The following is a 72,089-nucleotide window of genomic DNA, read 5'->3' on the forward strand; positions in this document are numbered from 1 at the left end:
GCAGGTGCCTGCGTTGGCGCACTGCAGCCCATTCTGCATAAGTGCAGGGGATAAGGACAGGAATGCGCCATATCTGATAGATACAGCGCATTCTTGCTCTTTGCTTTTGCTGTATGGCAGCGCAGCTGGAAGGCCCGCTGCGCTGCCCCATGGCAAAATCTCATAAATGAGGCCCTTGGCATTTATTCTTTTACAAATTAAGCACTGGCTTCATCACGCACTATCCATGCTGATTTTCAACTGTTCCGCCGTGTGTTTATATGCACCTGCTTCACATTCATCCACAGCTTTGCCTATGCAGGGGCAGCAGTAGTAACAGAGATGGTGTTATGTTTATTGAATAATACCACAGGTAAACAGATATCTCTGTAGTTATTTTCGAGCTAGGTATTCCCGACAAACCTCCATAACAAAGGGCCAGAGGAAGAAGGAAGTGTAAATTCCCGAAACAGCATTCACCGTGTGAAAAGCTGTCTCTCCCTTAAAGTGCGATGGCAGCTTTTTTGAGTTCATCGTCATGTGCGTCCTCCTCTCCCACCCCCAAGCGATCATCTGTTTGCCCACTTGCACATAAAATATCATCAAATGATGTTATTTTGCAAACTTGGCTCTTTGTCGGATTCTTGTCGCCAAACAACTGCCATATGCTGAAGCGAATATGAAAATGACTCCTAAACAGATACATTTACATATGTGGACATATGGCATTCCCACAGAAACAGAGGACATCTTTATGCAATCTCACCGTGTGACAAGCGGCGCAGTACGAGTGTCGTGGATTGATCCAGGAAGGGCCAGATCCCGTCAAAGAAGCGAGCGCAGGTGTCCTACTCACCCCAAATCAATCCCTCTGTTCAGGCAGAGCCATTACTGGCTAGGATGAAACTGGACTTCAGTCCGATCCATCAGAAATGGACACTCGTGTTCCTGGATAGCCAAAGAGACATCCATCCAGCGCTGCTGCCTGCAAAACACGTTAATGGAAAGCCGATCTGTTTGAAAACACCACACATGCGGCGTTCCTAGAGCCACCCAAAGTCCTCCGCTGGGCATCACGTTGCTGCGATGGCGTTTGATGCAATTGGTATCTCATGGATATCTTTAGTCTTGCACGGTCCGAAACCTAATCCGCCATTAATAGAAAGGGGCTTTCTGATACCTTCCTGCCACGGCTGTTTTTAGAACAGTTTTTTGTTCAGCTGGTTAGATCGTGCACAACAAACAAACATACATCGGACCCAGCACTGCAGGCCTATTCACAAAGGGCTCGATTCACAAAGGAACTTATGTGTAGTAAAGTTAAGAGTGCGGAGTCTCCGCCCTCAGGGCGGAATCTCCGCTCTGAGCCCTGGAGCGCGGAGATTCCGCCTCCAGAGCGGAGACTCCGCACTCTTAACTTTACTACACTTAAGTACCTTTGTGAATCATACTCAAAGTGTTTAAGTTTTTTTTGTTGTGGCTTAAGTCTGGCTTGGATATGACTTAGCTCTAAATTTCCTGGAAAAACGTGTGCAAAAGGTTATGGGAACCCAGCAATGAGTACCTGATTTTAAACTGCATAAGACTACACTCACATAATGTGTAGTGAATAAGTCAACGTCGGGGGAAATATTGTCCCCTTCAACATGTGAAGTCCTTACTCTAGTCTTCTTCTATTCCTCCAGAAAGGCTTTATTCAGAGGCATTAATACCTTTTTTTACCAAGTTAATGGCGCAACTTGGAATCCTTTGTGTGTATCTCAGGGGCAGTGACAGAACCTCGGCAATTGAGAGTCAATTGATTAGGCTATAGGAAAGGCCAAGGTAGATGTTTCAATAAATTTGGGAAGATATGCTAAATGTGCATGATATATTAAAATTGTCTTTTCCTTTTTGTCTGATCCTTGGAATTTTCATATTGATAGGTCAAGGTGAATAGCCAAAGTTATAGGAAGCGATACCATGATCTGATTTCTATATTGTATCTCCCAGTTTGCCAACACATACAGAAAAAAGAGCTGGACGGAACAACAAACTTAGCGCATGTGCAGTGTTCAGTTTTCTCTGGGTGTTTTTCCAGTTTTGTTGTAAATCCATTCAGTATTTGTTCTCCAACTTTATATAAAACATAGAAGTCTTTGCAAGAATGATTCTGGAGTCTGCACATATGTAGGGCCTCACACTTTTATGGATGTGGAATATTATTGATTGATGAAACCTGAATATGTTGCTCCATCCAACATTTTGCGATTTTGTGTCACATCTTCAGATTACCTTGATGTCGTCTTTTGGTCCAATGAAATTAGATGTTTTGAGTACATTTTGGGACAATAGTACATGTAAAAGGTCGTGTTAAAAGCAGTTTGCAAGAGTTATGACAGGTACATGATTAATATAATTGTGTAAATCTTGTATCATGGACATTGAACATTCAGGTTTTCAATAATTATTTACGTGTTTAAGAGTTTTGTAACACACTGCTCTTTCCTTAGGCCACACCAGAGAGCTTGCACATAACAAAACAGAAAGGTAAAGAGAAAAGTAAAAAACTAAAGCAGAAGGAGAACAGAAGTGTTAGAGCCCAGGCAGATGAGCAGGAACAACCTAGATCTGTCATTCTTCGACTGCACCATTTTAAAAGTTTGATTTAATTGAACTCCTGTTCAAAAAGTTTGGGATTCCATAGCTTCTTGAATTGAAAGTAACCAGATTCACTTTGGAGTCAGAGTCTGAAGATTTGTCATAGTTTTCGGCCCTAAAACTTCAAGTACACAGGGTTTCTCTCTGAATTATTGTGGCATGTTTGACTTTCAAGGCAAGGACCTATGCCAGTATATGTTTATTCATCTTTTGAGCTTGCTCATAAATTCAAATGAGAGTCAAAGGAGATATTTCACAACTGGTTTAATGTTGTCACAAGTTTTTTTAAATACAGGCACATTTTAGATGGCTAATTTTTCAATGCATCACAGGTCCAAACAGAATATTCATGTGTATTGTGCACTCCAAGGATAATTATCTCAAGGTCCAATTATTCCAATATATCTCGTACTATGTGCTACACTCTATCTTATGCTGGTAATATAAGTGAGAAGAAATCCCACCTAGCCCCCTCAAAACAACTCTGAATCTAGCAGCCAGAATGGTCACCGGAGTTAAGAAATATGATCACATCTCACCCGCACTCCGAGAACTAAAATGGCTTCTAGTCGAAATGCGTGCCAGCTTCAGAACTGCCTGCTTCACGCACAAAGCCCTGCACACAGGGAAACCTGACTATCTGGCCTTCAAACTCAAGAATGCCAGTCAGACAAGGAACCTCAGGAACTCCTACACCCTTCTACTCATCCCTATGAAAACATGCAAACAAAAAATAACGCTGCACGGTCCTTTGCTGGAAATGCGCCTAAAATCTGAAACTCTATCCCAGATATCAGGACTATCCCTTCCTTTATCAAATAAAAAAAACTCCTAAAAGACCTCTTCCTCAACCATTCCTTCCCGAATCGATAGCCGCCGCGGAAGCGCACAAGCTTGCATTCTGCAGCACCTAATAATGTGTCATTAAGACCTACCTCTTCCCCGCCCCGGTTCCTTTCCTCGTTCCCTCAACCCTGAAAGAGGTTCAGCCCAAGACAACGTGTACTCAACAAGGTTATCTCCGGACTTCCTTATCTCAATGTTGCACAGCACGCTGGGACTTCCAAACCAATATGTATACCACTGCCTTATTGTGTGACTCTTGCATTAAAACTGTTGTAAAACGTTCCAATACCCCCGGGTCTGGCCAGCGCTATATAAATCTCCTCAATAAATAACTTAACAAGGCTGAGTGGGCACTGCTTTGGAAAATCTCCACAAATTAAAACACATTTTCTAATTAACAATTTTACTTTTTAAATAAAATGTTTTCATTTTGTCAGCACATTTCAAAATAAATCTCTTACTAATACATAGGCCACACCTATTTTTATGACCTGAACACTGTTAATTTCACAAATTAAATAAAATGGTAATTTTATTGTTTTTTGCATTCAAAAATAAGGATGCCCAATGCATTTTGGGGTGAAATCCCTGCTCTAGAGGCCATTCTAAACAAAAGAGAACAATAGTACAAATAAGGGAATTATCACAAATACAATGTTCACTATTCATTGATGTCTTCATAGTGTTGAGTTCATGCAAAGTTCCTAGTTCCTTCAGGTGCTATAAAACACATTGTATCACTGTTAAATTAAAAATGTTCACATTAAAGGAATAGGTGTGGCCTATGAATTAGTAAGAGCTTTATTTTGAAAAATTCTGACTAATTTAAAAAAAGGAAAAATATTCATTAGTTGAAAAAAATTGTTTTAATTTGTGGCTATTTTCAAAAGCAGTGCACACTCAGTCCAAATGACTATTGGCCCGTTAATGAGTAGTCCAAACAGGCAATGACCACACCATGTGTTAGCTTTGGTAACGGCCGGCCTGTTTGGACTACCTTAGAATCAGAGGAGAGAAAGCAGGCAACTCGTTATTCGGATATTTCAGTGATTTGTGGGTAAAACCTGAGGCCAGAAGCAAAAATGACCTCCTGATTTCTGAACTGTTGAGAGGGGAAAGCCAGCCTTTGTGCCGTGCAAATGAAGGAAACTTTCCTTGATCCAAAGTAAATAAGGTGGAGGCACTCTGCAATCATGAGGTGCAATAGGGGAGAGGAGTTGGCCTAACAGCCAGGGCGGTCGCCCTCAAATCTGGAGAACTGGGTTGGAGTCTCGGCAACAACGCTGAACTTCCTTTGATTCTGGGCAAATCAGTTAATCTCCCCGTGCCTAACAAAAAAGTTAGTGTGTCCTCATGTAATGCAACTGGTTCTATGTAAAGTGCTCTGATACCCGATACCTTCGGGTCAAATTCGCGCTATATAAAACTCTGTAAAATATAAAAAATAAACTCCACAGTGCACTCTAGGCGCATTTGTATTTAGGCATTCTTTAAGTACAGCACATGTTACCTAGTTCTGGTCTAGTACTTAACAAGAACAATTATGCTATCTAAATACACTATTATTCGTTGCAAAGATAATTACCGTACGTAGCCGAGGCAGAATGTACACCTGTAACCACCACAGTAAATTAGTTGAATTTAGAAATTAGATCAGCATCAAAGACATCCCTGAGGTTGAATTTCCCCAAAAATGTCTATTTGATGTGCATACAGCAGTATATACACTGGAACCCTGAGAAGTAACACATAATTATTTAACTGGTTGAGATAGAAAGTTGCCAAGTTTAAATCAATGACAGAAGGTCCTTAAACTGCTCCAAAGTGCTATTCTGCCTATAGGTTAACGTTTGAAGGTGGTGCCTGAATGATGAAACATCCATCATACCAAAGGCCATGCATAGTCTTAGATGGGATAACGCTATGCCTCGAGATGGACTACATTGAAACCAAGCACACGTGGGCATCAAAGAAGGTACAATGGGTACATCATACCTTTACAAATACATATTGTGACAGCTCAAAGATGATACCTCAAGGCAGCACCACATTTGCCTTTTTGCAGTCTTAAATGACATATGGACTTATATGTGCCCCACCCCATAATTTCTTCTATAACTGTGCCCCTGGTTTTGTCACATGCTAAAGCCGTAGTTAGCAGCCAGCCGGGACTCTAGGATTCAAAGCCAGCACCAGTAGCCATTAGACTACATCTGCCCCCAAGCCACTCATACAGAAAGTCATGCGCCGTTCCACTCAAGAGAAGTCCCACTTCCAAGAGTGATGGGCGTGCTATGTTCCCATCCCACATCCCATTTACCAGTGCATCATTAAGCAGGACAGTCTGTTTAGCAGTCATTGCGTGTTGACTTTCTTCTCACAATGAGTTCATTTTAAGGAGGGCATATTCGAAGCATTTCTGGAATCACTGCCTTGAAATAAGTGGCAAATGAGTGCATTGTATAGTTGCCTAGATAAAGAAAGGCGTAGTTTAGGATTTTTAAATGTAACTTGCTTGTGGGGCACAATTTACTAGAGCCCAATGTCCGCCACACGACTCCGAATCCATGTCAGAGTTAAAAAAAAAAAAAATTGAGAGATGGTGAGGCACACTCATGTGTAAATAATGTAAATCCACATGATTTTAGTTATCTTCTTGGGTGCACGTGGGTATCTCCCTCTGACCTAGGGGAGTGTACTCAATACTTAAGTAAAGCACTAGGTGTGTCCTCCTTAGTGTCCCCCCGTTGCACTCCTTAGGGTTGAAACAACCCTTATTCACAAGATCAAATAAACTCCACAAATATTCACTTTCATGTCTTCGAAAGAAATTTCTGTCTTTCATTTATTTGATGCTTAAGGATCACAATGTTGATTTTCACATGTGAATGAACATCATATAATTCTTTTAAACTGCTTCATGATGTTGGATTTATTATGCGTGACATTTCAATCATCCCAGTGCATTTCGGGTCAAAAACCCTTCATTCGGGGTGTGTTTTCCTAAGTGATGCCACAAATCTACAAAAAAAGTTAGCTGTCGCCGCAGCTCCAGAATAAAAAGGTCTAGCTGATAGTAATATGACTTTCTGTGTGGTGAAACCGTCTTCCGTCGCTGTTAGGTTCAGGTGTGTCCTAACAGCGACAGAGGACGGTTTCACCACACAGAGTGAAAAGGGGGGGCCCTCGGCCCCCCCGCACGCATGGCGGCGCGGCGACCGTCGCCCCCACAGTTTCCTTTGTTGCCATTCGGCGGTGGGGGCGTGCCCTGGGGGGCGCGGCCCACCGCCGGTTGGCTGGCGGCCACCTTGACCCGGATCCTGGGAAGTGGGTCCGGGTCAAGGGGGGCGGGCTAGAGGAGGGGCCACCTGGCCCCTCGGGAATAAAGAGATAGGGAGCGCCCAGGAGACCCCCTTGTCCCTGGACGCTCCCTCGCCGAAACGGTGTGCCCCGCGCTCGGGGCTTCTTTGTTTTATTAATGATTGCCTTTTCTTTTGCAGGTTTTTACGTTTGGCGTCGTTCGCAGGCTAGCGGTTCCAGAGCCGCTTCGTTCCAGCCGCGTGGGCCCCATCGTGAGAGCGGAGGGCCGCGGCGAGACGCGGGGAAGCATCGCTTCGCCGGTTGAGGAACAACGCGAGGAGACCCGTCTGGGAATCTACGGCGCCAGTGTGCAGAGCGGCGGGGTATCGGGACATGGGACAACCACGGAGGGCGTCTGCGCACGGTGAGGAAGCCCTTCATAGGGGCAGAGCAGTGGTGTGCAGTGGGTGGGGCGCCTGTGGGTTGCGCAAGATCCTGAGTTCGGATCGGAGGCATTTGGCCCCATGTGCAGAGGCGTGACTGTGGCTGGGTAGATACGGCGCCATACTGTGTGGGAGGTCACGAACAAGGCAGCACTCTGGCATGTCTGTTGCTTCTGTTCGTGGGAGACTCACGACTGATTAGAGAGAGCCGTGTTGTATGGGGTAAGAGGCTGGCTCCGTACGTCTCCAGAGTATTCATTGTCCTTTGTCCTTTGTGTGCTTGAGGCTGTCGCGTGAACGTAACTAGCTCGGCTCCTGGAGTATTTACACGCTATACAGATCTGTTAATACAACCTCTTTGTTACACATTCGTTTTCTGGCCTCACTCCGTAAGCTCCATCTTTCTTTTGCTCTCTGGAGAGGTAAAGCGTGTTCTGCTTTCCTTCCATTTCCTTCTCTTACGTCTTCTGCTCCCGCCCGGGCTCGTGCACCTTCTTGTGCTCACTTTGAGGCGGTTTTCTTCCTCGCCTTGGGGTTAATGTACACTGTGCGTCTGGCGCTCTCTTTCCCGGTTGTTTGTGTCTTTCGTGGCTGCCTTTTAGGTGGTTCATTTGCTGTTGCCGCCCGGACAGCCTTTGAATGAGGCTCTTGCTAGAATCCATCCAACCTTCTTCGTCACCAATTTTACTTCAGTGTCTGCATTATTGCTGTAAAGATCTATGAAGTAAGACACCTGCTAGGCACTTCATTTGAATATCTCGCCCTGTTGTGTATTCGGTATAGTGCCTTTCCCTATTTCATGACGGAATACTTCTATAATCGGCCCATGAACACGGGCGCAAATAGAGGAAACTGGTTCACTTTAGCTCAGATATTTGTGGAACTGCCAATCGCTGAGCGAACATTAATTAGATACAATACTTTATTATGGAATGCAGTACTGGGCCACATCCTTATTAGTTAATTTAATTGTTTAAAAACGTATACAGTTCTATAGTTTTGCCGGTCAGGGAGCCCGGCTAGCTCAGTCGTTAGAGACATGATTAAACGTACCTTGAGCGGCAGTTCTTTGAACCATTTTATCGTACCATTATTGAAGTGTAATGGTGTTACTTTTACCAGCTAGACTTCATGTACCAGATTGTGTGCCTTGAACGTTAGAGATCAAATACCTCGATTGTAATACAGTGTAGAGTGAAATAGAGCTGCATACCTCTGACAGGGCCGGGGTCATTTTCGTCTTTTGGCAGTTCACGGTTCAAATGAAAAGGGGGGGCCCTCGGCACGTTTCGCTTAGCGCACTGACCGCGTGCGATTAGTTGTTAGGGACAGCTGCCCGGCGTAACGCGGAAGCGTCCGTCCACCTGTCCCCCGGAGCCCCACTTTCCCTCGGCAGCTCGCTGCATACTTGAATGGCTTGACTGTCCCTTAGTCTGAAGACCAGTGGTGACGTCAGTACACTAATAATTGGATTAGTTAGTACTTGCCTTGGTATACTGAAAGGGTCTCGTAGGGAAAACATGTCCTTTTTAAAGAAGTTTGAACTAATTCCTTGCGCTATCCTCCATTGCTAAGCTTATTAGAGAGCGAATTGGCATTTGTGAGGTAGTCCTCTTCAATGGTACAATACTTTCGGATACGGGGGACTTGCTCAAAGGGTAGAGTTCCTTCCAGTGTCCTTGGGTGCCCTTCGGGGACGTGTAATAATGTGTTGAGCTTTATTGGTTTTGTGTACAAGTTACACGCTTATTCGCCTTCTATAACTAACATGGCTAGGTCCAAGGAATTGGCTTTCTCCGTATCATGCATCATGGTAAATACTCAGTCTGATTGTTAAGTCAGTTCTAAAGCTCATTCAACTTACCAAATCATATGACATAATTTATATAGCGGTACCACTTGTGATGCCATTTCAACAGAAATTCTAGAGGGGCCTGGGGTGGCAGTGTCCTGGAGTTCACCACATCTTTATTCCCAGATATGGTCTCGTCTTGGGTGACATTAGAGAAGGGAGTCCTACATCACAAGCTGCCCCAGTAGTGCAATAAACGGTTTGAAAAGGGTGTCTAGATATTGTGTGAGGGTTCTGCTAGGAAACCACATGCAGAGATGACGGGTCTGCCTGGACTACCATTAGGGTGTTTGTGAAGTTTGGGCAGGATATAGATCAACCACAGACAAAGTGGCTGTAACGGCTAGGGTGGTTGCTCTCAATTCTGGGGAACTGGGTTCGAGACTCTGTGATGACGCTCAACATCCCGTGAGTCTGGACAAAGCGCGTAATCTCCCTGTGCTTGACAAAACAGAATGTCCCGGATCACGGAACATTGTTATGTCCTTCGTAGTAAATTGAGACATTCGGGTGGGTGTTAAATAAATACTTCAGGGTTGGTCATTACCAAATGGTGTGACATCTTAAGAGGAAGGCGATGTGTTCTGATAAATTTGGTTTTGCAGTGTTTGTACTTCATTATTGCAAAAATACTGCGCTGGGCTATAGCTGTTGGGCTGGAGGCAGATCTGACTATGTCGCGATGTTGTGCCCTGAAAAATTTTAATTTTATTGTTATATTACTTTGTGTATATTATCGGGGTATATTGTTACATGAAGGTTATTGGGGGGCATGCTGCTGCCTTTCTAGCCGAAATTAGACTTGGACCTGTAAAATTTCTTTCATCAGTAACCAGTGTAACACAAGTGTGGTAAGGTAACACATCCCCAGCTCTTCAAGCATTTAAGAATCCAGTCAGCCCAAAAAACGGGGGCACCTACGCCATCTTAAATTGGCACTGGTGGTATCCGCTGTATTCAATGTGACCCGAGGTACACAAAGTCACCAATGCCCATCAACTGGATCGCATCCACGTGCCGGGGGGGACCCAGCAACGGGGAGCTTGGGCGTTTAAAATGCTCGGGTTGTACTTGGGTAGAATTCACAAGGCAGACGCAGCTCCCTGATGGGATGGGTCCCCACCAGGGGTGGTGAGTTACCCAAAATATGCTCTGTTGGCATTCGGTTGATGAGTTCAGTTCTGAAAAACTCATTGTCTAAATCAGAGCTCACGCTACATGGGGACATTAAATTTCACCTAGAGAATGGGATGGTTGGTGACATGCCTGGGCTGCTTATTCATGTCCCATAAGCACTTGCTATACTTTACCGAAGCCATGGTTGCTGCTTAGTTCTCTTACGCGAGGAACAGCCATTGCCATAAGTCAAATTTGTCATTATAGAACGACTATCAGTGGTCTGCTAGGTGATAGTTGGAACAATCATGGAACCATTCACGAATAGGGTATACCACCTTCCATTGGGGTCAACCTGGGGGTTAACGACATCTAAGGGTAGGGCTTAGCGAGACTGAGGGACAGTTTCCCAGATCCCACTTTCCTTCGCAAGCCAAAGCAGAAAGCCAAACAATGGACTTGTTTCATTGTGGAGCTAATCACCATATGAGGGCTGTTCACTAATATAGGGGGGATATACGCCAGTCCTAACATTGCACCTGTCCAAACGCCCCCTTCATGGATGATAGGTTTAAACCAACATTATTAGTAAACTATCCTAGGGTTAGCTGTATTGCGTGCAGCCTTCAGGCTAAGTCTTGAGGGAATATAGAGCTACTTGTTTTACCACTCTTTAATGGAAAAGGGCAGGTGTATAACAACAAATATATGTATTTGTACTAAACACACCCCCTTTGGTTCAGTCAGTAAACTTATTTTTCACACGGGTAAATGGGCCAATATACGTTGAGCCTAGGATGAGATTGGAGGCAAATGATTCGGTGTGAAGACCTCTATAGCACACAGTAATTTACCACCATATACGTTGAGCTCTAGGGGTACACCAAAGCCATATATTAATAATATGGTGGGGGAACCACGAATGTCATAGAGACAGGGCCTAGAGCCTCTAGAACGAATAATGGGGGTCCTGATAAAGATACACACCCTGATGTCACACCTAAAAGGTGCCCAGGAGCCTAGTTGCGGCATCACATAGTTCTGGGGATGCATGTGATCATGTCCGGGTGGCTGGGATGATATTTCCCAGAAGCCAAAGTGGCGTACTTAAAAGGTCCTTGGGGCCAGCTTAGGGCCTGGCGGAGTTTGGGCTGTGCTAAATCTTTAGCCAACAACTGTGATACTGCACTGCTAAGTAAGCCGTCTTGTTTTAACACATAGATCCTATGCATAAAGACGTGGGTAGGAAGCAGACAAACTGAGGCTATGCTTAACATTTGCTGTCGGCGTGTTGAGGTGTACGGATCTGGCATTAAGATTAGCTAAGTTTAGCGACTGATGGTAATGTAAGTCTGACACGTGTACAGCAGTTATTGCCGGAAAGACTAATGGTGTGTGTCTATCTTTCCAATTTATGTATGACCGGGTCCATGGTTGATACCTGGAGTGCTCCATATCACAACAGCTGCAACAGGTGGACAGCCCAGGGGATGCTTACGTCAGTCACGGCTGGGTCCATGGCGGATATCTGAGGAGTACTCCACACCGCAACATCATCAGTGGGTGGACGTCAAACGGAAAGCATACGTCGAGAAAGAAGACACCAAGGGCCCAAGTATTGCTGGCAGGTGTAAGTGTTACCCATTCCCTAAGGTGGAAGTGGGAATGGTTACCCAGGTTTTCTTGGTCTTTTTTCTGGTTCTTGCAGTTTCTCAAACCTGCCACGCAGGGGAGGAACTCCTCACCAGAAGTTGAGGAGCTAAAAATGGTTGCCCAGGTTTTCTTGGTCTTTTTCTGGTTCTTGCAGTTTCTCAAACCTGCCACGCAGGGGAGGAACTCCTCGTCAGAAGTTGAGGAGCCAAAAATGTGCCAGCACAAACAACGTGCCGGACGCAGGACAGGGAAGAGTGGGTTTGAGGGTCTGTGCCATGGTCAGTTCAGGAACTGCTTTCAGGGACTTTTAGCTCAGCAGCCCGACCCCCTGTCAGTGGTGATACCTCACCTAGGGGGGACTGAATGGGCCAAACTGGGGAGGCGAATACTCATTGATGGGTTCATCTCCACTGTGGGTGGGTCTTCAGGACAAGCCCGGGTGGCACAGTAGGTGGGTCTCAACTGATCCCAGGGTGGCAAGGACCCGGTCAGGGCGTTGAATCACTCGATAAAGAGGATCAACACACAGCGGGACAAATTATTTCAAGCCCCGGTTCCAGATGATCCAACATGGGTGTATTTGTCCTACCTGGTAAGGGGAGTCCATTTGACGGAGGAAGGAAGGGGCCTGGGGTCTGGGCCTGGTTGGAAGGTTTGCTAGAGTGAGAACTTTCTAGGGTAGGTCTAGGCAGGGGGAGGCCAGATCGTCGGTTAACAATGCTGGCCTGTGGCGGTAAGGTCATTATCGGTGAGCACATATTTGAGGTCTGAGGGGGCGGGCATCATCCTATGGAGGTTCCCGCCCAGGGGGAGGGGCCTGCGGGCCACTCCCACAACTCCAGGGGCAAGGTAATGGATGCTACAAAGCAAAGGAGCGCGGGTAGGAGTAGTTCACGCTTTCCTTAGGCTGGTAGCCACCCCGCGCGCGTGGACTCACGACGCCACCGGCGCAGAGTAAGGGCCCTCCTTTAGTGGGTAAATGGAGTTCAGGGCGTAGACCGGGCAATTCCCGGGGTAACACTGCGCATGCGCACATCCAGAGGGGAGGCGCAGCTTGTAGGACCTGACACCGGTAGTGACCCTGCCATATGGCCAGAAATTTACAAAAATTCTAGATGAGGATGTTTAGTATAAGTTAGGAAAATAACATGTATTAGAGTTTTGTTAAAGTCAGGCTCTCAAACTTATTGCTAAACCTAAATGTCCTGCTGAATTTTTGTATAAATTGTTGATTATGCAATTAAAACCTTTTTTAATTTCATACTTTAATAAATACGGCCGGGCGACTAGCGCCCGCCTTCCAAAAGTAAAAACGTCTCGTGTCCACGTTCCTGGGTATTGGGTGCCGGATTGGGGGGGAGGCGGCAGCTAGTCGCTGACCATGTGAAAAGGGGGGGCCCTCGGCCCCCCCGCACGCATGGCGGCGCGGCGACCGTCGCCCCCACAGTTTCCTTTGTTGCCATTCGGCGGTGGGGGCGTGCCCTGGGGGGCGCGGCCCACCGCCGGTTGGCTGGCGGCCACCTTGACCCGGATCCTGGGAAGTGGGTCCGGGTCAAGGGGGGCGGGCTAGAGGAGGGGCCACCTGGCCCCTCGGGAATAAAGAGATAGGGAGCGCCCAGGAGACCCCCTTGTCCCTGGACGCTCCCTCGCCGAAACGGTGTGCCCCGCGCTCGGGGCTTCTTTGTTTTCCCACCCACCATCCCTTGGAACAAAAATGTTTGGTAGCAGTTCTTATGTCTGGTTGAATGGTAAGTTCTGGATGTACGGTCCACGGGTCTCACAGGGTAATAGAGATGAACTGTTGGTATGTTTTGTTGATGCTTTTGTCTAGGAATTTTTCCCCCTTTTATCAAGTCATGTGTGAAGTGAACTGTATTTAATGCTATGTGTCTTTAGGCCTTTTTTCCCTTTGTAGCTATACGTTGATACTGTTTGAAGTGAACTGTGTTTAATGCTATGTATCTTTAGGCCTTTTTTCCCTTTGTAGCTATACGTTGATACTGTTTGAAGTGAACTGTATTTAATGCTATGTGTCTTTAGGCCTTTTTTCCCTTTGTAGCTCTACGTTGATACTGTTTTATTAGCCAGTGTAGCTGTCCTTTAGAATTTTTTCCCATAGGTCGTCGTATTTATTAGGTATGGGGCATGCGGTAAGGTCATTATCGGTGAGCACATATTTGAGGTCTGAGGGGGCGGGCATCATCCTATGGAGGTTCCCGCCCAGGGGGAGGGGCCTGCGGGCCACTCCCACAACTCCAGGGGCAAGGTAATGGATGCTACAAAGCAAAGGAGCGCGGGTAGGAGTAGTTCACGCTTTCCTTAGGCTGGTAGCCACCCCGCGCGCGTGGACTCACGACGCCACCGGCGCAGAGTAAGGGCCCTCCTTTAGTGGGTAAATGGAGTTCAGGGCGTAGACCGGGCAATTCCCGGGGTAACACTGCGCATGCGCACATCCAGAGGGGAGGCGCAGCTTGTAGGACCTGACACCGGTAGTGACCCTGCCATATGGCCAGAAATGTACAAAAATTCTAGATGAGGATGTTTAGTATAAGTTAGGAAAATAACATGTATTAGAGTTTTGTTAAAGTCAGGCTCTCAAACTTATTGCTAAACCTAAATGTCCTGCTGAATTTTTGTATAAATTGTTGATTATGCAATTAAAACCTTTTTTAATTTCATACTTTAATAAATACGGCCGGGCGACTAGCGCCCGCCTTCCAAAAGTAAAAACGTCTCGTGTCCACGTTCCTGGGTATTGGGTGCCGGATTGGGGGGGAGGCGGCAGCTAGTCGCTGACCATGCGTCATATTACTATAAGCTAGACCTTTGTATTCAGCAGCTGCAGCGACAGCTAACTTTTTTGAAGATTTGTGGCATCACTTAGGAAAACACACCCCGAATGAAGGGTTTTTGACCCGAAATGCATTGGGACGACTGAAATGTCACGCATAATAAATTCAACATCATGAAGCAGCTTAAAAGAATTATATGATGTACATTCACATGTGAAAATCATCAAATAAAGGAAAGAAATTCCGTTGAAAAAAGTGAAAGTGAACATTTGCGGAGTTTATTTGAACTTGTGAATAAGGGTTGTTTCAACTCTAAGGAGTGCAACGGGGGATGGGGGGCACTAAGGAGGACACATCTAGTACTTTACTTATATAGTTTAAAAAAATGCCGGATAGAGAAGACCTGTGTATTCGATGGAAGAAGCAGATGGAGAAAACGTTCTAAACTTAGAAGCAATCCCGGAGCAACAGGGCTGATGGCAGGACTGTGTGTTAGTCGATTATTACAAAGAATTGGTTTTCAGAACATCCGCAAATGAGCAGTAAACACCATATTAATTATCTAATGCATTTGGAGGAGGATTTAAAAAAAAACTTGGGTCGTTGCAGGGATTATGGGACATCTGTGGCCTACTAAGTGCTTTCTGTTTCTGTAAAGCAGTTACCGGGTTTATATAATTGCGTTAATTGGCAGTAATAATGTTTCCATTTTTTGATCCCGATGAAGGAAATCCCTTGTGTGCTTCTTTTTTTCTTCTATTTCCTGTCTTTAAAGTAATGTACTTTGTTTCTATTACAAAAAGGTTTAGCAGGAGGAAGAAAATGTCGCAAGGAGCACAGGTCAATCAGTTACAATGATGTAAAAAATCAAGAGGAATTTAGCCAAATCGTAAACACGTCTTGTACAAGGGTGGCCATTTAGCAGTGGTCGAACGATCCAGTACTTCTCTTTTAGTGAATAGGCAGAAGATTAGAATAACTATGACCCAAGCAGAAACACGAGCACCAAACACCACTGCGGAGGAAGGCACTGTTCAGTAGCAGCCGTCACAAATAAAGGGTGGTGGGAGGGTGAAGGGAGTGCGGGGAGATGGGGGTTGCATGGGGAGGGGGGCTCGAAATAATAGATCTATAAAAAAACATACCTTTAGCCACCAGCTGCCTCCAGCGTTGCGCCACGTTTGCCGCCTCTCCCCTTACTGGATCCCAGCAGCCCCTCGGACAGACTCCATCCAATCCTAGTGCTGCAGAGAAGCACAGGGATTGGCCTGAGTGGGCTAGAAAGACGCCTGGTCAGACAAGGGTGTCTGTTGGGGTTTCTCCATCCCGGCTGTTTCATGCAGCGGGACTGGAGAAACCTAGAGCGCTTGTGTGTTTTGGTCAGCCTGAGACAACCAGCCTAACATACATGAGCACTTAGTGAGTGGGGTGCAGGTAGCACTCATCCTCCCCCCTACAGCTAAGAGCCAGCAAATACAATAAAATGATGCAAGACCATTGTTTTATTTTACATCTGCTGGCTCTGAGCCAGGCAGTGGGACGGCGCTCCACTGCCATTGTTGAGGAGATGGCACTGCTGTAGTGGCCAGCTGGTCAAGGTCTAGTGCATAGTCTGCTGCCACTAACAAAGGGAAGTGGGGGGGGGGACTGTGTGGGGTGGGAGTGTGTGGTAATAATAACACTTAAAAAAATTACCTGGAGTCAGCGGCCGCCTCCCGCGTCGTTCCTGCTGGGCTCTTCCTGGAGCAACAGCCCCTGGGACACAGACTCCCATCCAATTCCCAAGCTGCAGAGCAGCACGTAGATTGGCCTGATAGGGCAGGAAAGACACTCCGCTCAGCCTTCAGTCTGTGGGGTTTCTCCAGCCGGCTGCAATCAGCAGCCGGGCTGGAGAAACCTAAGTCTGCATGTGTGTTTTGGTCAGCCTGAGACGGCCAGCCAAACACATATGCGTACTTAGGGAGTGCACAAGTACCACTTCTCCCCATGCCCCAACCCTCCCAGAACAAGCTGGCTCAGAGCCAGCAAACAAAAAATAAAACGATGCTCTAGAGCGTTTTATTTTTTGCCTGCTGGCTCTGTGCCAGGCAGTGGGGGAATGCTCCACCGCCATTGCGGAGGAGGCGCACGTGGTCTAGTGTTTCTAGAATATGTGTTTCCACCACCCACTCCTTGAGGGCTGGCTTCAACACTCAAACCACACCCATCCATCAAAGATGTCACTGTTCAGGTCACCCTGCTGACAAAAGGGACCGAGGCACGTGCCCTAATCCAGTTCTAGTAAACCACTGTGTCTGTGTGGTCATTTAGATTGAATGGAGGCCTAGGGCCCTGGCCCTTACATTGTCAAAGAGTGGGTTGAGCCCCATGTGTGAATTGCCGGCCTTCAATGCTTTGTCATGGGGAGGAGTGTGCAGCCTACGCATAAGGCTACCCTGAGCAGGCTGCCAATACGAAGGTGACTGAGGCAGCACAAGGTGAAAAGAAGGCCACCCTAGCAGACACCCGCATCCACCGATGATGCCTTGCAGCCACCTGCATGCCGCTGCCCCAACATGATGATGGCCCAGGCAGCCAAAATATTAACTTGCCTTACAGTGTTAGGGCAGTAAAAGAGTGAGTCGTCGCAGCCACCGCCCCGCTCAAGGCTCTTCCACCTCACTGAGCAATGCTGCTAGAGGTGAGAGAACACCTTCACTATAATGGCAGCATGATATGACAGTGTGCCATCCTAGAGTGAGGCGTTTGGATGAGGCCATTCTGCAGAGGAATGCACTATCACCGTTTTGCTCATCTGATGTGCCCCAAAGAACTGGTGAGAAGGGCTAGTGTGATCGGGTAAGCAGAAGGCCCAGACCATTGCTGCCGATGTGAAAAGGTCGAGAGCGAAGTACATGTAAAGCAGTAGAAGGGCCTTGAGTGTATTGCTACCAACATACCTGCTCGGGCAACTGTGGGCTGCCCCGGCCGCCATCTTCTGTCCTGGATGGGTGAAGGGGAGAGCCATTCACCGACGTGATAACCCCAAGTGCTTATTGGAGAAACAGCGTGCGACAACAGCGAAGGGTATTAGAGTTAAGACTGCAATACCACACGCTGCATGAAGGAGGCGTGGAGGCAGTGCGAGAAGCGCTCATACCCATGACTATCTGCAGCCCCTCACTGGCAAAAACAGGATGCGCGGCTCAAAGAGACTGCTGCGGAGGTAAAGGAGAGGCGGCGGCACCACCTAGCAGCCGATGCTTAAAGTGGTAGCGCCACTGCGGGGGTGAATCGAATATGAGGTGGCCTGATGGGGCTGGGTGTGTTGTTGAAACAGGCCTCCCATGGCAATTAACCCATGTGTGCCATGCCTTAAGCAGCGCATTCAGTAGAGACTGCAGGGAGGCTTGCAGCACCGGCCAGCAGGTTAGCTGTAATGCGATTACCTGCTACCTCACACCTGCCACCTGGCTGGAGTAAGTGGGTGGAGCCACTCTAGAACATGGTGCAGCGCGAGAGCCCTGTCAATGGAGAAAGGTGCTGGCATCACTGTGCGAGTGAGGCAGCATTTGGTGTCACCAGCCCCACGAGGCCTTTAGTCAGAGCAAATAATGCTGTGGCCTAGGAGGAGAGGCAGTCACAGTGCCACCTAGAAGTTGAGTAAGGCATCTCAACCTGCAAAGACAACGCATAGAGCACAGCTGCTGGGCACTCCAAATGGTGTTGCAGTGCCACTTAATGGCCATGAGTTGTTTGCTGCAAGGGATCAAATGGAACATTTTCTTGAGGAAAGTCCCTCAGCATTGAGGAGACTGCCCAGTACTGCGTCTAAAGTGGGGGAAGCACCCCAGTGACGTGAAAGTAAAGGGAGAGTGAGAGGCTATGTGTCCCCAGGCCAAGAAACCCCCTACAACGAAGCTGCCAAAAAAAAAACAGTGTAAGCAATTTAAGTGGATCCAAGCCAACCCAGCAAAGTAAGGCCGAGATGGTGATGCCAATTGTCCATGGTAGAGAGCCTGTGGGAAGGGAGGTCACTGGCAGACAGAGACTGCCGGATCTGGTGGAGAAGGAGAGATCCCCAGAGAAAGGAAAGAAAATGAGGTTAGAGAGGTGTTTAGGGCTGCGCCTGGGGATCGGACATCATGGACAGGAGCCAGGGAGTGAGAGCCCTGCGATGAAGAGGACCAACGTCGTCACAGGGTGACAGACCCTTCGAAGCTTGCCTGACTGGAGTCAGGAGCAAACGCCACAACAGCGCCATCTGGAGGCGTACACACGTGGCTGTTAAGTGAAGATCCCTGAGAAAATGAACAGGATTCTGGAGAAGTCAACAGAAAGAAGACCTGTGAGAGGTTCTCAAGGAGAAGGCCTGTGAGAGACCCACGAAGATATGGCCTGTTATAGGCCCAAGAAGAAGACTTGTGAGAGGCCGTCAAAAGAAAAAGGTCACAACCAGAAGTCTGGTCAGTAGACGAGGAGACGGCTAAGTCCTAGGGTAGGACGTGGCCAGGTTGACCCATGTGAAGTGCACATCACATGGGGAGGCCAAGTCAAAAGAAAAAAGAGCAAGGCACAATGGCACCAAACTGCATTGTGAAGAGGAAGTAGATGAAAAGTATAGAAGTGGAATGAGGCCACAAGTTTAAATCACGAGAAAGAAGGAAAGAAGATGGGAGAGAAAAGTGTGGCACGAGTCCACAGCACCAGAGGGAAAAGAAAAGTATAAGAAGAGAATTGTGTGTAGTAGACAACTGGCACACTGAAAATTACAGCATAAGAACTGTGAGTGTTATTGTAATCAAGTGCATCCCTTAGAATATCCAAGGAGCCCTGGAAATTGAGAGTGGAGCCCTGTGCCTGTGAAACACCCTGAGGTCAATGCGGCAACTTAGACGCTGTTAGAGGCTGGCTGCCCGGAAATCTTCGCTTAGACCAAGTGAACTGAAAGCTGGCTGAAGCGTGCATACTAGATGTTAGAACCGGGGTCTCTAGTTGGCAGGGGTATGCACCCTAGTCCAAGTAGGGACCACCGCTTCTGACCTGGTAGCTTGGCGCAGAGCAGCAAAGGAGTAACTTCAGAGGCAATGTGTAAAGTATTTGTGCAACACACAACGGCGATGACACAGTAAAAACACTCACAAGAGGAACACCACACCAGTTTTGTATAAGAATAAGAATTTCTTTATCTAAAAATTATGCGAGAACCAAAAGCAGGTAAATCCAGCTGATCAATAATAAAAAAGGATTCCAGTTTCCAAGCAAGATCAATAACCAACGAGAATGAATCCAGTTCCCAGGCCTGATCAAATCACCAAAAGCTCATGTGTGCCAAGGGCTCCTGCTGGTAATGTCTTTCTCACAGTGTCCTTGGATGGCAAAAGTTCACTTGAGGTAGGCTCTTATGGTTAAAATTCACTGGGGGAAGGTTCTTAGGCCAAAGTTCCCTTGTAGCGTAATAAGTGTGCCTCTCATAGAAATGATACTCCCAGCGTAGGAAGTGCGGCTGCCAAGGCGCTGCTGGTAATGCTAAAAAATGACCCAGTGTCAATTACCAAGTAATTATGCCCCTGTAGGCCGGTCAGTGAAGGACGGTTCCCAGCCAAGCACAAAGCTCACACTCCAGGTACCCGGCCAACATGCACCCCGCCCCCTCGCAGCAGCCTGGTTGCACTGAGGCGTTACCTGGGGTGGTGGTGGCGGGCGCGGGCACGAGGCTCCTCTCTCCCTGGGGCCTCGGGCTCAGCAGGTGCTGCACGGGTGGGGGCGCGGCCACACAGCACTCCTTTAGCACAGCGCTTAACAGTGCCTCCAAGTCCGGGGCAACGACGGAGCCTCCTGCCACACAGCGCTTCGCTTCTCAGCGCTACACAGCACGCTCCGGTCCCAGTGGCAGTGACCTCAGGGCCAGTTTCAGTCGTCTTGCGCCAGGAGCAGAGGCAATCACAGAGCCCTCGTGAGGATCACGGGGCAAGCAGTGCTGAGGACAGGCACAGCGTTGCAGGGCAAATCTTGAGAGTGTTGTTGCTGTTCCAAAGGGCAGTCTTTAAAACGCTGTGTTCCAAGGACAGGTAGCTTCCTTTAGCTTAAAAAGTGTGCAGTCACAAAAAGGCAATCTTTAAAAGGTTGAAGACTCTTTAAAATGTGGTTCTAAGAAAAGTAGTTCCTTTGGGATGTTGTGGAGACACTCTGGTGGTGATGTTGCAGTCTCCCATGCAGGGCAGGATCAGCAGACAGTAGGGCAGCTCAGCAGGTTTTGGGGCAGCAGTTCCTTGGAGCAGTCAGCCTCCTTCCCAGTGGCAATCCTCTTGCGCAGCAGTCCTCACTCCAGCAGGGATTCTTCCAGGTCCAGCAGTGTAACAAGAATGTGAGGCCAGGACCCTCCCTTATATATTCTACAGTCCACTGGCTAGAAAGTGGTGGAAGTCTCTGGAAGGGTCTGGGGGCAGGGGCTTCTGGAAGAGTCCAGGGAGTTCTGGTATGTTCCCTGCCTTCCCTGACCTAGCTGTCACAGTGACGAGAGACAGGCCGTTAAGGCTACAGTGGGCAGCCCATCACAGCTCATTCCAGGGAAGAAGGTGTGAATCACCACTCTCACTTCCCAACCCAGGCAGGCTATGAGTATGCAGAGGGGAGGGGGGAGTCTGCAGAGCCTAATCTAAGTGTAGGCAGGAAAAGGTCCCCTTTATAAAAGTGAGAACCCTAGCGTAGTAATGCCCAAACCCTATATATCATTGGAAAGGGTTCCCCGCCCCGAGTCCAACAAGACCAAACATGACAGACTTATTCGGTCCCTGTCCGAAGTTATCCCATAAGGGGAGCTTCCCAATGTTAGCCTATGGAGGATTAAGCCTTACTGCTGAAGCAGTGGCTTGTGGCAGATATGCCAGCCTCACAAGGTTTTAGGGAAGAGCACCTGCACCTCAGCACTGTTTAGCCGTGGTGAGGCGCCCAGAGTCCTAAGTCCAACAAAAGGTAAGGCAAAAATTGGGAAGCAAAAGGGCAAAAAAGGTAGGGGAAGACCACCCTAAGGCTGACAGGTCCAACACGTGTCCCCCCCAGCTGAAAGTGGGGAGAACTACCCAACCTCTAGGGAGTTCTCATCACTAAGGCGGAAAATCCCAGAGAGACCGTCAGCATTGGCGTGGTCTACTCCGGGTCTGTGTTCCACCCTGAAGTCCATCCCCTGTAGGGAAATGGACCACCTCAACAATTTGGGATTCTCGCCCCTCATTTGCATGAGCCACCTGGGGGGCCGGTGGTCAGTCTGAATCAGGAAGTGGGAGCCAAACAAGTATGGCCTCAGCTTCTTCACAGCCCAGACCACCGCAAAGGATTCCCTCTCTATCGCACTCCACCGCTGTTCTCGGGGGAGAAGCCTCCTGGAGATGAAAGCTACTGGTTGGTCCCGTCTCTCCTCATTGAGTTGCGAAAGTACTGCCTCTATGCCATGCTCTGAGGCGTCCGTTTGGACAATGAACTCTTTGGAGAAGTCAGGGGCCCTGAGCACAGGAGCTGTGCACATGGCCTGCTTTAGAGAGTCAAAGGCTTTTTGGCAAGCCTCTGTCCAAATCACTTTTCTAGGGTATTTCTTAGAGGTTAGCTCAGTCAAGAGGGCCACAATGGTGCCATAGCCCTTGACAAATCTGCGGTAATAACCTGTGAGGCCCAGGAATGCCCTGACCTCAGTCTTTGTTTTGGGAGGCTCCCTGGCCAGGATGGTTTCTATCTTGGCCTGTAGGGGCTGCACCTTGCCCCCGCCCACCAAGTGTCCTAAGTAGACTACCGACCCCTGCCCTATCTGGCACTTGCTGGCTTTGATAGTCAGGCCTGCCTGCTGCAGGGCCTGAAGCACTTCCTGGAGGTTACCCAAATGGTCCTCCCAGCAGCTACTGGAGACAGCTATGTCGTCCTTGTAGGCAGCATAGAAGGCCTCTAAACAGGAGAGGACCCGGTTCACCAGCCGCTGGAAGGTGGCAGAAGCATTTTTCAGTCCAAAGGGCATCATTCTAAACTGGTAGTGGCCCTCTGGGGTGGAAAAGGCGGACCTCTCTTTAGCTCCGTCTGTTAGGGCGATCTGCCAGTACCCTGACGTGAGGTCAAAAGTACTCAGGTATCGGGCAGCCCCTAGTCGGTCAATGAGCTTATCCGCCCTAGGGATAGGATGAGCATCAGTCTTGGTCACAGAGTTCAGTCCCCTGTAATCCACATAGAACCTAAGTTCTGGTGTGGTGCCCGGTGGGGCAGCCTTTGGTACCAGAACCACCGGACTGGACCAAGGGCTGTTGGAGGGCTCTATCACCCCCAACTCCAGCATCTTAGTGACTTCACTCTGGATGATGGCCTTCACCCTATGCAACAGACGGTAAGACTTGGACTTGATGGGGGGGCTGTCTCCTGTGTCCACATCATGGGTACACAGGTGGGTAATCCCAGGAATAAGGGAAAACACTGCGGCGAACTGCCCCAGGACTTGACGGCAGTCCCTCTGTTGCTCAGGAGTCAAGGATGGGGAGAGGACCACTCCCTCCACCGATCCTTCCTTCTCTTTGGAAGCGAAGAGGTCCGGGAGAGGTTCACTTTCCTCTTCCTCGGCCCCATCAGTCACCATCAGTAAGGTGAGCTCAGACCTCTCATGGTGGGGTTTGAGGGGGTTGGCGTGTAGTACCCTGTGGGGTTGCCTGGGGGTCTTAAGGTCCACCAGGTAAGTGGCCTTACCCTTCGTCTCCAATATCTCATAAGGGCCAGTCCAGCGATCCTGGAGGGCACTAAGCTCCCCAGGCTCCATGACCGACACCTTCTGTCCAGGTTCTAGCTCCACAGGGTGAGAGTTCTGGTCGTACCATTCCTTCATCACCGCCTGGCTGACCTCTAAGTTGTCAGAAGCTTGCTTCCACAACTTAGCCCTTTTGCTGCGGAAGGCCAGCATGTAGCTCACTACATCTTGGGGAAGCCTCCTTGGAGTCTTCTCCCACCCATCCTTCACTAGACTGAGAGGTCCCCTAACAGGGTGACCGTACAAGAGCTCGAAGGGGCTAAAACCCACTCCCTTCTGTGGTACCTCCCTGTAGGAAAACAGCAAACAGGGTAAGAGGACCTCCCACTTTTTCCTCAGGCCCTCAGGCAGACTCCTGATCATGCCCTTTAGGGTCTTGTTAAATCATTCCACGAGACCATTAATCTGTGGGTGGTAAGGGGTGGAGAACTTATAAGTAACCCCACACTCCTTCCACATGGATTGCATGTAAGCAGACATAAAATTGGTGCCCCTGTCGGACACCACCTCTTTTGGGAAACGCACTCCGGTAAAAATCCTCATCAGGGCCCGGGCCACTGCAGGTGCAGTGATGGTTCTCAGAGGAATAGCCTCTGGGTACCGGGTGGCGTGGTCCACCAGAACCAGGATAAACCTGTGACCAGAAGAAGTCGGTGGATACATGGGCCCAACAATGTCGATGCCCACCCTCTCAAAGGGGGTGCTAATGACAGGCAGTGGTTCCAGGGGAGCCTTCAGCTTAGCCCCTGTTTTCCCACTAGCTTGGCAGGTCAGACAGGTCCTGCAGAATGTATCTGAGGAGACCCTCATCTGCTGCCAATAAAAATGTGGGACAAGCCTAGCAAAGGTCTTGTCTTGGCCCAAGTGTCCTGCCAAAGGGATCTCAGGAGCCAATTCCAAAAAAAAGGCCCTGCAGCACTGGAGGACCACTAAGGCCCTTGATGACCCATGCACAGGAGCCTTGGGCTCACTGTAAAGGAGCCCATCTCCCAGTAAATGTGATACTTCGCGGAGACATTGCCTGCTGCTTGGGCTTCGGCCTGTCGCCTCATGCCCTCAAGGGTGGGGCTCTCCTTCTGTGCCCGGCAAAACTCCTCCCTGGTGGGCCCTCCTTCTACCTGCCACCCTGCAGGGGTAGGTAGGTCCCCCAAGGGAGCAACATCTCCCTCCGTGGACTCCGGTGCAACCTCCTCAGGTGCCCCATCCATCTCACGGGGTGACCTCCCCGGGGCGGGCTTCCCACGCCCTCGGGTTCCTCTCTTTCTAGCAGCTGGCTGGGCCATTTTCCCAGGCTCCAGCCCTGGGTGACTCCCTTTCCGGGCAGCCATCGACCGTGTGGTAGCACAGATCCACTCTGGTAACCCTAGCATCTCCACATGTGCTTTGAGCTCTACCTCCTTCCAGGCAGCGTGCTCAAGGTCATTCCCTGACAGACAGTCCACTGGTATGGCAGGGCTCACAGCAACTCTTAAAAGGCCTGAAACCCCTCCCCACTCAAATGGAACCTGTACTACGGGATAATGCCCACCCCGGTTGTCAGCCATCACAACTGGATGGAATGCATCAGGAATAATTTGCTCTGGCGACACCAGCTGAGTCCTTACCATAGTCATGCTGGCACCTGTGTCCCTCAGGGCCTCCACTCCCTGACCATTGAGGGTGACCCACTGCCTATACCCTAGGACAAGCCCTGCCCCCTCACTCCCATTATCTAGGGACAGCTCCTCCCCAAGCGCCACACTAGCCACCCCGGGGTTTTTACCTCCAGTGGGCTGTGGTGCTCTCTTGGGACACTTGGGATCCCCCTTGTAGTGTCCAAGTTCACCACACTCATAGCACCGGACAATTCTGGGATGCTGACCTTTGTCAGGATAAGTGGGCTTCTGGTGGCCAGATTGGGGCTGGGACCCAGACCCTTTCCCTTGTGAATTATTTTGGGGGCCTTTGGAAAACTCTTTCTTTTTGTCTCCCCCCTCTTTCTTCTGGTGGGAACCCTGACCACCCCTTTGGGAGTCCCCCCCAGAACCCCTGTTGGACACCCTGGTACTGACCCAGGTGTCCGCCTCCTCTGCAAGCTTCCTAGGATTGGTCAACTTGCGGTCAACCAGGTGTTGGCGCAGCTCTGGAAAACATTTCTCTAGAAGGTGCACTTTTAAAAACAAGTCATACAACCCTTCATAGTCATGCACATTGCTGCCCCGCACCCAGCCCTCTAAAGCTTTACTAGCGTAGTCCAGGAAGTCTACCCAGTTCTGTGTGGGACGTTTGTGGCTATTCCTAAACCTCTGCCTATACCTCTCAGGGGTAAGACCGAACCTCTTAAGCAATGCTTCTTTCATAACAGAATAGTTGGTCTGGTCTTCTTTTTCTAGGCTAAGGAGGGTGTCCCTACCTTCCGGAGGTATGTACTTGTACAGACCACCCCCCCCAGTGACCTTCTGGGACCCCGTGGGCTCTTAGTGACACCTCATAGGCAGCTAACCACTTATCAATATTATCCCCCACCTTAAAACTGGCCATCACATCTTTAGGCATAAGGACCCTGGACTCACGTGAAGCTTCCGTAGGTATGCTGCCACCACTCTTGATGGTGTTCATCCCTGCTTGTAGGGCTCGAATTTCCAGTTCCTTCAGGTTGAGCTCATGGGTAAGTTTCCTCTCTTCCATGACCCACCTGTCTTTCTCACGCTCCCTTTCCAATTTGGCGAGTTCCAATTTAAACTGTCTCTCCTCTCTCCTGTCCTCCAATTCCTCAGAGGACAGGGTCCTTACTGACACACTACTGCCTGCTCTGGAAGGTACACTTGTACCTGGTAACAAGTTGCCATTTTCCACCAAGGGCAGCAGGTCAAGTTCTCCTGTGGCGCCGTGCTCTCTTCCCTGCCTGTCCCCTTCTCCTTCTCCTTCTGGGTTACCCATGCCCTCAAGGCTTTCTGAAGCTCCGTCTTCTTGGCGCTCCGCTTGAAGGGCACCCTTTTCTCCTCGCAGAATTCCTTGAGCTGCGCCGCCGTGTAAGTTTCCAGGTTGGCCAGCTCAAATTCCATCTTGCCAGGTAGGACCTCAGACGTTCGTAGAGAAAACCATTGGAAATTGGCAAATAGAACTTTGCAAAAGAACAGCCAGTCAGGGAGAATTTAAAAATAAAAATGCCAATTGGAGAGCATAGACAAAAAAAGGTTTCAGTGGAGTCAGGTGTAGGGTTGTGGTGTACACTGAGTCACTGCGTGGTGTTACACAAGCACAAGTCCTATCCCACCGCTCGATCACCAATGTTAGAACCGGGGTCTCTAGTTGGCAGGGGTATGCACCCTAGTCCAAGTAGGGACCACCGCTTCCGACCGGGTAGCTTGGCGCAGAGCAGCAAAGGCATAACTTCAGAGGCAATGTGTAAAGTATTTGTGCAACACACAACGGCGATGACACAGTAAAAACACTTACAAGAGGAACACACACCAGTTTTGTATAAGAATAAGAATGTTTTTATCTAAAAATTATGCGAGAACCAAAAGCAGGTAAATTCAGCTCCAGGGAAGATCAATAATAAAAAGGATTCCAGTTTCCAAGCAAGATCAATAATCAATAAGAATGAATCCAATTCCCAGGCCTAATCAATAATAAAAAGGATTCCAGTTTCCAAGCAAGATCAATAACCAATAAGAATGAATCCAGTTCCCAGGCCTGATCAAATCACCAAAAGCTCATGTGTGCCGAGGGCTCCTGCTGGTAATGTCTTTCTCACAGTGTCCTTGGATGGCAAAAGTTTACTTGAGGTAGGTTCTTATGGTCAAAATTCACTGGGGGAAGGTTCTTAGGCCAAAGTTCCCTTGTAGTGTAATAAGTGTGCCTCTCATAGAAATGATGCTCCCAGCGTAGGAAGTGCGGCTGCCCAGGCGCTGCTGGTAATGCTAAAAAATGCCCCAGTGTCAATTACAAAGTAATTATGCCCCCGTAGGCCGGTCAGTGAAGGACAGTTCCCAGCCAAGCACAAAGCTCACACTCCAGGTACCCGGCCAACCCGCACCCCGCCCCCTCGCAGCAGCCTGGTTGCACTGAGGCGTTACCTGGGGTGGTGGTTGCGGGCGCGGGGGTGCGAGGCTCCTCTCCCCCTGGGGCCTCGGGCTCAGCAGGCGCTGCACGGGTGGGGGGTGGCCACACAGCGCTCCTTTAGCACAGTGCTTAACAGTGCCTCCAAGTCCGGGGCAATGACGGAGCCTCCTGCCACACAGCGCTTCGCTTCTCAGCGCTACACAGCGCGCGGCGGTCCCAGTGGCGGTGACCTCAGGGCCAGTTTCAGTCGTCTTGCGCCAGAAGCAAAGGCAATCACAGAGCCCTCGTGAGGATCACGGGGCAAGCAGTGCTGAGGGCAGGCACAGCGTTGCAGGGCAAATCTTGAGAGTGTTGTTGCTATTCCAAAGGACAGTCTTTAAAACGCTGTGGTCCAAGGACAGGTAGTTTCCTTTAGCTTAAAAAGGGTGCAGTCCCAAAAAGGCAATCTGTAAAAGGTTGAAGACTCTTTAAAATGTGGTTCAAAGAAAAGTAGTTCCTTTGGGATGTTGTGGAGACACTCTGGTGGTGATGTTGCAGTCTCCCATGCAGGACAGGATCAGCAGACAGTAGGGCAGCTCAGCAGGTTGTGGGGCAGCAGTTCCTTGGAGCAGTCAGCCTCCTTCCCAGTGGCAATCCTTTTGCGCAGCAGTCCTCACTCCAGTAGGGATTCTTCCAGGTCCAGCAGTGTAACAAGAATGTGAGGCCAGGACCCTCCCTTATATATTCTACAGTCCAGGGGCTAGAAAGTGGTGGAAGTCTCTGGAAGGGTCTGGGGCAGGGGCTTCTGGAAGAGTCCAGGGAGGTCTGGTATGTTCCCTGCCTTCCCTGACCTAGCTGTCACAGTGACGAGAGACAGGCCGTTAAGGCTACAGTGGGCAGCCCATCACAGCTCATTCCAGGGAAGAAGGTATGAATCAACACTCCCACCTCCTAACCCAGGCAGGCTATGAGTATGCAGAGGGGAGGTGAGAGTCTGCAGAGCCTAATCTAAGTGTAGGCAGGAAAAGGTCCCCTTTATAAAAGTGAGATCCCTAGCGTAGTAATGCCCAAACCCTATATATCATTGGAAAGGGTTTCCCGCCCCAAGTCCAACAAGACCAAACATGACAGACTTATTCGGTCCCTGTCAGAAGTTATCCCATAAGGGGAGGTTCCCAATGTTAGCCTATGGAGGATTAAGCCTTACTGCGGCAGCAGTGGCTTGTGGCAGATATGCCAGCCTCACAAGGTTTTAGGGAAGAGCACCTGCACCTCAGCACTGTTTAGCAGTGGTGAGGCGCCCAGAGTCCTAAGTCCAACAAAGGGTAAGGTAAAAATGGGATGCAAAAGGGCAAAAAAGGTAGGGGAAGACCACCCTAAGGCTGACAGGTCCAACACTGGACCATTTGCACCATCCACCTTTGGGGTTGCACATGAGACTCGGTTGTGGTCCTGTTTGGACGTCTTGAGTGACCTCGGTCGTGGAGCTTAGAAGAGGACTCAAGCAATCCACATGAGCCTGTGGCAATACAGTTGCAAGGGCCAGAGGGACGTCCGGTGATAGATGACTCCCGACACGAAAGAAGCGTCTACAGCTGCTTCCCAGCAGGTACCAGGAAGCAAGAAGGTCTCGTTAGAATCTGGCCAACCCAAAGACTATCCAACAGATGCTGGTGCACCAGAGTCAGGTTGGCAGGAGTAAACTGACCTGGAAACAACTACCCTTGAGGCAGAGCGAATAACTTGAAGGTGGGACTGGTGGTGATTATCCAAGTGGTAGATGCGGAGCAGCTTTTTTTTTACCAGAATGCAATCTTGTAGTATAGGTTAAATGAATGAAAAAGAACCAGACCAATTCTTTATAAAAATATGTATTTATTATTTAATACTCTCATCTCCAAGCCAAAGATAAACACAATGCACACAATACTTTAGCAAAGTAATACAGTAAATATCACGAAATAGACAGTGGGCCCCTGGGTGGGACCAAACCATTTACTAAGAAAGTAGTGTAAGAAACACGACTCGAGTCAGGACTATGTCGAGAGGATGTAGAATTGCTGGGGTACCACAGAACGACTCAAGGTAAGTAGATAGGGATCCCACGGAGAGCGTGTGCAGTGTGTGAACACGTCCGCTTGCTTCTTAAAAGTCTATGTATAAGTCGTGGTTGGATTTATAAAGATTAGGGAACCTTTCCAGTGAACCCTGAAGAAATCCAGTAGAAGACAAAAGGTTGGAGAGCCATGCCACCCGTGGATATCGTGGTACCAAAGTTACCTACCCCAGGGAAGCAGGGTGCATAGGTGTGAATTGGCATCGGAAACCACACACAATGCAGGGTGGCTGAAGATTCTGGTAACTGGAGATGCTCGAGGTTGAGGTTACTTGGAGCCCGAAGATCTGCTTGCACAGAAGCCAACAAGCCTTTCCAACTGCAAGTTGGACATGGTGCACAGAAGTTCGGTTATTGCTACCCCCACAAGGAATACTGGCCTCACACTTGGTGAGAGGGCAGAGCAGGCCTCAGGAGGTGTGAAAAAACATCACCTGTGTTGCAGAGACTACAGAGTCCAGAGGAGCTCAGAATCTGCTAACCGGTCGACTTAGTTGCGGTGCCTGTGAATGCAGGGGAGTGACTCCTTCATTTCAAGGGAGATTACTTCAGGTGTCTTCGATGCTTCACAGGCCTTGGAAGGTTCTTGTATGATTTACAAGCACAGACGTTGTAGCAGACTGGAAGGGAGACGAAGTCAGGCCCAAACTAAGTCCAGCGAAGTCCAAAGTGCCCAGACAGTAGATGTGGCACTTTGAATCTGAATCTTATTCCACGGCAAATCTAAAGACCTACACCCAGGTAAGCCCTTAAGTACCCTAGGGAAAGGGTTGGGAAGATTCAGGGTACCCTCCCCGGAGAGGGACTGGACAGGGGGAGGTTGCTCCCATATCCTTTGTCCAGTTTTGCACCAATCTGGCAGCCAATGGCTATGCACAGACACCAAATATGCCCTTCATGCAGACTTTCTGGCGCTGGTAAGTGAACCCACCCAGCCCTAATACAATCAATCCTGTCTGTGAGGTTATTACACCTCCCTGTGACAGGATGCCTATTGTTCTACCTTCCTCTGCTCAAGCAGCAGCAAGAGGGCAGAAATGTGTCTCTGGCCGGCAGCAACCGATTTATGCTGGCTGGGACTAGAAGACCGGTACCGGGAACACTGAGGGGCATATTATCAAGGGGCTTTATCTCCACTTTTTTGGCTTTAAAAGCCAAGAAAGCGGAGATAAAATTATCTCCCTATTACCAAGCTGTCGCTAACACCAGTTAACGACAGCTAATAGGAGATAGTGAGCATCTTGGACCCCGCTTTGCATGTCAGTGATATTTATCACTAATGACATGCAAAGTGGGCGTGCCAAGATGTTAGCGACTGAAAACAGTCGCTAACATCGCTATCTCCTATTACCAACTTTTGGAGATATTCGCGCTAAGCGCGAATATCTCCAAAAGCTAACACTTGCCCAGGAGCAGTTCTTAGCCATGTTATCCAATGGGAGGTGGATAACATGGCTAAGAGCATTTGCTCGATAATGCATGAATATCGCTGACTTTTCAGCGATATTCATGCATTGCGGCCGTTTTTTATCGCATTTGCGATAAACCTTGCTAATAGCAAGGTTTATCTGCGATAAAAATCGCCGATTTGCGGCGATAATTTTTGTCTCTAAACAAGTTAGAGACAAAAATTATCTCTATTGGTTGGTAATATGCCCCTGAGAGTCTAACTGAGGGCTATTCCAGTGCTTGGAACCATACCTCTCACATCGTTTACAGTGTGGGGATATGATTCTAACATGTTTGATATCAAACATGAAAGGATTCGTAGCAGCCGTTTGCGAGATGGTCATCGCGCAATTACTCGGTGTCCCTTTATATAGTATAAGGCTGCTTCACTGATAACTCGGGAGAATGGACTACGTAGGCTGCCGGGGTGTCCTGCTCATGCAGGGGCACCCTCTCCCTTAGAACAAAGCACCCTGCCGTCAGGTGCAAAGGCCTGCTACAGGGGTGACTTATAGGTTTTAAGTGCAGTTACCCGTAGATATAGTAAACCTATATCTTTAGTAAGTGGTGCATGCACCAACTTGCACAGACTGCAATGGCAGGCCTATAGTTTCATTTTGCATTGTCTCTCATGGGTGGCAAAATGCATGCTTCAGCCCATGGGAGACCTCTGGTGTACCAATACCCTGGGTACTATATACTAGGGACTGAAAAGGGTACCACAGTATCCAATCTAGAGTGTACCTAAATACTCAACACAACAATTTAGGGAGAAAGCAGATAGATTGGGGTCCTGATTAGCAGGATCCCAGTCAGACTAGTCAAAAACAGCATCACAGCAAGCAAAAAGTGGGGGTAACCATAGCAGTAGATCCTACTTTCCTACACATGCCATGATGCATGGTGCTCCCAGCCGCACCTGTCCACACATCCTGTCTGTTAAAACAACCTTAATAGAATCAGTGGAGTTTTGTTTGTCCTTTTGTTCTCTCCCACAGGTTGGACTTGTTTGTCCCATTTTTAATAAAATTTGGGAGGGATGTAGTGACCGGCTGGTCATGGTCTAGTGTTTCTAGAATATGTGTTTTCGCAAGCCACTCCTTGAGGGATGGCTTCAACACTTACCCCTCACCCATCCATCACAGGTGTCACCGGTCAGGTTCCCCTGCTAATAAAAGGGGCCGGTTCACGAGCCCTGGGCCAGTTCTAGATGATAACCACTGTGTCTGTGTGGTCATTTATACTGCATAGGGGCCTAGGGCCCAGACCCATAAAACTGAAATGGAGCTTAATAAAGTAAGACAAACATAGACAAAAGTCACATTCATAGGACTTCTTCCAGAACCATTCACAACATGAAGTCAGATCCTGGCTTGAGTCACTATAATCTCACAGTGCACATAAGCGGCTTGGCTCTCCTTCCGAGATTCAAGGTAACAGGAAATCACTGCACGTAGACAAAGGTTGTAGTAGTGTGTTTATGTGTGTGCAGTACTTAATTTCTGAAATTAGCTAGCAGAGTCCACAGGTTGACAAAATATCTGTCAGGTTTCTACTTTCCCAAATCCTCCAACAGGCTTAGGAGCGCAACACGAGGCGAACACTCTACAGTTCTCCACAACACATTAGAGAAAAATCCCGGTACCAAGGACTAGTAACAATACCAACAGTGCACAGCCAGAGTACATGATAGAAGTAAGTCATTTTCACTTTGCAGCGATGACGAGTGGCATATCGGAGCCAACCTGCTTTCCAAAGCCACACCGGGATCAAGTACGTAGTACGTAAATAGTTCATTTGGATTAAGCAAAGCATGGAGGCTATAGCCAGTTCCTTAGGTTCGATGAGTGCCTCCCTCCACTCCCCGTCTTCTAGCCTACCAACCCAGGATTCACAGCATGTACATAAGGAGGAGATCAGCCCCTGGGAGTTGATAACCAGCAATCAATATATAGTGGGAACACCGCTTTAACCCAAGGGACCCATGAGTAACTTGTCCTCCTATGACTGAATTCAGGAACCTTCTGAGGGAAGTACGATGAGACAACAGAGGATGTCAAAGCGCAAGAATTTGAAAAATTGGGAGCGGTGGAGCTGGAATTCGGCCTGTAGATCCAGAAAGGACCACATGTGTGACCCTTGTCATACATCACCAAGGCAAGAAATACTGTACAGTTCCCACTTCCCAAACCTGGCCAAGCCCGCCACCTATCGGAGCATTGTGCCCTCCAAAGGGCAGCCTGGAGAGTAACCTTCCCCTCACAGCCAGTCCACCTCACAGTCAATCGTCTCATCCTAAATACCAGTCTTGTGAGGTCAGGGAGAGAGCGAGGGGTCGGTGAATGGTACAAGCAGTCCACAACTGTTTGCCACAACATAAGCAACAGCTCCACTTGGTATGACAGGTCTCTCAGTCACCATATAGCCAGTCATTCAGGACCACAAGTTGGGATGTCCAGTAATATAGCTGAAAGTTAGCAGCCGCCAGGCCACTGTTGAAGGTTGATTGTCCATGCTTATCGAAGCCAATGCACAGTACCTGATGGATCCAAACGAAGGAATGCACCACCACCTATATTGTGGTAATCCAGCTCCTGGAGATGGGTAGGGGAAATTGCTGCAAAACATACAAGAAGTGTTGTAAAACTATAATTTTAAACAGGGCAATTCTCCCCATTATATTGAGTGGCAGGGGTGACCACCTCTCCAGATCCTTCTTGATTTGGGTGACTAGGGCCATCAGGTTCAGAAAACAAGGAAGTGTGCGAAGGAATGAAATGTGAATGTTGAGGTAAAGGAAGCATAATTTATGGAGAGGTATGCGGTCCTCTCATCCATAATCTTGAGTGACATCCATCAAGGGGATAAGGAGGGACTTAGAGTGATTAACAAGCAAGCCGGAGGCCTGTCCTTAAAGGTCCAGCATGTGAAGTAATCAGAAACCCATCTCCGCCAGGTCAGACAGAATAAGCAGAACATCATCTGCATATAAGATGATTAGGTCCTCCACTCGGCCCTCCCTCCATTGGAACCATTGGATTTGAGTCTCAAAACAAACCCACGTTGCTAGGGGCTCGATTGTGAAGATTAAAAGAGAGAAGACAGTGCACAACCCTACCTAGGGAATTGGAAACACCCATGAGATGACCCCATTCACCCATATCCAGGCTATTGGCCCAGCATACAACGTCCGAATGTAGGAAATAAAATGGGACCCAAAGCCAAGGCGACCAAGTGCTTCCCACAAAAAATCCCAGACGATGGAGTGAGAGTCCTTTTCAAAACATATAAATAGAAAAGCAATGGACTCTGATGGCAGGTGACAGTGTGCCACCACTGCTTGCAACATTCTTCATTCGTTTCATTCTGACCGAGTTCAAGCTGTGTCTCTGGGCAATTACCACTCCAAATCATTTGTGCTGCCTTGCAGAGTCCCTCAGGGGTCCTCGCCTAGTCCAACGTTGTTCAATGTATAGTCTCCTCACTAGCCCCACTCATTAGCGCTTTTGGGTTCAACCTCACCTTGTATGCAGACGACACCCAAGTTGTGGTGTCTCTGCTACCCGGTCAGGGGGTTGGGATGGAGAAACGTTTTCAGGGTTGCATTGAAGCAGTAAGCAGCTGGATGGGGAAAACTGTCTAAAACTTAACTCTGGCAAAAAAGAGGTAATTTTATTCGGTAATGACCCTAACTTCTGGACCCCCAGTTGGTGGCCGTCATCCATGGGCTCCCTTCTGTTACCTGCGAAGATGGCGAAGAACGTAGGTGTAATTGTTGATGACAAACTGAACTTTGGAGACCAAATGAATGCAGTTTTATCTAAAACCACATATGTTCTTAAAACTATTAAAATTAATCTGCCTATACTACCTTTGGGCAGCCGGCAGACGGTGGTTACTGCTTTGGTTTTATCAAAGAATGATTATTGTAACAGCTTGCACCTAAATATCCAGGAACGCTTTATGAATAAGCTCCAGATGCCACAAAATGCTGCAGCTAGGCTTCTTATCAGCATACTAAAGTTTTCCTTAGTTTCTGGAGGAAAAAAACACAACATTGGCTCTCAGTGAGAAACAGAGTTTGTTTAAAGGCGCTGTGTACGGTGTTCAAGACCCTACATAGAACTGGACCGGACTATCTGATGTAACAGTTCACATGGTATACACCAAAAAGGAACCTTTGTTCGTCTGGAGCCAAGTTGATTACAGTGCCAGGCATAAAAAAAGCAACATGGGGAGGCCGAAGTTTTATATTTGGGGCAGCGAAATCCTGTAACAACCTCCCTGAATATCTCAGACATTCCAACGGATTTAATATCCTTTAGGAAAAGTCTGAAAACATGGCTTTTTGACAAATAGGTTTGACACTTTTGCTTCCCACCACTTCCAGGGTCTGTTCAATGGAAAGGTAACTAGCGCCAGGACACCCCCGGGTAATCGTGCGCTTTATAAGATGTCATAACATAACATAACATAACATAATGCAGTGTCACGTTCCACGGTGTGGCATAAACCCACATTGACCAGGGTATAATGTATTCTGAGTAACAGAAAAAAGTGTGAATCATGTTTTTCAATATGTTCAAAAATTGTATTACAAAACCAAATAAAAAACAATTTAATTGTGAACAACAAACATAAATACAAGTGTTTGCAAATAAAAATGATAACAATAAAAACTTGAACGTCTCCATTTTTATTTTTATTTATATATAAACTCTAAGAAAACACTACATAATAAGCCATAAAAAATTACTATTCCAAACTCCAAAACCAACTAAATTCAGGGAAAGTGCTGGATAATTAATGGTTTATTTTTAGGAGCGGGATGTTGGGTTTATAGGGGATAAGGGTGGCGAGTAATTTAAAAATATTTGTTTAAAGTTTTAATTATTTTTTAAATGTTCTGTAAAATTTCAGGAGCGGGATGTTGGGTTTATAGGGGAAAAGGGTGGGGAGTAATTTAGGAATGTTGATTTAAAATAGATTTTAATAAAAAAATTATTGAAAGATCTAAATAATTTGTTTAAATAAAAATTATAATTTTTTTTAAATGTTTACGTTTTTTTGGGTGCAAATATTTTTATGTAAATTGTATAAAATATATTAAAATATTAGTTTAAATTAAAAGAAATATTTAAATAAATCTATGATAGGAAAATTATTTTTATATTTATTTATATAATATTTTTTATTGTTTTTGTTTTTTAAATATTTCATGTATTAGTAACTTTTTTCTTTTATTTTGAAAATGTAGAATTTTTAAATGTTTAAGAAATGTATGGAAATTTAGAATTCAATATTTATAATTTTATTATTTTTTTAAGAAGGGGTATATCAAAATTGTATTATCTTTTTTTTAAAATATAATAATTCATAATGTGTTTTTTTTGCCCAAAAATTGATTGTTTTTTTTGTATAGTTGTGAAATTCTTTAAATTTGTATATAATGTTTACACTATTTAGCATTTTCCCTTAGTTTATTTGTTTTGCATTTGGAATAGTAATTTTGTAAAGTTTATTATCCAGCATTTTCCCTGAGTTTAGTTTGTTCTGGCGTTAGGGATAGTAATTTATTTACGGTTTATTATCCAGCACTTTTCTTTACTTTAGTTGGTTTTGGCGTTGGAATAGTAATTTCTTTATGGTTTATTACCCAGAACTTTCCCTCAGTTTAGTTGGTTTTGGAGTTGGAAAAGTATTTTTTTATGGTTGTGCCACCCCCTAAAGTAGCCCTGTAAAGCAATTTTAAACTGCCATTTCTACTAGGCTAAATAAAACTTTTGCCAGGACTAAACCTACCTTTTTAATGCGTACAAGCCACAGCAAAGGTAAACCATAAAGGCTAAAAGGGCAGAGTGTATGGTTTGTAAAAAGTAGGACACGTATGTTATGTTATGTTATGTTAATTTTGATTTCTATAGCGCACGGCTACTCCATTGGAGTGTCCCGGCGCTTTTAATAGGCGACTCATAACCAGGAAACATAACACGAGACAAAAGAAAAGGAGGCAGCAACAGACAGCAGAGAAACAAATTAGAGGGTAAAGAGCCAAGTTTTTAGGCCCTTCCTGAAGGACATCAGGTTGGAGGTACCACGTAAGGCCAATGGTAGGGCATTCCAGAGCTGTGGTGCCCTAAGCCTAAAGGAACGCCCCCCAATACGGGCTTTCTTTATTCGGGGAATCGTCGCAAGGAACAAAGATTCAGATCGTAAGACACGGACCGGGCGATAGAAGCCCAGCCTGCGCTGAAGATATTTCGCTCCTGAACCGAAGAGCGCCTTATGGGCCAGTGTCAGCGTTTTGAAAACTATCCGCTTCCGGATAGGCAGCCAATGAAGCGACTGCAATAGGCCGGACACTCTGGCTCGCCTATGAAGGCCAAAGATGGCACGTGCAGCGGAGTTCTGCACCACTTGTCATGGGCGTCCGCAGAAATTTTTCCAGGGGGGGGGGCAACATTTTTACTTCATCACCATCCTCCGGCATGATTGAGCACAAGTATTAAATAAACAAATAAAAAATCTAATAAGACAAAGAGCTTAAATAACAAAAGAAACCCATGGGGTGGGAGAAAAATCATGTGAGGCTCCACAGCAGATTACCTGGCAACCACAATGAAACAGAGGAAAAAACAAACAAGCAATGGCATAGCCAAAAGGTCTCGCCATTGGGACCTTATAACTGTTTAGCCATGCAACACTTGATGTTGTTGCCCCAAGGATATTGTACTGGACAACTAAACACTTATAAGGTCCCAAAGGGGAGACCTATTGGCTATGTCAATGCTTTTTTTTTTTTAAATGACAAACAGTGCTATAGGGCTCCGTCTGCCACTTAGTTCACCACATCCCACGTAGATGCTGCAGCCATCTTTGAATGGTTTTAAAGCCAATTCAAAAGTTGTCACCAGTGTATGTTAATCCCTATCTCAACTGTGAGACTGCTCTACTGCTTCCCAATTCTATTAAATACAAAGTATGTACATCCCTTTCTGAGCTACACAGCTCATCCTACCCACATTTCATGCGCAGATTTGAAATACTGATGGTTTGGGCTTCCCGGAATTCAACTGGTTGAGAGGTGGACAGGTGTAGAGAGGTAGAGAGAGAGAGGTGTAGAGAGGTAGAGAGACAGAGGTAGGGAGAGGTAGAGAGAGAGAGAGAGGTAGAGAGAGAGTGGTAGAGAGGTAGAGGTAGGTCGAGAGGGGTAGAGGTAGGGAGAGAGAGATAGGTAGAGAGAGAGGTAGAGGTGTAAAGGTAGAGAGAGAGGTATAGAGAGAGAGGGAGGGGTAGAGAGAGAGAGGTAGAGGAGGAGAGGTAGAGAGAGAGGTAGAGAGGTAGAGAGAGAGAGGTAGAGAGTGGTAGAGGGAGAGGTAGAGAGGTAAAGAGGTAGAGAGAGAGAGGTAGAGAGAGAGAGGAAGAGAGAGAGGTAGAGAGAGAGGTAGAGAGGGCTAGAGAGAGAGGTAGAGAGAGAGAGAGGTAGAGAGAGAGAGAGGTAGAGAGAGAGAGGTAGAGGTAGGGAGAGAGAGAGGTAGAGAGAGAGAGGTAGAGAGAGAGGTAGAGGTAGAGAGGTTGAGGTAGAGAGGTAGAGTGAGAGAGAGAGAGAGGTAGAGAGAGAGGTAGCAAGAGAGAGGTAGAGAGAGAGAGGTAGAGAGGTAGAGAGAGAGAGAGAGAGTGGTAGATAGAGAGAGAGAGGTAGAGAGAGAGGTAGAGAGAGAGGTAGAGAGAGAGAGAGGTAGGAAAGGTAGAGAAAGAGAGGTAGAGGTAGAGGGAGGGAGAGAGAGGTAGAGGGAGAGAGGTAGAGAGAGGTAGAGGTAGAGAGGTAAAGGTAGAGAGAGAGTGGTAGAGGGAGAGGTGGAGAAAGAGGTAAAGAGGTAGAGAAAGAGGTAGAGAGAGAGGTAGAGAGAGAGAGGAAGAGAGAGAGGTAGAAAGAGAGGTAGAGAGAGGGGTAAAGAGGGGTAGAGAGGGTTAGAGAGAGAGAGAGAGAGGGGTAGAGAGATAGGTAGAGAGAGAGGTAGAGAGAGAGAGAGGTAGGGAGAGAGAGGTAGAGGTAGGGAGAGAGAGGTAGAGGTAAAGAGGTAGAGAGAGAGGTAGAGAGAGGTAGAGCTAGAGAGAGAGTGATAGAGGGAGAGGTAAAGAGGTAGAGAAAGAGGTAGAGAGAGAGGTAGAGAGAGAGAGAGAGAGAGAGAGAGAGAGAGAGAGAGAGAGAGGAAGAGAGAGAGGTAGAAAGAGAGGTAGCGAGAGAGGTAGAGAGGGGTAGAGAGGGTTAGGGAGAGAGGGGTAGAGAGATAGGTAGAGAGATAGTTAGAGAGAGAGGTAGAGAGAGAGGTAGAGCGAGAGGTAGAGAGAGAGGTAGAGGTAGGGAGAGAGAGAGGTAGAGAGAGAGAGGTAGAGAGAAAAAGAGGGGTAGAGAGAGAGAGAGGTAGAGAGAGAGAGGTAGGAAGAGAGAGGAAGAGAGAGAGGTAGAGAGAGAGGTAGAGAGGGGTAGAGAGGTAGAGAGAGAGGTAGAGAGAGAGGTAGAGAGAGAAGTACAGGTAGGGAGAGAGATAGGTAGAGAGAGAGAGGTAGAGAGAGAGGTAGAGGTAGAGAGGTAGAGGTAGAGAGGTAGAGAGAGGTAGCGAGAGAGAGGTAGAGAGAGCGGTAGAGAGAGAGAGAGGTAGAGAGAGAGAGGTAGAGAGAGAGAGAGGTAGAGAGAGAGAGAGGTAGAGAGAGAGAGGGAGAGAGAGAGAGAGGTAGAGAGAGAGAGGTAGAGAAAGAGAGTTAGAGAGAGAGGGAGAGAGAGAGAGAGGTAGAGGGAGAGAGGTAGAGCGAGAGGTAGAGAGAGGTAGAGGTAGAGAGGTAAAGGTAGAGAGAGAGTGGGAGAGGTAGAGAGGGGTAGAGAGGGATAGAGGGGTAGAGAGAGAGGTAGAGAGAGAGAGGTAGAGGTAGAGGTAGGGAGAGAGAGGGGTAGAGAGAGAGAGGTAGAGAGAGAGAGGGGGTAGAGAGGGAGAGAGGTAGAGAGCGAGCGAGAGATAGAGAGAGAGGTAGAGGGAGAGAGAGCGGTAGAGAGAGAGAGGTAGAGAGAGAGAGGTAGGGAGAAAGAGAGGTAGAGAGGTAGAGAGAGAGGTAGAGAGAGAGAGGTAGAGGAAGAGAGGTGTAGAGAGGTAGAGAGAGGTAGAGAGAGAGAGGTAGAGAGAGAGGTAGAGAGAGATAGGCAGAGAGAGAGAGGTAGAGAGAGAGGTAGAGAGAGAGAGAGCGGTAGAAAGAGAGAGAGGTAGAGAGAGAGGTAGGGAGAGAGAGTGGTAGAGAGAGAGGGAGGTAGAGAGAGAGAGGTAGAGAGAGAGAGAGGTAGAGAGAGAGAGGTGGAGAGAGATGTAGAGAGAGAGGTAGAGAGAGAGAGGGAGAGGTACAGAGAGAGAGGTAGAGAGAGAGGTAGAGAGAGAGGGAGAGAGAGAGGTAGAGAGACAGGTAGAGGTAGAGCGGTAGAGAGAGAGAGGTAGAGAGAGAGAGGTAGAGAGAGAGGGGTAGAGAGAAAGAGAGGTAGCGAGAGGTAGAGAGGTGTAGAGAGAATGGTGTAGAGAGGTAGGTAGAGGTAGAGAGGTATAGAGAGAGACGTAGAGAGAGAGGTAGAGAGAGAGGTAGAGCCACGTAGAGAGAGAGGTAGAGAGGTAGAGAGAGGTAGAGAGACATAGAGAGAGAGGTAGAGAGGTAAGAGAGGTAGAGAGGTAGAGAGAGAGAGGTAGAGAAAGAGGTAGAGAGAGAGAGGTAGAGAGAGGTAGAGAGGTAGAGAGAGGTAGAGAGACATAGAGAGAGAGGTAGAGAGGTAAGAGAGGTACAGAGGTAGAGAGAGGTAGAGCGATAGAGAGAGAGGTAGAGGTAGAGAGAGAGAGGTAGAGAAAGAGGTAGAGAGAGAGAGGTAGAGAGGTAGATTGGAGATCCTAGCATTTCCAGAGCATTAAAGGCACTACTCTTTTGTAACGTCATTCCTTTCACTGCACATCCTGCTTTATCTAAATAACTAGGGCCCTTATATACAAAAGGATGGATGTTGTGGTCATAAAGCTTACAATTTGCAGCATCACAGTGGTTGCCACTGATGGTTTTCACCCCTTCCTAGGGCCCCTGCAGCTCCACTCTTCCTTAGCTTGAAAAATGTGCCCCCCCCTCCTCCGAAATTTGACTCTAGGTGCGCCTCTGCTTCAAGCTGTGGGAGCAGCCAGGGCCTGACCTTCTCTCTTGCCCTTCAGCAGCAGTTTTCCCTCTCATCAAGCCGGACCGTCATTGCAAGTGCTTTCTCACGCTTTTAAAATTGACGGCCCTGCAGACAAACACCACTGTCTGTGGGGGCTGTCAATAGTGACAGACCGGTGTTCCAGGGGGGGCAAGTGCCCCCCCTTGCCCTCCCCTGCGGACGCCCATGCCACTTGTAACCGTTGTACAAGATATTCTGGAAGGCCCAGATAGAGGACGTTTGAGTAATCCAATCTGGAGCCTATTAGAGCCTGCACCGTGACCCTCCTATGGTCTTCCGAGAGCAAGGGAAGAAACTTCCGGAGCATCTTGAGAATGCCGAAACATGTGCCCGTAAGACCGAGGATCTGAGATCTCATAGTCAGACCGTTATCGATCTTAGATTTTTGGCCAGCTGAGACGCACGAGCTGGGGGGGGACATATTCGTTGGCCACCATGTCTGCCAATCAGGGTCCGCGGCACAGCCAAAAAACAGTACCTCGGACTTGTCTGAATTGCATTTGAGTCTGTTCAGATGAAACCACCTGAAGACAGCCCCCAGGCACTCTCGAATGCTCTCTCCGTCAAACTCCTCACCCTTCTTACTCGTAAAGAGGAGCTGGGTATCATCGGCATAGGAAACGATCTGGGCCCCAAAGGACTCAGCCAGAGCCGCCAAGGGAGTCATAAAGATGTTAAAAAGGGTCGGGCTCAACACAGAGCCCTGCGGAACCCCGACTCCCAATGGCGGCATCTCAGCAGAGCTTGGAGAGGCCCAGGCCGTTTGTTGGCGGCCCGCTAAAAAAGATGTAAACCAGCTAAACACCGTCCCCCTCAGACCGATGTCATGAAGTCTGGCGAGGAGCCCCTCATGGGGGACGGTATCAAAGGCCGCCGACAAGTCAAGCATAACAAGCATGACTTTGCCGCCTGAATCCAGGACCTCCTTAATGGCTTCTGACACCTCCAACAACGCTGTCTCGGTACTCAGGTTGGGGCGAAAGCCAGATTGGGTGGAGTATATTTAAGTTTTACGTGTCCTAGCACTTAAAGGCCTCCTAAAGTCTTTGTTCACTGTTGTAGGGCTCTCTCCCATATACTAACGCTGAATTGCAGTATTACACTTATTAAGTGGTAACATCAGTTTGGGTACAGATAGAGAACTACTTTTTCACCTAATTAAATCATAATTTAAAATTCTCTTTAATTGAAAAGTTAGATTTTAAGTTACTATTCTAAAAATGCCTGTTTTAGAAAGTTGGGTAACAAGGGGAGTTAGGCCCGACGGGCCAGGTTCTGGCTGGGTCGTATATATATCTGTAGCAAGGGAAAGGACCAGGACATGTGTATTTTTTGGCGTCTTTAAATTACCGCTAGACATTCATATTTATTTTCATTTGATCTAGTACTTTATTTATACCTTTTCTTCGACTTTTTTTAGTATGCTCAAAGCAGAAGAGACATTAAAGTCTATACGAAGAAAAAACGTATGTACATGTGGTTCACAAACATAAAGCAACAAAATTAAATTTATACATGGAGGAACTATAAATTTGAGTTTTGTCTACATATAGAGGAAAAGTCCCATGTATTACGACATTAATGTTTTCCCCGTGTTCCCCCATTCCTTCTTAATTGAAATCTTTAAGTATGCAACATCTTTTGAATCTCTATTAAATAATATGTAGATTTGAAATAATATTTGGATTGTGATGCTAAAGGTAACACAAGACTATCAAGATAAGAGGATGTATTGTTTATGATTTGTTTCACCTATGTGTGTTTATATTGTGTTTTTCATATTTAATTTTGTTGCTTTATGTTTGTGAACCATTTATACATAAGTTTTTTCTGCATATAGACTTTAATGTCTCTTCTGCTTTGAGCATACTAAAAAAGCTTTAAAAGTTGAAGAAAAGGTCTAAATATAGTACCAGATCAAACGAAAATAAATATGTTTGGGTTTGCGGTAAATTAAAGACGCCAAAACTTACACAGGTCCTGGTCCTTTCCCTTGCTACAGATGTTTTAGAAAGTTAGCATTTTTCTGTCTGAACGAAATGTGCCTTTCTGCCAGTGTTCAGGGTCACATGACTGTGAATGGATCTCCAGTGCTGTTTTGTTTATTCTATAGAGTCAGGGAACAAAAAGGCTTTGGGTGTAGGGCAGGGTGTTTACGTTCTGGGTAGAACATACTGTCGGGTTGTACTCAGCCTTCCTCAGCATAAAAGGGTAGCCTTATGGCTATGCCAAGTCCCTTCTGAGGGCTGCCTGCCCTGTCACTGACAAATGTAGCTCAAACCTAAGCCTGCCTGACATTTGTTACTCTAGACATTTTGGAGCCATACCCATGAAAGGGGGATAGTTAGACAAAGGGGGCATCCCCCTGCCACTGTCGGGCACTGGGTATAAAAGTGGCTCCTTCAGAGCCTCTCATTAGAGGACTTGTGGACCTGTGCAAGATCAGAAGGATTTTCCTCCTGTCTGAAGAAAGAAGACTGATATTGCTTGTCTTGATTCCATGTTCCCCATAAGTGACAGTTGGCTAGCCTCCTGTTTGAGCTATAGGGACTGAGCAAGCTCCCAGAGGCCTCTCCTGTGGTGTAGAGAAAGAATATAGATGTGGAAATATTGAGTTGCATGAATATCGAGTCAAGAATATCGATGGTGTAAAATATAGAGGTACATTTTTTGTGTAATTTAGAAGTATCGATTTTGAAAATATTGTTTTAAATAATATCGACTGTATTTTTTTGGTTTGGTTTATTTATTTTTTTATTATTTTTGTAGTAGTTATTTTATATGTTAAATTAATTTTTTAATGTTTGTGAACCACATGTACATACGTTTTTTCTGCGTATAGACTTTAATGTCTCTTCTGCTTTGAGCATACTAAAAAAAAATTGAAGAAAAGGTATAAATAAAGTACTAGATCAAATGAAAATAAATATGATTGTCTAGCGGTAATTTAAAGACGCCAAAAATTACACATGTCCTGGTCCTTTCCCTTGCTACAGATATATATACGGCCCAGCCAGAACTTGGCACGTCGGGCCTAACTCCCCTTGTTACCCAACTTTCTAAAACAGGCATTTTTAGAATAGTAACTTAAAATCTAACTTTTCAATTAAAGAGAATTTTAAATTATGATTTAATTAGGTGAAAAAGTAGTTCTCTATCTGTTCCCAAACTGATGTTGCCACTTAATAAGTGTAATACTGCAATTCAGCGTTAGTCTATGGGAGAGAGCCCTACAACAGTGAACAAAGACTTTAGGAGCCTTTAAGTGCTAGGACACGTAAAACTTAAATATACGGGTCCTACTTTTTACAAACCATGCACTCTACCCTTTTAGCCTTTATGGTTTAACTTTGCTGTGGCTTGTACGCATTAAAAAGGTAGGTTTAGTCCTGGCAAAAGTTTTATTTAGCCTAGTAGAAATGGCAGTTTAAAATTGCTTTACAGGGCTACTTTAGGGGGTGGCACAATGAGTGCTGCAGTCCCTAGTAGCATTTAACCTATAGGCCCTGGGGACATATTGTGACATTTACTAGCCGCATATAAGTTAAATGTACCAATCAGGTGTAGGCCAAATTTACCATGTTTAAAGGAGGATAGCGTAAGAACTCTGGCATGGGTTTGCAGCATTAAATTGTACAGAGTCCTCAAATCCCAATAAAGACAGCAACAGAAGGCACAAATTCGGGCTGAACCTGAAAACTGGGCCTGGTCCAACATGCCCCCCTTCCAGCCAAAAGCCAGGGTATACTGATCAATACCTTTATGGGCTTCCCAGCTCAGACAATAGAATGAGGACAATGGGCCTGCTCTGCAGTGACACTTCTCAGTTGTACTACCCTTCTGACCCTAGTTGGTCCCCTCTGACAACACCCTCCTGAGTGACTGGGCTGACCCATGGGAAACCCTTCTCCTCACCTCTGGACCCTATCTATCAGGCACATAATCTTAGGTTGCTCATAGATGCAGCCCAGTAAGCAGAAAATACCACCATGTCCAAAGAGATGATGTAACTAATTCCCCTCCTTGGATCAGACTTCTGTGACCAATCCTGGGAAATCCCAGGAAACCTCTGCCCAAAGGGACAAAACCAAGCCCCGTGCCAGCCACTGCCGGGTGGAAGCTCCAGCCTGAGGCCTTGTCGGGCCTCAACTCCAGCATTTGGGCTGGCAAGGACTTACCTATTTGCTCCTGGGATTTCCCTGCTCCCAGGAGTGGTAGGCAAAAGCCTGGCTGATAGGCACCCTATTTCCGCTCTCTCATCTGCCATCTCACAAGTGGTATCCTGAGACTGGCCTCTGAGTCCGGGATCTGTACACCGGGGCTGAACAGGTGCCTGGAAAGCGAGGGCTTCTAGGCAGGAACCACAACCGCCCTCTAGGGTAACACACTGTGAGTGCAAGTTTCCTGCCTTCTGTCTATGGGAAAGCACGGGCAGCATCTCCATGTCAGAATTGCCATCATCAGAGTCAGTCTGGGGGTGCTCTTCTCTCTGAGCTCACAATCCCTCATCCTCCCACTGTGGTTGGTCTCCACCTCTTGCAGCTTGCTTTCCATCTGGGCGTCCATACACTCCATTTAGGAGAAATACCTCCAGAAACCTGAACATTCATGGCACCCTGGGCAACAGCCCCACCCAGCTCTTCTATCACTGGTGAGTATACATTTCCCAGGCTGCAGTCAATGAGCATCTGGGAACTGACTATGACCCTCCTGTGGGCCACTTCAACTCCCCATCAAGGGAGACAAGGATCATAGGGTAGACAAAATCCTGTCCATAAGCTTGAGTCTCCCTACACACCTGTTCTGGCAGGTACTGATCTCTGGACACCAGCCTGTTCACCACCTTTGTTTGGCTAGCACAGGTATTACTAAGGGCAGTGACAGGGATTGCATTCACTGTGAATGAGTGAAAGATGCATCCCAACAACCAGTAAACACAAGAATACTATCTGATTCTACCTCCCAACTAAAGTATACTAGGGCATGTTCTACCCTCTGCTCCTAAGAAATACCTCTCAACAAGGCTTTATTGGCCATCCCTATAAAGTTCTCACCAATGGATTGTGTCTTGCTTGTGTCCTAACTGGGAACAATCAAAGCACCTGGGCTAGAAAACGGGTGTCCTGTTCCTTAGGCCATAAAGACCCTTTCCCCCACTCTCAGCAGCGGCACAGGAATACTTCTCCTCACTCTAGTTTGTGGCTTTTTTGGGACTTTTGTGTTTTACCCTGGACCTCCTCCTCACTCTGCTGAGGAGGACCTGAATCACCCTTCTTAAGGTCACTCCCGGGTACTTTCTGTGACACAGAGGGCAGCCTCTTTTGGAAGATCCCTGAGTACAGAGAGCTCGTGTCTATCATGTGTTAGTGCAACTCTGTAAAGTAATTACTGAGCATGTGCTCTCTTAGAATTCGGTAAATACATCCCATCAACATCTCTCACTTTGCTGCCATTCACCCAACCATTCAGTGACTATAAAATCTACACACTGGTCAAACTGTTTGTGACTTTCTCCAAAGATTTTGTAGTAACCCTTGTTGCTTAGGCCAAACTGTATGAGAAGGAATCCCTTCATGGGGCAGAGGTCATCTGGTCAACAACCTCAAAAGTCAAGAGGGTATCCCACCCAATAGCATCATGTGCTACCATAGACTAGCCCCCATCCTCTTCTGGGACCCAGTGTCTTTTCTGCAAGGGCTCTCTCCACCAAGGCTCCTTAACCTCAGTCTTTTTCTCTTCTACAGCTTCTTTTCTTTCCTCTTCAGCCAATTTCAGCTTGGCCAGCTACAGTTTGACATCTCTTTCAGCTCTTCTGTCCTCCAACTCCGCAGGGAACGGTTTGTGGGAGGGCACACTACTTCCTCCTCTGGATCAGGCAGGGAAACCTTACTCCTGTGGGACCTCCTCTCTCCTCTGGGACTGTGGCTAGGAGGTTCACTCCCTCTACCTTCTTCTCTCAGCAGAGTAACTTTTTATGCTGAAGCTTGACAGTAGTATGTTTCAACCTGATATTGTGAAATATTTAGATAATTTCAAATCAAATCTGATTAAATAGTCACTTTATTCAATTTTAAAATTTAAATCATACAAGTAGTCACAGAAAAAGGTTGCATCATCACAATCATACATAAAAATGCATCCTATTACATTTGTGAGATAAAAGTATACATACAGTCCATAGAAAATGATTTTTGTTAAAACAGGCCTCAGAAGACATCTATGGCCAACACCCGGGCACCTCTCACTGGCGTCCTGCGCAGTAGAACCCCATTAGCAACCTAGACACATTAAAATAAATATTCCGTGTAGATAATAGTTAGAAATATAAAAGAGACAGTTCCACCTGAAAAAAATTGCTGTCAAATATATATGTATATATATTTTATAAGCAGATATCATTTTATTAAAAGTTTAGATAAATATAATGTGCAAAGTATCACAAGTTGAAAGCTGATCAAAGGAACATAAGAGAAATTCAGTGTGCCTAACAATGTTTACTCAGGATAGAGCAGCTGGCTCAGCTGAAAATAAGTCAATGATGATGCTGAAAATTTGGCATTTCATATAGAAGATAGCCTTTATCCCGAGTACTGTTTTTACCATGATAAATTTCCTGTATGATGGTTTGACCAGGGCTGAGAATTTCCTCTCGGCTGCCACCCTAGAAGGAAAAGTCTGCTTTAGCCACACACTATTTTGCTTAATAATACTCTCTGGATGGGAAAATAGCTCTGGTCTCCCAAGGGCACTAAAATGTTCCTTGATGTATACAAGCCAAGTAGTATTGTTGTCGACTAGGCTGTTGAAACTCAATTCTTCATTCAGCCAGACAGCACACCACAACTAGGGGGGAAGCAAACAATAAAATCTGTTATATAGCTCATTCCTAGCTCACAGTGAAGTATTTCAGTTGGGGTATTTTGCCCTAATCCCGGAAGAGCCCTAAAATAATTTGTTCTCTGCCACCATCATTGAGTCTAGTTTCGCATAACCCAGAGATCTCACAACCAAAAGTAGAGATTGGAATTCACTTGGCTTTGTAGATTTCTAGCATGGTTTTTAAAGGCTTACAGCCTAAACGGGAGGAAAAGTTCTTTACCCTGGAGCACACCGTTTTCAGACTCTGGGAGTCATTAAGATAGTGGGCAGATTGCCACCGCCCGTATGGCAGTGGCGATCTGCCCGCCAAAATCCATCGCCCGCATATAAATTCCTCCCGCCACATTACCATGGCGGGGGGGACCGCGGCGGCAGGGAAGACTGTCCACCGGTTTTCTAACGGTAGGCAATCCGCCTGATTGCCTACCGGGCGGAAATGCCCAGGAATATGGTGGCGGTGCCCTGCAGGCACCACCATCCATATTAGCATCATGGTGGTGGAATGCTTTTCAGTGGCGGCAACGCCGCCACAGAAAGTCATGTAGTCCTCAACTAGGGGGGCCTGTAGCGGTCCCCCAGGGATACTAGGGGGTGGGGTGTGCACATGGGGGGTACCTATGGTACCCTCCTGCATTTGGAGAAGCGTGGCTCAGTGGTTAGAGGCGGCAGACCCGGAAGCTGAGATCGACCGTGGACCAGGGTTCGATTCCCCGCCTCGGCGGATCTCGGGCTCAAAAAAATTCCACGGACTCGACAATTCTCGCTCTGGTGCCTACTCAACTCACGGGGTCACACTCTGCGACTCTGGGCAATAGCTTGCTTAATCTCCACTACGGCCCCTCGCGGCGGGATGCCTGGCTTTCACCTTGTGGACACCCTGCCGGGGTTTCTCACAGGGGAATACCAGGACGGGTTCCCTAAGCAAGCGCCGGGACGCTCACGGGCAGCCGTGCGCTTTACAATTCCAGCACATTCACATTTACATTTCAATGTGCAACATGGCAGGCACCGCGCGGTGCCTGTCACGTTGTGCATTGAAACGCACAAATTGCATTTGTGGCATTGCGGCGGGAGGTGCTTTAAGCACCGCACGCCGCAATGTTACAAATGCGGGATGCGCCTGCCATTGTGGCGGGCGCATCCTAATTGGTGGTGTGGCACCACCGCACGCATTGCGGGCAGTCCCGTTTCTCAGGGATATGGTGGGCGGACAAAATCCCCCGCCACACTAATAAGCCCCTTACAGTGTTCTTTTTTATTTGGAGTTGCCAATTAAGCCCGGAGTCTATTTAAATTGCTAAATAGGTAAAATTATCTACTGTACTTAAAATCTGGCTATGCACAGAAAAAGTGCCACTTTTCATATTTTTGGCCCCAATACCATCACGTGCAAGTTTGTTTTAAAAATTTGTAAGTAAGTCCAAGCTTCCCATGTAATCAACAACACCATTGTCTGCAAATAAAAGATCTGGAAGAAATCTACCCCGAACTCTTGGGACATCTATGACCTGCACAGAAAGAACCATCTCTAATAAGTTAATATACATAATAAAAAGAAAGGGCACCAAGATGCGCCCCCTGCCGAACCTCCACTCTAAGTGCAAAGTGCTTTGTGCATTCCCCAATACTACCATAGTGGACTGAGGCCGTCAGCCCCAATGCAATTCCCTACGAAAGCCCACCAAAAACTGGTCCTTCCCATGGATCCCAACTGTGCCAAGTGCTTATCCCTATTGATCATATCAAAGGCGGAGTTAAGGTCCATTAAAGCGAGATCGAGGGAACCCACTTTGGCTCTAGTGTGTTTGTGAATTACAAGTTGAAGCTTAAGATTCTGTTCCACAATGCCCCTCCCTAAAACAAATCCATATTGAATATCAGACAGGATGTTATGTTCCCCCGGCCCAATGGGATAGTCTAATCAATATGGCCCTGCCTATTATCTTCCATATTGATTAGAGAAATGGGTCTATAACAAGAGGAGTCATTCCTGTCTTACTTTTTAAACAGAGTTACAATAATGGAATGGCACTATGCCCCCGGGCGGGAACTACTAATAACAGCATTAATATCTAATGTAAAAAGCAGGGTCCAAAGATCCGCATAAGATTTAAACAGTTTGCCGCAGGGACCATTCCTACTGGCAAGAACACAATAGCATTTTTAATCTCCTCCCACTTTAATGCCAGTTTGGTGCCAGGAGCCAGTGACAAGGGTGGAGAATTTAGGACTCCCCTGGTATAAAGCTGAAAAATAGTCCTACTAGGCCTGGGGAGGGACTAAAGCAGCTAAACCCTTTACCGGATCCTCCTTGGAAAATGGATGGTTTACAATTTTCTAAAACATAGTGCTATCTTCCAGAGTGCAGGCAAAGAGAAGTTCCTTCCAGAGCTCATTATTTAATTCCAGATTCCTCTGTTTTACAGCCACTCTATAGTTGGACCTACAATGTCTTATCTCTCCCGGTCACGAGGACAGGAATAACGTGACAGGCACTGCGCGGCGCCTGCCTCCTTGTCCATGCCAATGTTGGGGAGTACCATAGTTACCCCCCCAAGTGCAGCCCTCCACCCCCCCTCACCCCTCTGGGGGCCCACAACAGGCCTGCGAAGCAAAAACCGCATGCCTTTCCATGGCGGAGTCTCTGCCATGGAAAGGCATTGAAAATGCCACATGCTAATATAGATGGCGGTGCCTGCAAGGCACGCCACCATAATATTGGCCTTTTCCATCCGGTAGGCAATCGGGACGGTTGCCTACCGGCGGAAAAGCAGCAGATGGCCTTTCCGTCCGCCGCAGTACCCCCCACCATGCTAATGTGGCGGGGTTAAAAGGCCGTCCGGTGGGGTGTGTTGGCGGGCGGATCACCACGACCGTTCGGGCGGTGGTGATCCGCCCACCATGGGTCACAGGCGGGACATTAGCAAGGACCAAAATATATAGGGGGTAACAAAAGGTGGGAGATGCAGGGTAATAATGGAGGATGGACAAGCCTTTCGAACCTCTACAGCAGCTTTTTCCTTCGACAACAAATAACACCCCTGCACTATGTTTGATACATGTGATGCTGCACTGGACTCCTCCCCCATTACTGCTGCTCTAGTTACTCTCCCCATGGGATAACTTTGAGGTGTGGCAGAGGTACCGGGGAGATTACAAGTACTACTGTCTGCACCTAGAGAGTCTCCCCCTCTGTTGGGCCCAAAACTGATACTATGAGGGTTGAGGGAACCTGACTCGACTTTTGGCCGTTCTCAGAATGGGGCGAGGTTATTCGGGAGGTTAAGATTAACAGGCGCTCTGTTTAAGAATATTCCTAACTGGTCCCTAAGGGATTTAGCTGAGTTTGCCATGGATCCCACCCTGTCCTCCCTCCTTTCCAACCTGTGCATGAAGGTCTCAAGTGCTAACACAATTTTCATTTCCATACCGCTAGGAACGTTCTGGGTTGCACACTCATTAGGAGCGGCCGCATACTCACTTTTTGTTTCCTTAAAAAGCTGCACCCATGTTGAGGGGAGAGCTGGAACACCCCTCTATAACTTTTGCCTCCAGGTTTGGTCCCTTCAGCAACCAAACACTCCCCGTGCTCCCTGGGAAACAATCTGGGCTTTACATCTGGCAGGACTACTGGGGCTACTGAGTCCACACCACCCCCCTCACTCCCTCACCTGGAGAGTTCCTGACCAGTGCATTCCAGGACAGGTCCTGGTACTGTCTTGAATTAGTCAATTGTTCTTCAATATATGAAATCCCTGAGTAAGAGCCCCCACCGCGTTATTTAAAAGGGATAAGATCGAGGTACCAGTACTAGGATGTTTATCCAAAGTGTTCTTGGCTTCCGCTTTATTTTCTTCCATTAAATAAAAATGGGACCACCAAGACATAGTAAAATCACATACCTTGACCTTAAGTGGACAACTCAGGATAAAGGACCAGCTGCCAAAAAACTGGGGCCAAGAGAAGTGGCCAAGCCCAGCCTCTAATGGGCTCTGAAGGGCGAAGACAGGCCTGCCCTTTTCTGGGGTGCATCCCGCGCCGCTGGAGTAATCAAGCGCTTTTCAGCACTGCAGTGTCCAGCCCCTCCTTCACCAAGTGGAATGCTGGGGGACGATGTCCCACCCCACCAGGGCCTCAGGGATGCTTGTGCAGTGTGCAGGCAGGTAAACAGCAAGTTATTGCGTCCCAAGCCTTGGGAGTAATCAAGTGATTTTCAGTGCTGCAGGTGTGTCTAGCCCCTCCCTCACCAAGGGGAATACTGGGTGATGATGTCCTACCCCAGCAGGGTCACAAGGATGCTCATGCAGCATGCAGGCAGGAAAACAGTAAGCTATGGCATATAGGGTGTATATGGGTGTAGCTCATTTGCAATTCTGTGTAAATGGGTATTTCATTTTGCTATGGTGAAACATCTCATCGGGCAAAAATAGGCATTGCATTGGTGTTGCGTTTACTGGGTTAATTATGTTACATTATTTTTAGAGAATCCAATATATAGATGTGTCACTTTGTATTTGTTGAGTAGATGGGTTATTAAAAGGGAGATGGCACACAATGATGCAAGACGTTATTCTTATAAAACTAATAAGATGATGGCTCGATACTTACTGATCTTGCAATAAGGGGTAAGCTATAGCACACATTTGAAGCTGTTATAGGGTCAGTATAGAAGGCATTTCTGAGATGGATTGAGCACCAACAAACAACAGCCTGCATTGTCAGCCATCTAGTCAGCTGAGGCACACCCCCTCACAGGGAAGCAGAGTCAAATGTGAACAGGGATGACACTCCTATGTCATCCACCTGACGGCTCTTGAGTACCAATGGCCATGTACAGTGAAATCCATACATGAACTGGGCATGCACACACTTCAACATGCACATTGAAATGCTTCATGTTGGCTGGACAATGTGCAACAACAATATCAATCTCTGTCTGTGACGACTTAAGACAATGCAGTGTACAGGCACGCATCCTGACGTACCGTTGAAAATGTCACGTATATGAACCATTGACAAACAAATCAATGATTTGTCCTGTGCAACCATGGTCTTTACACATTCTGTGGCCTTCATTGAAAACCTCACATACGTACACAGGCGTAATGCGGTATATCTTGGTTTTCCGCCTCAGTGTACTGTAGCAGCATTATCATTGGGTCTTCATTGTTTTAAATATGCTGTGCCTCCACCTGGAGGTAGACTAGCTGCTTTCCCATTAGTGTCCAGAGAAGAAAATGCCTATAGGATCACATGGGGCTGAAAGATGTTGACCAACAGTGAACAACCCTAGTGTGGTGGATTAGTAGCTGGATCCACACACGCAACACCGTTGTTTGTAACTGCGTACATCTCAATGTTCACCATTTAACTCTAGCCTTTGAGTAATGTAAGGGATTTTGACTCACAGCACTTGAGCACAGACACGCACTCTTAATTTTCATGTCTGGACACTACTGGGATACCAGCCGGTTTACCTCCAGGTGGAGGCACAGCATATTTGCAACAATGGAGACCCAATGATAATGCTGCTACAGTACACTGATGCGGAGAACCAAGATATACCGCCCCATGCCTGTGTACCTATATGAGGGTTTTAAGTAAGGAATGAAAATACATAAATACCCTGGTTGCACAGGACAAGTGATCCATTCTCCCCTCCTTGATTTTTAGTGCTAACCAATGCAAGCTGAATGGATCAGTACCTCTTCCTCCCTCCTCGTTGCTAAATACATATGTGAACAATTGATGCCTGTGGTAACATAACTGACAATGTGTGTCTCCTCCAAACACAGGTGGTGCTGGGGACACAGCAGCAAATGAAGAGGAGTCCCTGTCCCAGACTCTGGTGGAGGCTGAGCTCTCTGGTGTGGATCGGTCTCCGTCCTCTTCGGATGACGAAGTACAACCTGGCAGCTCCGGTGTGAGTCATCATGCAGCACAAACATCTGCACCCCCTGCACCCATGCCTACAACATCTGGCAAAAGACCGCCAACACGGACAGACCTAGGACACAGAATTAAAACAGCACAGGGCCACCGGCCACCCAGGAAGCTACAGACAACACCACCAGTAGCAACACCCAAGGGGGCCCAGGGTCACCTGTGTGTGCCACCGCAGGTCTTGCCCGTGTGGCATGGGGTGGTGGGAGGGGTGGTAGGCAGAGGTCATGGCCTGCAGAGGGGCCTGGACTGCATGATGACCTCTAACTGCTACGCATCATAGATGGGTACCAGGATAGCACGGGAGGATTCAGCAGGTAGTTGGGATCCTCAAGGACATTCAACAGGAGCAGGCTGGCTATCATGCTCACATGGAGGCCAAGTGGGATGATCTTACTGCGGTGCATAGGGACATATTGACATGTCTCCGCCAGATCAGCACCAACATGTTCACACCTCCCTGTGTGCCCAGAACATCTGTTGCTGCAAGATCTGCAAATGCCACAGGGAGAGTGGTGGAGAGTCGATGCACCGTAGGCACCTGCACCTGAGGATCCCCCCCAGAAGAAGAAGAAGGGTCATCGGAAGAAGGACAAGTGAGACGCAGATGTCCATGCACATCCCCCAGGAACCCGGACCTATTTTGGATATTGTCCTTTGTGTGCAAAGCGTTCACCTTGTTGCACATGACACAAATCCCCAACATGACATGAGGGGTTCATGTTGTTCTAATGTAGTAGATTAATGTGGACTTAACTCTGGATATTTCATCTACCAAGACTTCAAACTCCTCTGTGAACTTTGGATTCCAAGCCTTATGTACAGCACCCACAATCCTGTGCACCATCTCCACACATGTTTGTAAATAAACTCATACTTGCCTATGTTGTTATTCAAACTTGGTATATGTCATTTAGATGATGATCTTCTGAAGAACACAGTGCATGCCAACGACTACGGCAATGTGATTACCGTTATGTGACTCATGTTGATGTGATACATATGAGGGAGACACACCACCAGGGCACCACAACACATACTCACCATGGCCATGTGACACATTGCCAACAAAGATGTTGCCCAGAAATACAGTGGAATGCAGATACACCACACCTATCCACAGTTAGTGGTAACAAGCCCACAGGTGAGGTAAGCAAATGTCATTCAAATCAAATCAAAATAACTTTATTCGGTTATATTACACGGATAAACATAAAAGTACATTACAAATCACAGCATAGAGAAATAAATAAAATTATACTACAATCAATCCAATTTCGTACCAATTCATACAATGGACTCATTACAATTTAGATAGTTATTGACTTTCGTGAAATAAAACCATTTTTAAGAAATGCTGAGACAGATGCCACAGTAAAAATAGAATGTGGATTTTGGATTGGCTGGACAAATCGTCACAATGACATTTAATTTCAGTTGACCAGTCATTTGCGTTGGGAAAACTTAATAACCTGAATAAAATACCAAATCTAAAACAAACAGTAGGAACCTTTCAAATTCTCTCCTCTGCAAAGTTAAATAAGGTTGAATAACATTCGCGGTGGTTATCAATTGATGAGAGATCACTGTTTTTTTCATCATCTCAGCTTCATCCCTACGATCCTCCAAATAAGTCATACATAGCTTTTTCAGCTCCTTCCTCGGGATCTGGGTCATTAACAAGGGGTCCTCATAGTAATCCATATGATCAATATTTGCAAGGAAGGACTTTATATACCGTACCCACCTCATTTTGTGGGCGCAATCTAGATTCAGCGCATCCCTCAATATGAAGCGGTTAAAAGAACATTCCTCCGTAGTCCACACCCTATGCCACAGAAGAACCGGTTGCACCTTAATTGTATCTTCCAAATAAGGAAGACCAAGTTCAGCGTGGCAATTATGGGTGGACATACTATCCGGTAATAATAAAAGATTTCTCAGAAAACTATTTTCAGTCAGCTGTAAAGATGACACATTGGAATGCCCCCAGATTCCCGCACCATATGTGGCCATCGCCACACAGCTGGCTTTGTAGATGCATAGGAGTTCTTTAACCAGTTTCTTCCCCATCTTTTTACTAAATAGTTTCAGAGCCATTATAGACTTGGTGAATAACAATCTCCTGCTTCTTATTGCATTACACCATTGACCTGAATAATCAAACAAAATACCCAAATAGGGAAAAGTTTGAGTAAAATCAAGTGGTTTAGAGTCAATATACATGGTTTTCTTTATCTTTTTTGTACGTATACCACAATTCATCCAAAAAGTTTTAGCGCAATTGACCTTCAAATCCAAATTAGTCATGAAAGTTGTAAATGAGGTAATCATTTTTTGCATTGCTACTGGGGTCCTAGCCATCAATACTGCGTCATCAGCATAAATTAATGCTGGAATTGGGCGATTTGACGCCAAAGGCATATCTTGGCAATCTTGTAGCAGAATTTTTTCTAGATCATTAATATAGATGGTAAATAAAAATGGGGCAAGGACGCATCCTTGCCTCACACCCCTTGCAATGTTGAATGTCATGGTGCATTCACCATTCCTACCAAACCTAATAGAAGCCCTGGCACCATTATACAGGACTCTAAGAAATAAAAAAATGTTTTCCTCCACCCCCAAACGTTCTAAAATTAACCACAACTTGCTGTGGGTAACACAATCAAAGGCAGAGGTTAAATCCATGAAAGTTAAGAACATCCTACCTCCTTTGGCTTTAGTATATTTCTCTAAAAGTATATATAAGTTACGGCACTGATCTACAGGACCGACACCTGTCCTAAAGCCATATTGAAGGTCACTAATATTCTTATGTTCTTCTGCCCATATATGCAACCTATTTAAAATAACTCTACCAATGATTTCGACTGTCGAGTCAAGCAATGATATAGGGCGATGGCACGCGCAACTAGTCCTATCACCCTTTTTAAATATAGGAACTATAATTGACTCGTACCATGTCGATACCAAACCAGCTGAACAGGAAGCTTTAAAAAGTCGAGTAAGCAATGGTGCCCATAATGTCATATTATTCTTGAAGATATCCACCGGGACACCGTCCGGGCCCGGTGCTTTACCCCCAAGGCTTAATTTAATACTCGAAATTACCTCTTGAAGTGAAAAATTCAGATTTATTTTGCTCTTTGATAAGTTAATCGCGACCAGCTCTACTGTCTGCTCATACAGTTCTATTGTTGGAGCGTGCGTACTATAGAGCATTTCAAAATGTTTCACCCATTCAGCTTCGGAAATGGCAATCTCGATCCTTGCCCTAGAGCTATCCTTAAAAAAAGGGGCATTTACTGCCTTCCAGAAAGCCATTGTGTCTCGCTGATGAGAAGCATCACATAATGCTTCCCACGCTTCCCTCCGCATTACATCCCTTCTTATTTTTTGCGCCGTTTTATATATCTTACGCAGTTCCCTGATTAGTATCTGATCCCTATCAGTATTATTCAAAGCATGTTTAAGGTTTGAATAGGCCTTAGTAGACTTGCTGTCAAACCAACTTAATCTTTTTGTTTTTGGGTTTTTTAAAACTACCCATAGACTGGCCTTTATTTGTGTGGTTATTTGCTTAAAGTTTTTGATTACTTCGGTGTTATCAGCTGCCATATCCAGACAAGTATTGAAACTCGCTTCACAAGTCCCAAATAGTTTACTTAGGAAGTCTTCGGGGACTACCTTAGACCATTTCAGTGCGTATCCATTCTGTCTAGATAGTATAATATTACTAGGATAGCACCTATATAGGTTATCACGATCAGGGGCAAAATATGGATTTAAGATTTCGACCCTGATAGGAAAATGATCGCTTAAAGGATTTTCCAACGTGTTTATAGTTAGAAACATTAGCCCCGAAACATGAGGATATTAGAATGAAATCGATTGTCGAGAATACCCCTCTACCGTTAAAAGTTGGGGAGAAAGGTATCTCCGGTTGACACATTTTGTTGACAAAACCTAAGTCGTTCATAAAGACAATTTCATTTAAAAAATCCCCAGTTGCTGTGTGATCAAAATGTGAAAAGTTTATATCTTTATCCAACATCAGACCTCAAGTCCCCTTTTCACCCTGTTTGCATAGTGGACAGTTGAAATCACCCCCCACACAACAACAATCTCCTTAGTTTTCATACTTAATAAACTGCACAGATCAGTTCTCAGGGTTTTCAGAACTACAGGAATGTCTGCCGAGGGAATGTTGTTATAGAAATTCACAATCAATAAACAACATTTTTTGTTGATATGTAACCCCACCATATGATAAAAACAATTATTATAAAAAATCTCAATTTTTTCATATTTAAAAAGGTTGGATACATAAGTGCAGAGCCCCCCTTTGGCTCTGCCACGTGATGATTCCAAAGTTGGTGTAAATATAGTTTTGAATCCGCTCAAGTAGCATGCTTCAACCGCCCATGTCTCTTGTAGGCATACAATTTGATGTTCATTAATACGTTTGACCCAATTCTTATCATCTAACTTGGCTTTAAGTCCAGCAATGTTCCAGTAGATAATAGGTCAAGTACCCTTATTTGGACAGGTAGTGACACAACTAGTAATCCTAACATCTTTAATTTTGGCATTGTTAAGCTCTTTGTTTAAACCAGAGTCCCTAGTTTCTACTTCAAGCCTAATGTCAGAGTACACTAACTCCTTAAAAATATCAGTTGGGAGAGGTTGCTCAGTCAAACCCAGTTTTACCTGATTACCCATTGTCCTCTCAGGAAAACGATTTCTGATACATTTGCATTTTCCATTCTTGGTCAGTCTATTCCCTCGAGCCCCGATAAAAATTCAAAGCGGTTGCCTATTGGTACATTAAAACGGTTTTGTAGTGAAAAAATAGAGCCACCTCGAAGTGAGTTGTAGGAAAGAGGGCCCCCAAAAATAGCTGATGGAGAAGGATAAAAGTAGCTTAAATCAAGGGAGAAGATACCTCCCAGATTCCTATGATTCTGAAAGCCACTTATGTACTGTACCACTCGTGGGTCTCTGAAATTAACGATGATACAGTCTCCGTCAATATCCTTTGCCCTATGGCCTACCCAACTTACTCGTCGCACATTTAAAATTTCGCCATGCAGATCCGGTCTGAATGTTCTGTTTCTACCCAACTAGAACATTACCTTATTTTTCAACTCGTGATATGTTTCCACTTTATCATATTTCAACTCCGGAGTACCTGCTAATACAATTACATATGGGTATGAGTCCGGAGGGAGGTCTAATCTTTGACTATGTCCATACCCTTTATCTCTAGATGGTGCTAATTTTTCTGGTATGGACGCTTTACTCGACCTTCCTACATTCTCATTGTTTCTTCCATCACTAACTCCCTGCCCCTCCAGTCGGCCCCCCTTTTCCATTGATATCGTTGTTCGTATTACCTCCCCATCTTTCCCACCATTTACTGGTCGCAGAGATTCTTTATTTACCAGTACATTGGTCTCACACGGTCTAGTTCGTTGTTTTTTGGGGGATGTAGTTATAGTACTGATTTGAGTGACTTTGGACTCCACTAATTTATTTAATAGTGCAGAGTTAGCCAGAGATAATTGTTCAAGGGACCCTAACTTTTCACTAATCCTTTTAGATCTTTCCAATAATGGAAGGATTAATGCTTTCACCAGATGTTCAATTTTATCTAGCAAACAATCTATACCCTTAGCCTCCTTTATTAATGGCTCTACTAAGCTAGGAAGAGGTATGTCGGGTGGGGGTTCGTTAATCTGTTTTTTGTAACGTTAATTCTTATACCCTCGGACAGTTTTGCCGCTACCTTAGGTGATGCAACTTTGGTCTTTTTTGCACGTCCCCCCTTTTGTAGGTTACCTCCTCATTTCCTCTTAGATATAGGGCCTACTACCACTGAACGATCAGATAAATTTGGGTCAGTACACCACTTGTTCATTGGTTGAGCTGATATACAAAGGCTAGGATCAATCGTTGGATAAACTAGCGAAGAATCAGCATTTACAACAATAGGGCTTGTGTCCAGTATAGTTGGTAGCTCATGTCCACGTTGGATTCTAGCATCATCCTGTGAACTTGTTATAACTGCTTGATCTGGGGAGGGTACTAAAGCTATACTGCCAAGTGAAGATCTCCTCAAATACATGGGATCAAGGGACAAACGGCGTTCAGTTATAGCGATTTCATGTTCCAGTACCGAAGCGGCCCTGGTAATGAAAGCATCTAAAGTTCCGGTTACCCCCACTCCCCTCAAAGAATTTCCCGGCTTTTTCCCTTTCCCTATTTTCAATGCCATATCCCTCAAAGGTTACCGCAAATATTAAAAAGAAATAAATTGCTTAACGGTAATTATGCAAAATGTGGGATCGAATACCTAACAATATTAAAACACGATGAAGTCTTACGAGAATGATGACATACGGGGGGTAGCCCAGTCCAGTCTCTGCCTGTCTCGGACGGCAGAGACTGGACTGGGCCCCCATATAGGTGTGTGATCACTTGACTGTGCACAATGCTGCATGCAACAGTGAATTTCAGGCAGCTGTATTTCATTTGCAGCAGACTGTGAGGTGCTCATGTTCAGGAAGTTGTGTTTGCAGTCATTCATATGTATGATCTTTTTTGATGTGGGGTCATCATGGTCCAGAATATGTTTTTGGCAGGGGACGGACAAGTGCACTTGTCCGCTGCAGAGTTTGCTTAGGCCATGACCTATGATTGTGACACAGTGCAGCCTGTTGTTGTCTGGATGCCTGCCCCTATGACATGTGGCAGTGATGACTGACTTACCATGCATGGCTGTGCCAAGGCATTGAACTTGCTAAGAGGGATCCTACATTGGAGTCAAAGGTGATCCATGCACCCTATTGTGGCATTGACTATCAGGACGTGAAGACATCATTGTGTGTGGTGCTGCTAGGCATCACAAGCATGTGGACTGAGACTCTGGGCATCCATTCATCCTGACACCTGTACTGAGTGAGTGGCATGAGATGTGATGTGTGTCCTTGCTGGTATGATGCTGGTTTTCCAATGTTTAATACTGAGGTGTTTATGTGATGTACTCCATGTGGTCCATGAGATATGTATCCTGTTCAGTTTTGTTTCCATGTTTTTTTTTGCAGCTTACTGGGTGCGTCATGATTAAGTAATTTTGCACAGTGATGCCAACATTTCATTTGCATGGGCACATCTGTGGCTTGCACCCATGCACATATGATGTGCTTCCCATTGTCCAATTTGTCTATTTCCCTGACTGTGGGCCCATCTCCACTGGACATGCAGGTGTGGGCATCATTCGTGTAGGAGTCAACTGTGTCCTCTGTGCAACTAGCTAGACCTATGTATTGAGTATGTGCAGATGACTTGAGGGGTACTACCGTACCCAAGCTGATATGACTAGTGCCTACATTGGGTGGTATATGATGGTTGACTGAATACGTGTTGTGCTGACATGACTGTGACCTGCTGGAACTGTGTTTTGCACAGCTGTGCTTCCACAGGAGTGGAGTCCCCTCAAGTTAGTGTGTGTGTTGTTCCGAGACATTGCCTGGGCCCATGGTGTGTGTTGTATGGGCATGACTGTGTGTGTTCCCATCCCTTTTTTCTACTCAGGCTGTGTTCGCTTAATATGTTTGTGTTGGTGATGCTTGCTGAGTTGTCCTGTGTTCATCACAATTCTTTGTCCGTGGCATCCAGATATGTGGGTGCATGAGACACTAGTGTTCATTTGTGTGTCATCATAATGTTTTGTCAGTTGTGAGTGGTGATGATGTAGGCAGATGTAGATGGTACACAGTCAGGGCTCCCCAGGGCACTTCTTTGTTTGCAATATCATGTAGATGTCTCCATAGGTGGTACCTTTCAGTGATTGAGACATGTGTATGTGTTTGTGACTGCTCCCACTCGTCAGGTTCAGAGGTGCAATGTTGGCAGGTTTCAGCATGTGTGCCTTGTGGTTCTCTTTGGCTACTGCATTGTCCTGGGACTGTGGCAGGGATTCTAAAGGTTACTGGAGAGTTGACGTCATGGCCATGTACCGCATACTGTGCAGTATGTCTGTCATTAACCGTGGTTGTAGACTGCTCTTGTGTGATGAGTCTGTGCACCTCAGATCCTCCCAACATTACTGTATTTATCATGGGTGCCTGTGCAATGTTACCAGTCCATGTGGGCTTCACTGATGCACATTGGTGCAGTTAAGGATGTGTGGTGTTGAGGGTGGACAGATGTGAATGTTTGCCTGGCTGGGCCCCCACCTCCCTTTTGTCCCTGGTTGACGGACCATGCAGAGTGATTTGTGTTTGTGTAGGTGTGAGCTACGTTTGTGGCACAGGTCACATGTCTGAGTTTCCCAGTTTGTACAAAATCTCCCTTTGGCATCACAGTGGACCTTTCATGCAGGCTTGTGTCACATCAATGTATGTATGGTCCCTTGGGGTAGTGCTGTTGTGGGTCTGTTTCTTGCTGTTTTAGTTACTGTTCATTCCATCTTGTGTCACATGTGCCTGTTGGGATCCCGCTCATCTTACAATGCCGGATTGCCCACTAAGGTGTGCACAATTGATGGCTTACTTTTCTTTGGCACAGTGTCCACATCTATGTCGTTGTGCTTCAGCCCCCTCGTGTGTTGTCTAGTTGCCGGGGGATACTGAGACACACACAAACACATCTTGTGTGAGATGTGCAGTGTGAGGTTGCCTGTTTGTGTTTGTGCATCTGCGCCAGTACATTGGTATTGCTGTTGTGGGCAGTTGTCTGGATGTTGTTTGGGTGATTTTCCCTGCTTTCCCTGTGAGTTATATCTCATTATTCTGCACATTGATCCTGGTTGTTATGTCCCATTGCTGCCATGGAATGTATTGCTTTCTGTGTCTATTTTCGAGATGTGGGTATGCATTATGATGGTCACTTCTGCTCTTGTGTCATTGTACACTGTATGCAATGTCAGCCCCCATGGGTGGTGCTTGTCTGCACATGGCCGAGAGTATGTTTTATTTCCACAGCACTATTTGCCTCACCACATCTCTGTGGGTATGTGACACAACCACTACTTTGCCACAAAAGTGTTTCATGTGTTGAGACTAGGAATCATACATGCTGTTTGGCATTTGCTGCTTTTACCATGATGCCCCTATGAGTGCGGGGGCAGTAGCGATAGGCAACATGACACATATGGGTGGGGGTGGCAGTAGTGGTGGGCAACATGCCCCTATGATTGGGGGCAGTGGCTGTGGGCAACATACCCCTCTGAGTTGGGGGGTGCAGTGGTGGTGGGCAACATGCCCCTATGAGTGGGGGGCAATGGTGGTGGGCAACATGCCCCTATGAGGGGGGGCAGTAGTGATAGGCAACATGCCCCTATGAGGGGGGGGCAGTAGTGATAGGCAACATGACACATATGGGTGGGGGTGGCAGTAGTGGTGGGCAACATGCCCCTATGAGGGGGCAGTGGTGGTGGGCAACATGCCCCTATGAGTGGGGGGACAGTGGTGGTGGGCAACATGCCCCTATGAGTGGGAGGCAGTGGTGGTGGGCAACATGCCCCTATGAGTGGGGGGACAGTAGTGATAGGCAACATGACACATATGGGAGGGTATGGCAGTGGTGGTGGGCAACATGCCCCTATGAGTGAGGGGGCAGTAGTGATAGGCAACATGACACATATGGGTGGGGGAGGCAGTGGTGTAGGGCAACATGACACATATGGGTGGGGGGGGTAGTGGTGGTGGGCAACATGCCCCTATGAGTGGGGGGGCAGTAGTGATAGGCAACATGACACATATGGGTGGGGGTGGCAGTAGTGGTGGGCAACATGCCCCTATGAGGGGGCAGTGGTGGTGGGCAACATGCCCCTATGAGTGGGGGGGACAGTGGTGGTGGGCAACATACCCCCATGAGTGGGGGGCAGTGGTGGTGGGCAACATGCCCCTATGAGTGGGGGGCAGTGGTGGTGGGCAACATGCCCCTATGAGTGGGGGGGACAGTAGTGACAGGCAACATGACACATATGGTTGGGTATGGCAGCGGTGGTGGGCAACATGCCCCTATGAGTGGGGGGACAGTGGTGGTGGGCAACATGCCCCTATGAGTGGGAGGCAGTGGTGGTGGGCAACATGCCCCTATGAGTGGGGGGACAGTAGTGATAGGCAACATGACACATATGGGAGGGTATGGCAGTGGTGGTGGGCAACATGCCCCTATGAGTGGGGGGGCAGTAGTGATAGGAAACATGACACATATGGGTGGGGAGGCAGTGGTGTAGGGCAACATGACACATATGGGTGGGGGTGGCAGTAGTGGTGGGCAACATGCCCCTATGAGTGTGGGGCAGTGGTGATGGGCAACAGGCCCCTATGAGTGGGGGGTAGTAGTGATAGGCAACATGACACATATGGGTGGGGGTGGCAGTGGTGGTGGGCAACATCCCCCTATGAGTAGAGGGGTAGTGGTGGTGGGCAACTTGCCCCTATGAGTGGGGGGCAGTAGTGATAGGCAACATGACACATATGGGTGGGGGTGGCAGTAGTGGTGGGCAACATGCCCCTATGAGTGGGGGGGACAGTGGTGGTGGGCAACATACCCCCATGAGTGGGGGCAGTGGTGGTGGGCAACATGCCCCTATGAGTGGGGGGGCAGTGGTGGTGGGCAACATGCCCCTATGAGTGGGTCGGGACAGTAGTGATAGGCAACATGACACATATGGTTGGGTATGGCAGCGGTGGTGGGCAACATGCCCCTATGAGTGGGGGGACAGTGGTGGTGGGCAACATGCCCCTATGAGTGGGAGGCAGTGGTGGTGGGCAACATGCCCCTATGAGTGGGGGGACAGTAGTGATAGGCAACATGACACATATGGGAGGGTATGGCAGTGGTGGTGGGCAACATGCCCCTATGAGTGGGGGGCAGTAGTGATAGGAAACCAGACACATATGGGTGGGGAGGCAGTGGTGTAGGGCAACATGCCCCTATGAGTGGGGGGCAGTGGTGATGGGCAACAGGCCCCTATGAGTGGGGGGTAGTAGTGATAGGCAACATGACACATATGGGTGGGGGTTGCAGTGGTGGCAACATGCCCCTATGAGTGGGGGGGGCAGTGGTGGTGGGCAACATGCCCCTATGAGTGGGATGGCAGTAGTGACGGGCAACATGCCCCTATGAGTGGGGGTGGCAGTGGTGATAGCCATGCGACCCCTATGGTGGCCTGTTGCTTGTGGACAGGGTCTGGACCCCCTGGGTGTATGTGAAATTTGGCGGGTATGTGTTGTTTGTTTGTGTGGTGGGTGTCCAACTTACCGTCTGCACCATCCGCGTCTGTTCTTGATCCGGTCATGGATGTACAGTACTGGTATGACCTGCACGATGGGATTCATGATGTGTTCGTCTTGTACATGCTGCTTGTTGCTCCGTCTCGTACCCATTGCTAGCTGGTCTGTTTTGTAGCCGTGTATTGTATTCTGGCGCGAGTCGTACCTGATATCCAGCTTTACCGAATGCTGTGACGTGCTGTACGTGGCAACCCATCCGGCGCATAGGAAGTACGCATCATACTTAACCGGCCGGAAATTGCAGTGATTATGCTGCTTTGCAACTCGAATTGTGTGTTTATGGATCAGACTCGTACAGAAAATGTGGATGGAGTTGGAGCGTACGTTTCGTTCAGGAATTTGGCACTTTTCCGCATCGTACTGCCTCGCCCGGACGGTCCCGCTCCTGGTACGATTCAGCCGTAAGTTAAGGCTACAGACAGCTCTCAGGGAGCTGTCTGGCCGAGATCGGAATCGCCCCTTAGTGATGTACTTTGAGTATACGTTTTAAAATTGTTCTGACTAAAGTTGAAAATTATCGATAAACAGCAAATCTGGTTTTGATTAAAAAGAAAGATGTGAAACACAGGAATGATGGGATCAGTGGACTCCAAGGCAGAAAGTCAGTTTATGAGCATCTTTGGCTGCCTCTGAAATCAAATGTAAAAATAATTTTTAAGTTTCTCAAAAAGTGCAAAAAAAGAATGGTGATAAATGCCATATCCAATACTCTTTAGGTTAGCTGAGTCTGCATGACATGGGATCAAATCAACGAAGCATCCCATCCAATCACATAGACATTATTTTATACATGGGAGGGCCTTGCCTACGCTGATGACCTTGCTTTGCTCTCTCATACACATGAGCATATGTATGTAAAGACATCTCACCTCAACATCTATGCATGTGGGCAAGTAGGCCTGAAGAACAGCATGAATATATCAGAAATCCTACCACTCAACATCCCAAGACCTTCACCAATCAAGGTGGATGGAGAGGACCTAGCTATGACTAAAGAGTCCACCTACATTGGAAGTATTTTTAGACATGATGGCAATGACATCAAGGGTAGGCTGAACAAGCCCATGAATGCTTACAGGATGCTGAATGATGTATGGAGGTCATCTCAATACAACACTAATACCAAGCTCAGGCTTTACTGGAGCTACATTCTGTCCACACTCTTGTGTTGATCTGAGTGCCTCTGGATGACAAAAAATGCTTGTTTTCAGAATAGTAAGGTGAGAAAAATCTTAAACAGTTTTTGCCTGGAAATCATCTCCATCCAGGGACTACTCACCAGATGCAAGCAAGACAGCATGGTAACCATCATTATGAAAAGACGAATGAGTTTGATAGGGCTCACTTTCAGAAGAGAATAAGACTCCATCACAACAACAGTTCTCCACTGACCCCAGAAGGCAAACAGAAGAACGACAGGCAAAAAACCACCTGGAGGCGAACTGCAGAAACAGAAATGAAGACTCAGACCCACGTGACACCGTAGTGTGTATCCTAAGCAGAAACAAGCTTAAGATAAACAGACGTGAAGGTCCTTTGTTGCTACCCTACATGCCAACAGGTATAATGGACACTAGATAGACAATAAAGCTGGGACTTGCTTGCCTGGCTGATTTTTAAAATGGTATGTTTTCTGGCATTTCTCCTTTGAGTTTGAGCGGCTTACTAGGGGGATTGTGTTTTTACTTATCTTGCTCTGCCTCACTGCCCATAGACTCCCTGGTCCATCACTGTAGGGAAGTAATTAATGGCACGGAGAAGGTTGAACTCAGGAGCGGAGTTTATTTGATGCTCTCGCCTTCAAGTTGCAGTTAGTTATATCTTTCAACAGATGCAGTACAACTCACAACATTCTGTATGTTCATATCATAACATTTGGTAACAGTAACACGAGCTTGTCACGAGCAGCCAGACATGCCTGAACGCTCGTGACAGCTCGAGCTAACAATACTACGTTCCCAACACACCTTCCCCCTTATAAAAAAAACAAAAAAAAACAGGAAAAAAAAATTATACTGATTAATTCATCACAAAATCATTAAATCTAACAGGTAAGCGATGAGAGCGTAAAGCTCTAGTATTGTCAGAGTCACATATAGCTTCAGGGTATCCGCCACTATCATCCTTTCTGCCAACATCATAAAAAACATTGCTGTCCGAATCATCCATTAATTGATCAGGCCCATTAAACAAAGAAACCCTGCTCAAATTCCAGACAGAACCACCATCAACCCTGACCGCATTTCTAAAGACTTCAATGATCCTTCTAGGATTTGACCAAACAGGAAATCCTTTACTCACACCTTCTTTCCTTTTGATGCGAACACGATCACCCACTTTGATAGAACGGCTAGACGTAGATCCAATCCTTTTGACCATATCGCGATTCATCTTTTCCTTATATGACTGAACTCTGTGTTGAACAGCTTCAAAATCAACCTTAGAACAGTTTTCAAACCCGGCTAAATTTTTCTTTAGCCACCAAGGAACTAACTTGGTGCTGGGCTTCCGCCCCCTAAGAAGCTCAAAGGGAGTGACCAGAGTCACAGAGTTAGGAGATGTTCTATAAGCCAATAACATGGACTGCAAAGCATTCCTCCAATTAAGATTACCCTTAATAGAAAGCTGTATGGCCTCTTTAACCACACGGTTGAAGCGTTCAACCTGACCGTTCGCTTCAGGATGGAAAACTGCAATTTTCTTATGGACAATACCACATTTATTAAAGAAAAGATCCATCTCCTTACTTACAAACTGTGGACCGTTGTCAGTCACAATTTCCTGAGGAATCCCTTCTCTGCAAAAGATCTCGTCTAAAAATTCTATAACCTGACTTGAAGTAACTTCCCTAACCATTTTGACCTCAGGTCATTTAGAGAAATAATCTATGAGTACAATGCCGAAAGCCTCCTGTTTGGGTAAACAGCTGAAAGGCCCAATGATGTCTAACCCCAGTTTTCGCCAAGGGCCTAAAGGTAAATCAACGGGGCATGGCTCAGGACGTAATGCAACAGCCGATTTATCACTGTTAGAACACTGGGCACATTGTCTCACAAAATGATCTACACAGGAGTCAATTCCTGGCCACCAGAAAAACTCCTTCAAACGTCTTCTGGTAAAAGATATCCCCAAATGTCCCTCGTGCGCAATTTCAAGAAGAGAATTCCTGACTTGAAATGGTGGTACAATCTTATCGCCACGAAGAATCAAACCATTTTCTATAGCAAGTTCCTCTTGAACTTTAAAAAAACTCATCATGTTCCCTGACAATTTCCTCTGTTCAGGCCAACCTTGTACAAGGTACTTCTTAACGCTGCCCAACTCCAAATCTTTACTCATCTCATCCATCCAAACATCTTCTTGTAATGAAAATCGTTCGCCACATACTAAATTTATATCTTTAAAAGTAAAGGCAACTTCACACTCTTCTTCACGCATAACTCCTGAATCATCAGATTCTGAAATCAATCTAGACATGCAATCCGCATGAACATTCGCCTTCCCTTGAACATATTCAATAGTATACTGAAAGGACTGCAATCTGGAAGCTAATCTTGCAAGGCGTGCCGACATGGTTCTTCCTCCACCTGGAGCCATAAGATACACCAAGGGCTTATGATCTGTTTTTATCAAAAATTTTGTACCTCACAAAAAAGGTCTGAAATGTTCAGCACCCCAAACACATGCCAGAAGCTCCCTTTCTATTACGGAATAATTCTTTTCAGCATCGCGTAAGGCTCTAGATGCGTAGGCCACAACCCATTCTTTCTCGCAATCTTTCTGTAAAAGTACTCCACCTAAACCGGATGAACTGGCATCCACCATGACAATGCATTTTACGCCTATGACAAAAGGTTTTAAGCAAGGTGCATTCACAATAAACATTTTTAAGGATTGGAAAGCTTGTGTCATTTCATCAGTCCAGATAAACTTTGCGTTTTTCTTTAGGAGGGGTCTGAACGGATCTACTTTCATTGAAAAGTTTGGGATAAATTTAGCGTAAAACTCGATGAGACCCAAAAAGGCCACGAGTTGCTCTTTTGAATTAGGCACAGGAGCATCCACGATGCTCTTAACATGGTTCTTCTTTGGCTTGATTCCCATTCCACTAATAGTATGCCCAAGATACTCTACTTCCTTTTGTCTAAATTTGCATTTGTCAAGGCGAAGTGTCAAACCCTTCTGTGCTAACGCAGCTATCACACTCCTTAGATTATTGTCATGTTCATAGTCATCCTTCCCATGCACCAGAATGTCATCCTGAAATGCTATGGCACCACTCAACCCTTCCAAGGTATCTTTCATTAACCTCTGGAACACAGAGGCTGCACTTGCCAGTCCAAAGGGCATGCGACAAAACCTATATAACCCTTCAGGTGTGATAAAAGCAGTAATATTTTTGGACTCCTCAGCAAGTACAACTTGGTGGTAAGCACTGGCTAGGTCGACACAGGAGAAAACTTGTGCTCCAGCTAATGTCGACACCATCTCATGGAGATTTGGTAAGGGGTGTGAATCAACCCAAATAGCGTTATTGACACTGCGGAGGTCAATGCATAGCCTAAGTTCACCATTGGACTTAACCGATATAACAATCGGAGAAACCCAAAGTGACGACTCAACAGGTTCAATAATGTTTTTCTCACACAAATCCTTTAGCATATCCTTAACTTTAACTCTATAGGATAAGGGAACATTCCTTACTCTGTGTCTTACAGGAATGGCATTCTCATTTAATTTGATGACATGTTCAAAATCCTTATACCGACCCAAGGTACTACTGAATACGGTGGGAAAGGATTGGCGTAAATTCTCAATCAGTAGTGAATTGTCCCCAGTGACACTAGATACACTCAAAGGTTGCACCACATACACAGGAGGATCAGCTCTGGGGTCAATTCTCATCCCCAATTGATATTGGTGTGGCCAACTTAAAAGTGACAGACCAGATCTTGACACATAAATTTTTCCTGACATTTGTCGCTCAGAAAATTGTATATTTGCTATAAAGTAACCAATCAGGTCAATTTTGTGACCCGTATAACCACCAGGGGAAACATCAGAATCAAGTAAACTCTTATTCGGAAATTTATCCTTAAAAACATTCAGGGAAATTATGGTGTACCAAGCACACAAGTCTACAAAAATTTCCAAACTCACATTATCAATGGTCACAATACAAGATGGACATTTTGTGCAATCTCCATCTTCACATACATTGATAACGGTGTTAACTTGAAATGTTTCTTCATCATCTGATTGAAACTCTTCATAGCATTCATGTACACAATTCATCTTCCCTGGTGTTGATTTACAACATTTCGTAAAATGACCCTTTTTGTAGCACTTGCCTAATGCAGGGCAATTCTTATAATCTGCTAGATGTCCATCACTTCCACACCTAAAACATAATAGTTTAGAATTTCTCTTGTCATATTTCTGATTCTTATTCTTGTTATCATTTCTAGAGAAGGATTCATTTCTCTGCGAAAAATTCTTTTTTAACTTATCCCTGTCTTTGGAGACACTAAAAACATCACTCTTATCATTACCCCTGATCTCCTTCACAAACTTCTCTGAGTGTTCTATAGACTTCGCAATGTCTATAGCATTATTGAGAGACATATCAGAGGTTGTCCAAAGACGTTCTTGCACTTTTTTGTTGTTGGTCCTCATCAAAATCTGGTCCCTCAATACTTGCTCATAAGAAATGTGTTCGAAGTCACATGTTACAGCCAATGATCTCAGAGCTGACACAAAATCCTCAACAGGCTCATCAGCATGTTGTTTACGAGAGTAGAATATAAACCTTTCCATGACAACGTTCTTTTTTTTTCCATATCTTAAACATAGCTGTTGTGAAGCATATTCATATACATTAATGTTTCCTGGATTCACTAGTGTAGGTAATGTTTTGAATTCTTTCAAAGCAATACCGCCTAAACAATGTTTTAGCAAAGATAACTTCCTTTCTGGTTCACACTCCCCTTCTTCCAATACATCAACATAAGCTAAGAAGACAGGTTCCCAAATCTCCCAAGCCATGGGTGGTTCTCCAGGTGCTGACAAAAATGAGGGAGGTGGTACAATGCCAGACATGTTAACTTAATTATCTATAAGCTATGAGGAAGTTGATATATGTATGCTATTATTATTGAAATAAGTTTGAGTACTTAAAATAAACATAAAGTAAATGTACTCTAAAGTCTTGATATTTAGTGTGCACAATACAGTTAATATGGTGGCTAAAACTTTCTAACAAACTTAAAAAGAAAATTTTAGATTATAATTATCTTGGTTGAATTCCTTTGTTGATTGATAATGGAGGATTGTAAGGATCTCCACAGTATTTTAGAAGAGAAACGATCAATTGAGAATAATCCGTAACAGTTCCTGTGTTGCGCGATGAAAAGCCGGCAATTTGGTCGCTTAGCAACGTCGCGTGATGATCTTCATGCGCGGTGATTGATGATGTCACGTTGGGTTGAAGTCGCGCGATGGTAAGGACGTAGCGTGGTATTGCGCAGTTCAGAATTGTATGCGCGAACTCGTCCGTTCCAAAGATGCCGCTTCGGTAAACAAGTAAGGAAACCAAGTTTTTGAGCTCTTTTAACGGATGACGGCTCTTCCACTTTCCTTGAAGCAGCGGCAACCCAACGCTGTTCCCGAAACCAAAATCCAGATGGCTCTGGAAGATTCCAAATTAAATCCAGGATAAAAGCAAAAAAATGGGTTAAGAAAAAAAAACGGAGAT

This window comes from Lissotriton helveticus, chromosome 1_1, assembly GCF_964261635.1.
Source record: "Lissotriton helveticus chromosome 1_1, aLisHel1.1, whole genome shotgun sequence".
Classification (NCBI taxonomy): domain Eukaryota; kingdom Metazoa; phylum Chordata; class Amphibia; order Caudata; family Salamandridae; genus Lissotriton; species Lissotriton helveticus.